General features: G+C 53.7%; 1 protein-coding gene and 2 long non-coding RNA genes across 5 annotated transcripts; 2 read left to right on the top strand and 1 right to left on the bottom strand.

Annotated features, from left to right (window-relative positions):
- Nucleotides 1–9,496: 9,496 nt before the first annotated feature.
- Nucleotides 9,497–29,248, bottom strand: NGFR (nerve growth factor receptor). 2 transcript variants are annotated; one of them, XM_054458311.2, is made up of 6 exons: nucleotides 29,049–29,248; nucleotides 22,330–22,471; nucleotides 17,887–18,246; nucleotides 13,870–14,122; nucleotides 12,464–12,624; nucleotides 9,497–11,801 (listed from the first exon to the last, which is right to left on the bottom strand). In XM_054458311.2, exons 1-6 carry the CDS (start codon nucleotides 29,112–29,114, stop codon nucleotides 11,500–11,502), a joined length of 1,284 nt encoding a protein of 427 aa, XP_054314286.1. In that variant the 5' UTR covers nucleotides 29,115–29,248; the 3' UTR covers nucleotides 9,497–11,499. The 2 variants fall into 2 exon arrangements, with proteins under 2 accessions (XP_054314286.1, XP_054314289.1); XM_054458314.2 differs by lacking the exon at nucleotides 29,049–29,248 and adding an exon at nucleotides 28,079–28,270.
- Nucleotides 29,249–32,587: 3,339 nt separating this feature from the next.
- On the top strand, nucleotides 32,588–39,648 carry LOC129017689 (uncharacterized). 2 transcript variants are annotated; one of them, XR_008495105.2, is made up of 6 exons: nucleotides 32,677–32,936; nucleotides 33,339–33,563; nucleotides 33,878–34,014; nucleotides 37,311–37,482; nucleotides 37,654–37,832; nucleotides 37,931–39,648. It is a non-coding gene; the product is annotated as an uncharacterized LOC129017689 (long non-coding RNA). The 2 variants fall into 2 exon arrangements; XR_008495104.2 differs by having other exon boundaries at nucleotides 32,588–32,760; nucleotides 33,342–33,563; nucleotides 37,311–37,832; nucleotides 37,931–39,421.
- A 24,152-nt stretch (nucleotides 39,649–63,800) lies between these two features.
- Nucleotides 63,801–66,593, top strand: LOC129017690 (uncharacterized). Its single transcript, XR_008495106.2, has 3 exons — nucleotides 63,801–64,018; nucleotides 65,727–65,874; nucleotides 66,316–66,593. It is a non-coding gene; the product is annotated as an uncharacterized LOC129017690 (long non-coding RNA).
- Nucleotides 66,594–69,447: the final 2,854 nt, after the last annotated feature.

Consider the following 69,447-nt stretch of genomic DNA (forward strand, 5'->3'; position numbering starts at 1 on the left):
TCAGTTGTCTCATCCATAAAGTGGGTCCTATAATGCCTCTCTGGCAGAACTAATGAAACGATCACATGGAATTATGGCTGTGAAAGTGCTTTGTAAACTTTCAAATGCTGGGCAAATGTCATCTGCCGTCTCAGGAGGCCCCAGGGAACATGCAGCTATGTTGCTTGGTTCAGCTGCTTGGTGACTGTGGTTATCTCCCAGCCCTCTCACATTCCCTAGGGTGTCCAGGGCCTCTTCTCCCAGACTCTGCACCCAAAGTCCAGGGAATCAGGCTATGAATCCCTCTACCTGCTCCTTGCTGCAAGCTGAGAGGGCAGATCCCGCCTCCTGGGCTGGACAGTGGCTATGTCTTTGCCCTGGATGCAGGGTCTTTGCTGATGGAGGGCTACCTGGCTGGCATCAGGCATCCTCTCTGACTTTGCATCTGCCTAAGGCAGTGTCTATGCCAGTCTGCCAAGCAGAATCTCCTCCTGTGAAGGGGGACATTGCCTTGCTCCCAGACAGGGTGCCCAGCTTGTTTCTGGTGCTGCCAGCCTGCCATGCTCGGCCCTGTCCCTCGGCTCACCAGGCACCAGGTGGGGGGGAGGGGGGACCACAATCTGGCCTGGGCTGCAGCCTTCTTGCCCCAGCCACCACCCCTCACCTGAGTCACTGTTGGGGTTTACCCAGCTCCAGGGCTTCTGGCAGCCTCCCTGGAGAGGCGTGAGGCAGGCCCCAGCCTGATAGGCATGTGGCAGTCTCTGGGCACGTGCCCAGCCCATGTGTTACCCCAGGAAGTGGGGGCTGGGTGCCCAGAGCTGCTGAGGTGGCTTTTGCATGAACCTAATGTGATGTGATTCTGGCAGCTTCTTCTGTCCTGCCCTGGCTTTCAGCCAATCATCACCCTGGAAGAGATGGCATGGAGGGTCTCACTCAGAGGGCCTAATGGCTGCTCATTAAGGTATCAAAGAGGTAACATTTGGACCGGAGATATAGGTTGTGGTTCCCTGGCAGAGCCCAATCCCATTTTGATTTTTAGACAATTTCTTTCTTTGTTTTACCTGAACTTTGAGCTCCTTGAGACAAGGCACAGGTTCCTGTCTGCCATCTGAGTCCCTGATAATTAGCCTCCTGCACCAGTGGTGTGTGATGGTTGAGAGGGGACTGAAGCAGTCCGGGGGCAGGTGGGGAGGGGGGTGCGGCAACAAGAGGGCCAGGAACTGAGGACCAAATCTGTGCAATTTCTTCCTTTTTTTTTTTTTTGAGACAGAGTCTCACTCTGTCAGCCAGGCTGGAGTACAGTGGCGTGATCTCAGCTCACTGCAACCTCCGCCTCGTGGGTTCAAGCGATTCTTGTGCCTCAGCCTCCCGAGTAGCTGGGATTACAGGCATGCACTACCACGCCTGGCTAATTTTTTGTATTTTTAGTAGAGACGGAGTTTCACTGTGTTGGCCAGGCTGGTCTCAAACTCCTGGCCTCAAGTGATCTGCCTGCCTCAGCCTCCCAAAATGCTAAGATCATAAGCAGGAGCCATCTCACTGGGTATTAGCTGTGGAATTTCACACAGAGGTGCTGGGCTGGTTGAACTAGGCCCAGTTTTAAAATCGAAAGCTCCCTGATCCCACAGATCACATCCTCCCTCCCTATCCCTGTAACAAAGCTCCTCCTCATCCTAGGGAGAGCCTCTCTCCTTCCCTTCTCAGCAAAGCTCCTAGAAGGAGAGTTATACAGGGTCATCTCCACCGTCTCACCTGCCACCCTCTCCTCTGGCCACTGCCCTCTGTCTCTGCAGCCTTCTCCCAGGCCAGTCCAGTGGCCTGTCCAGCCCTCTGCCTCCTGGGCCTCCCTGCAGTCCCTCACTGGGGATCACCCGCTGCCTCCTCCTGGAAGCTTGCTACTACCTTAGGCTTTCTTGATGCGGTAAGATCCAGGCCTCCCAACTCACTGACAAGCCCTTCTCAGTTATCTGCCTCCTCCTCTCCTCTGGTCACCTTAGCAGGCCTGTCCAAGGGCCTAGCCCATGGGAACCTCACTTAGTGGCTTGCAGATGATTCAAAAACCTTCCACTGTAACCCTGAAATTTCCCTGAGCTTGTGACAAGTACAGCTGTCCCCACTCCCTTATCCATGGTCTTATCCAAGACCCCCAGTGGATTCCTGAACCCGTGGACAGCACTGAATCCTATATATCCTATGCTTTTTCGATCTGATAACTGAGACGGAGTGACTAGTGGGTGGGTAGTGTTCACAGCATGGGTATGCTGGACTAGAGGAGGATTCACGTCCCGAGCGGAATGGAGCCAGGTAGCGTGAGATTTTCATCACGATACTCAGAACGAGGTGCAATTTAAAATGTACAAACTGTTTATTTCTGGAATTGTCCATTTCCTATTTTGAGACTGCGGTTGACCACAGGTCACTGAAACCGGGGAAAGTGAAAGGGAAGTGGATAAGGGGGACTAGAGTATAACCAGTGTCTCCTGACTTTCCCCCCGATGTCCCACAGGCTTCTCCAACTCCACATGGAATTCTTCCTCTTGCAGGAAACCCTCCTCCCCTGAGCTCCGCACCTACGAACAGCTCCATCATGTCCATTGCCAAGGCTTAAGGCTGGGAGTCATCTAGACTCCTCTCTGCCTCACTATCTTCCCATCTGATCTGGTGCCAAGGCTAGTCATTCTCTCTCCTTACAATTCCCTGGATTGCTTCCCTGTTTTCCTCCTCACTGCTAGTTACCCCAGAACATGAAGCACTAACTTCCCGCCCCCATTCTTGTGCTCTTGCTCCAGCTTTTTCCTCCACCTAAGATATCCTCCCCAGCTCCTTTCCATCCCCACAACCCATATCCTGTCCATCCCTCCAGGCTGGATTCAAACGGCTCCCCTGCAGAATTCTTCCTGGGTCCCTGCAGCCAGAAAACTTCCTCCCTCTTCGGAACCCCAGTGCATCCTGGACACTCTTGCACCGTAATATATTATTGTTTCCTAGTGATCCTTAGTGGAAATTCGTACTTTGGTCTGGGGGAGGAGGCTTGCTCAGGCTGCCTATTGAAGACGCCCAAGTGTCAATCGAGACTGGAGGCCACATTTGCTGTTTTTAAGGGGTCTGCTTTTGGGGATGGTACCTCAATTTCCCCCACTCTCAGTCCCATGCTTCAGGTAGGACGATATCCTTGCCATAGGGACAGAGCATGGGACCTCCACCTTAGCCAACTGATGATCACATTTCCAAGCCACAGGGATGGGCCAGTCAGAACCAGGGGCACCTGGAAACCTTTGCTGGGATTATTAGGACTGATGGGGTCTCTTCCCCACCGCCTTGAACCTGACGCTTTGCGGCCCTCTTGTCCCCACAAGGAGAGAGCCTATCTGAGGAAGTAGAGGCACGAAGTGGAAAGAGAGCAACCGGGTTCTGGGGGTGTTGTTTGAGCCTCTGAATCAAGCTGTGCCTAGAGCCAGCCCTACTCCCTTTTCACTTCTGACAGACAGTAAGTTCCCTCTCACCGCCCTCTGTGGGATTTTCTCCCTCTTGCAACACAAAGAATCCTAACTGGTGTAGAGGGTGAGGAGAGAGGAGCTGCTAGGTGGCCGCATCAGAGCCCTCAACCTCATCTTCCCAGAGGTGGTGGTGCGGCTTCTAACACTGATGAATGGAAGCCGGGCAGTTCTGTGCCCTTGGCCCGCACATCCCGTGCAGACTGCGGGCATCCCAAGGTCCGCAGGGTAGAAGGTGAACCATCTGGACTTGAAAGCCTTAGGCCCTGGGGTGGAGCTGGGGCTTCAGAATGTGGACCCCAAGGGCTTCTCAGGGTGAGTCAGACTGACCCCCAATTTCTATGAGTCTCTAGAATACGAAGAGCGGGGGGTGGGAACATTCCCAAGCTTTTCCAAAGGGAGCAGTCCCAGCCCAGGGAGGAGACCCAAATCTACCTCTCCCAGAAGCCCTTTGGGAATGTTGCTGGAAACGGCTGGAGCAGGGATTGTCGGGAAGGGAGCAGAGGGATGGAGAAGTTCCCGGATACTGTGGGAAGAGGGCAGGACTGAGTGCCCTATGAGGGATGGGAGGTGAGAGCTGGAATGTTCCTGAATGTTCTTGCATGATGGAGCCTTTGGGAAATGTTTTTGGACTCAACCCTGGATGGTTGGAAGGCTGGAATAGGTAGATGCCCCAGCTGGAGTATCATGGGAAGTGGGGAGTGGGGATTATTGTGGAAAATCCTGACTTCCAGTTGAGACTGGGAGGGATCACCTGCATGTGGGCATGATCTGAATGGGGATGTTGTGCTGGAGACCCTAAGGGTGTGTGCTGAGAATGTCCGCCCCCCACTTCGATGGAGCTAGATAGAGATCTGGAGCCTGGGCATGGCCCAGGGCAGGAAGACTGTGGAGGGGAGCCTGATGTAGCTGGGGAGGGTCAGTGTGGGGGCAGGGGTGTTGGGAGGAGTGTAAGGTGGGGGGCAGGAGGCTGACGAAGGAGCCCTCCTTGCCTCAGCTCTTCTGTATCCAGATGCCTGGGGGCCCAGCCTTGTCCCCTGGCCTTCTGCCCACCAGCTGCCACAGAGCTGGGAGGAATCTGCTTTGCATTATCAGAGAAGCAGCCTCCCCCAGGCATATGGTCAGCAGACCCCCAGCCCAAGCATCATGGGAAGTGTCTTCTCTTGACCCCAGAGCTGGCCCGGCCCCTTCTTCCCCTAGAGCACAGGGTTACAGGCTCAGCGGACCCCCACGCCCCTCCCCACTGGATGAAGAGGCATTTCACATTGTTCCAAGTCTCATTGCCGCTTCATTGCCCTGGATGAAAGAGCAGAGGGAGGCACTAGTGAAAGAGATGGGACCCTGATGGGCCAGCAGAGATGAAGGCTCATGGATCATCCAGCCTGGAGGGTGAGAGAGACAGAGACAGCCTCCGGGCCTGGGACCAGAGGAGAGGCTTTGGGGTAGCAGTGGAGAGGAGGAGGGGAGAACTATAGTCCTCAAGCCCAAGGAGATGGATGACACAGGAAGAAGCAAGGGAGTATCCATCATCTGCCATGGAGCCCACTGAGGGCTCAGCATGAGTCCCTGCTCTGGGAGGCACAAGCTGAGCTGCCAAGGATGGTTCCTTGAAATGGGGCTAGTCCAAATGGAGATGTGCTATAAGAATAAAATACACACTGGATTTTGAAAACTTGGTAGGACCAAAAATGTGAAATTTTTTATTAATAATTTAAAAATATTGAGCCAGGCATGGGTGGCTCATGCCTATAATTCCAGCACTGTGGGAGGCCTAGGCAGGAAGATCCCTAGAGGCCAGGAGTTCGAGACCAGCCCAGACAACATAGCAAGACCCCAACTTTAAAAAAAATCATATATATATCTTATATATTTTAATATTTTAAATATTATATATAATATTTCAATATTTTATGTATATAATTATGTTGAAATAACATTTTGGATTTATTGTGCTAAATAAAATATATTATTAAGTTCACCTGTTACTTTTCAGTTGTGTAATGTGGCTACTAAAAATTTTAAATTACATATATGTCACTTGCATCATATTTTTATTGGATGGAGCTGCCTCAGACCACACTCATTCATTTATTCAACATAATTTTATGAGTGCCAACTATATGCCAGGCAAGGTGCTAAGGATTAGAAGATGAGCAAAACCAGACCCTGTCTCTGGTTTTCTGGAGTTTACGGTAATCAAATAATCACTCAGACGGGTGCCTAATTATGAAGAGAGATGAAGTGGTCTAAAGAAAGGCAGTGAACATGGTGTGCTCTGAAACCTGATTTCGGCCCAGAGTTCAGTGAGGGCTTCCCTAAGAAAGTATTGGGCTGAGGAAACTTGGGAAAAAGGGTTTGAAAGAGTGTCCTTCCAGCCAGAAGGGATGGCGTGTGCAAAGGCCCTGTGGCTTGAGGGGCCAGAAACGCTTGAAGAATTATAAGAGGCCTGGCTTGGGGGTGAAGAGGAGGAGGAGGATGGCTACAACAAGGTAGTGAGTCTGGGAGAGCCCCTGTGCTCTGTGCTCCCGCCCTCCAGGGCCTTTGCTGAGCTGGGTCCTCTGCCAGAACCACTCTCCTCCCCCCATTTGTTAACTTCACTCGTCCTTAAGCACTTAGCTTCCACACAGCCGCCAAGGCCACACTAAGATTGGTAAGCAGGCTGGGTGCAGTGGCTCATGCCTATAATCCCAGCATTTTGGGAGGCCAAGATGGGAGGATTGCTTGAGGCCAGGAGTTTGAGACCAGCCTGGTCAACATAGGGAGACCCTATCTCTTTAAAAAAAAAAAAAAAAAAAAAAACGTTGGTAAGCTGAAAGCTGGTGAAGCATTTTAGCTGTTGAGAGGGAATCAGAGAAGGAAAAACGGAAGGAGGCAAAGAGGATTTCTATACAATGTGATGGTGGGGGTGCTGCAGAGGGAATCTTGGGTACCATGTTGTATTAGTTCATTTTTACACTGTTATAAAGAACTACCTGACACTGGGTAATTTATAAAGAGAAAGGTTTATTTATTTATTTATTTTGAGGCAGAGTCTTGCTCTGTCACCCAGACTGGAGTGCAATGGTGCAGTCTCAGCTTACTGCAACCTCTGCCTCCCGGGTTCAAGTGATTCTCTCACCTCAGCCTCTCGAGTAGCTGGGATTACAGGCATGTGCCACCACGCCCAGCTAATTTTTGTATTTTTAGTAGAGATGGGGTTTCACGATGTCAGCCAGGCTGGTCTCAAACTCCTGACCTCAAATGATGCATCTGCCTCAGCCTCCCGAAGTGCTGGGATTACAGGTGTGAGCCACCGCATCCAACCAAGAAACAGGTTTAATTGACTCACAGTTCCGTATGGCTGGGAGACCTCAGGAAATTTACAGTCATGGCGGAAGGCGAAGGGGAAGTAGGCACCTTCTTCACATGGCAGCAGAAGAGCGAGGGCGGTGGGGGAAAGTGCCATACAGTCTTTTTTTTTTTTTTTTTTTTTTTGAGACGGAGTCTAGCTCTGTCACCCAGGCTGGAGTGCAGTGGCGCGTTCTCAACTCACTGCAACTTCCGCCTCCCAGGCTCAAGCAATTCTCCTACCTCAGCCTCCAGAGTAGCTAGGATTACAGGCTCACGCCACCAGGCCTGGCTAATTTTTGTATTATAGTAGAGACGGGGTATCACCAGGTTGCCCAGGCTGGTCTCAAACTCCTGACCTCAGGTGATCCACCTGCCTCGGCCTCCAAAAGTGCTGGGATTACACGCCTGGCCCACACACTTTTAAACCATCAGGTTTTGTGAGAACTCACTCACTATCACAGGAACAGCTTGGGGGAAACCACCCCCATGAGCCAATCACTCCCTACCAGGTCCCTTCCTCAACACGTGGGATTACAATTTGAGATGAGATTTGGGTGGGGACACAAAGCCAAACCACATCAAACGTCTTTAAGGTTCTTAGCCCTCCTGTTCCTATGAGCCCCTGGACGGTGTCAGTCACTTCCCTACCCACCACCGCATGCCCCTTGCTCTGAGGAGCTCTTTAAAAGCCCCTTTTCTCACCACCCCTATGCTTCCTCCTTGATTTCAGGCCACCACTGACTCCCACCTCTCAGCCCACCCTGCTCCATCAAGCACTCTCCACTCTGCAGCCAGAGCTAGTGCTTCCTAAAGTACAAGTCTGGGCTGGGTGTGGTGGCTCACACCTGTAATCCCAACACTTTGGGAGGCCAATGCAGGAGGATGGCTTGAGCCGAGAAGTTCAAAAGCAGCTGGGGCAACATGGCCAAACCCCGTCTGTACAAAAAATACAAAATAATTAGCCGGGTGTGGTGGCGTGTGCCTGTTGTCCCAGCTACTCTGGAGGCTGAGGTGGGAGCATCACTTGAGCCTGGGAAGTTGAGGCTGCAGTGAGCTGAGATTACACCGCTGCACTCCAGCCTGGGTGACAGAGCCAGAATCTGTCTCAAATTTTAAAAAATAAAAAATAATCAATAATAAAGGAGTACAAGTCTGTCTACAGCACCCCAGTGGCTCCCCAGTGTTCCTAGAATGTAGTCCAGACCCCCTAGTGTGTCTCTTCACAAGCCCTCCCCCATGGGGCCCCACTGATCACCTTCCTACTCACTCTCTGGGCTCCAGGCCCTGGAGCCTCCCCAGGCCCCATGTGCTCTGTGCTGGCGCCCTCCAGGGCCTTTGCTGAGCTGGTTCTTCTGCCAGAAGCACTCTCCTCCTGACCTGTCTAGTTAACTTCACTCATCCTTAAAGACTCAGCTTCCATATCCCTTCTCTGGCAAACCTTCCCTGACCCCTGGTATGGGTGGGTCTTGCTTAGGATCCCCCCACTATTATAGCAGTACACACCATATAGGGCCTGTCTGCTCTAGCTCCCTCAAGAATGTAAGGCTGGTGAAGGCAGGGATTTGAGTTCTCCTTATTTCACAGGACAGCATTTGGTTTTCCCCACCAGACAAGAGACTGGGCAGAGTGGAGAGTCACTCTTAGGTCCAAGAGTATATTTCCCCATCAGCATGGGGACACCCTTAGGATAGGAGGTGTGCCTCCTTCATCAGGTTAGAATATCCTCAATTCTGGGACTGTCTCCTTCATTAGATGGAAGCCTCGCTCAAGACAGAGATTGTCTTTCCCATCACACTGATTTTCCAAGTACCAGGATTATTTCTCTTACCTACTCTGAATCCCTCCCACAACATCTTCCATCTTCCTTATACCCCTCACAGTCTTGGGGCGTAGGAGGGGAATGGAAGACAGAGAACTTCCCTCCACCCTTGTCTGACTCTGGCTGGGCCTGGCTGGCCGTGCTCCCTGGATCTGGAGGTCAGGCAGGCTTGTTTGCTGTTTTTACTGGAAGAGCAAGCCTCCCTTTGTCTTCCTCAGTGACCACAAGCCAGTCTCCCCGGAGGACTTGGCCAAACAACCAGCAGGGGCTGAGGCTGAGCCTCAGAGACAGGCACAGGCCCGGGGCCGGGAGCCCTGCAGCCCTGGGAGCTCCCAGGCCTGGGCCAGGCGGGGCTCGAAGCCAGGCTGTCAGGAGCCTGGGTTAGGACCTGCCCACGAGAGCTACAAGGGAGGGGCCTGCCTGCCTAACTCCAGGCCAGGCCTGCCTAATGCCTCCTGCTAGGCCATCTGGAGCCAGATTCTCTCTCTCTCTCTGTGGTGTGTATGTGTGTGTGTGTCTCCCAGGCCATGTGGGTGGCTGGGAGCTGTGGGGTTGTGACCTGGCCCTCCTGGCAAGCCTCTGACTCGCCTGTGGTCAGTTTCACTTCTGACATCTGGTCAAGTTCACAGCTGGCCAGCTTCCTGCGTGGCCATTTTCACTTTCCCTCTCCAAGATCTGGGAGCAAAGGGCCCCTTCTCCTTCCCCACCCCACCCCATAGTGACACATGGGAACTTACTGGATTTCTGTTAAAACTTCCCCTTTTGGTGTGGGGGAAAAGAGGGCAGGAATTGACCGAATTGGAAATTATACCTGGGTCCCTGCCACACACCCAGTCCCAAACAATTCAAACCATGTGTATTTCCAGAAAATCTCTTTGTACTATTTTTCTTTCTTTGCTATTTAATGTTCATCACTTATGTTTTATGTGTAAGTTTCAGGAGGGCCCAAGAAATGATTACACAGGAGGCAAGGAGGGGAGGTGACAGGAGGGTTGCTGGGGGTCTGGAGCTCATGGCCCCCAGCTGGGGGGCCAAAAGGGTTCCATCTCAGCCCAAGGGGAGTAAAAAGGGGCCCCAGAACCAAACACATGCTAAAACATACTTACAAGCCCCCAAACCCCCTCCCCACCTGCTGGGGAGGAAAATAAATACACTCAGACTCTGTCCTACTCCCCAGATGCCCAGGTGAGGGGCCAGCAGGTGAGTTTCCTCCCCTCATCACAGGTTGAGGTCAAAGAATTGCCATTTACTACAATGCTCCTAGTCCCTTCCACAGGGCTGGCGGAACCCTGGGCTGGGGAGCGGTGGCTGTCAGCGCACAGCCTGCCTGGGGCTTGTCATGCTAAATAGAGGGGAGCCACACTCATTCCAACTTCAGGCAAAACAGAACAGGCCAGGGAGGGGGTGGAAAGTCCACTGAGGCCTCATGGCCCCCTTCTGGCCAAGCTCAGGAAAAAACAGTCCTTTGCAGGGTTGTCTAGAGCTGGGAGAGATCCCCACGGGTCACAGTCGAAGTCAGTTCCTTCTTGCCTCATTCCCACACTGGCCCGCTTTTCTTCATCACAACCTTCTGGGCCCAGCCAACCCCATGCTTGCAGGGAAGGGGAGGATGGGGGAGCATTCCTCCACGTGTAAGCCCTTGAAGACAGACGCCAGCTCCAGCCTCGGCAGTCCTTGGCCCGCCAAACCCGGGGGCGAGTGAAGACGGCAGAGCAGACCTCAATTCCCTCCGATGCTTCTCTGGCAGCTGCCCCGGGCAGGATCCGGTCTCAGCCCAAGAGAAAGAACTCATGGAGAAAAGTGAGATTTCTCTTCCTGTGTGTGTGTGTGCGTGCGTCTGTGTGTTGCAAGGTGAGGGGTCCTTGGTCCCTGACCCCTAGGCTGATTCTAGGGGCCAGTGTTAGCTCCGGGTCCGTGCCGGGATGGAGGGCAGCAGACTGGTGCCATGCCACTGATGTCACACGGGCATGCCTGAGAGGGACAGGCAGAGGGAAGCAGCACCCTTTCCACAAACCCCAAACCTGACTCCATCATGGACCAGGCCCTGGGCAAGCATCCCATCTCCACGGGTGGGCAGGCAGTGGGGAAGGGGTGGGGGTCTGGAGACAGTGTGGAAGGCAAAGCTGACTTGGCTTCAAGCCATTTCCCAGAAGGTCACCTGCCACTCTCCCCTTGCCCTCAGGCAAACCTGAGGCCCCTCATTTAGAGAAGGCGGTGCCAGCCTGCACTTGGCCTCCCCGTTACTGTCTGGCTTTGGGCGAATCACAGCCTCTCTCTGGGCCTCACTGACCTATATGCAAAATGAGGGGGGTGGGCTGAGCTTCGAAACCCCCTCCCAGCTCTGACAGGCCTCTGATCCTCTTCATCTTAGGCTGGGGTGGGGGGCGAGAGGGGCTGAGGGAGGGTTGAGGCCACTGGGATGCTACCCTTGTTCCCCAAGTTCACAGTGTAGAGTCCATGGCTCTGGTTCCTCGATTCCTCCCTCTGAGTCTCTGGGGCCTTGTCACTTCCCGCTAGTACCATCCCTGGTGTCGGCCCCCCAGATATGACACCTGCTGTGGTGGGAGGGGCTGGCCCACCTAGCAGTGTGGGAAAAGGGGGCAGGCGGCCTGAGATGGTGACGGGGCAGGGGCAGGGTTGGGGAGGCAGCAGGGGCACTTCTCTCTCTGGACAGGAAGTGTGGTCAGAAGTGAAGGGGCCACACAGGCTGCACTGACAGGGCTGTGGTTTTGGGGCCTGGACTCTGAGGTCCTGCCCAGAGGAGCTCAGTTCTGCCAGGTGGGACCCCCCCAAAGGGTGGGGGTGCGGGCTCCACAGGGGTTGGCTGGAGCATCGGTTGTTGGAATGTGGGGCGGGGTGGGGGCTCCCCGGATGGGCTCACACCGGGGACGTGGCAGTGGACTCACTGCACAGACTCTCCACAAGGTCGGCTCGCTGGATGCGGCGCAGGGCGGCCAGGAGGGCGTCCAGTGTGGCGCTGTCCTGGGTGGCCCAGCTTGCAAGCAGGGCGCGAACGGGGCAGGCCTCATGGGTAAAGGAGTCTATGTGCTCGGGCTGGTAGCCCAGTTCGCCCGCCAGGTGCCGCCAGGTGTCCCCTGCAGAGCCGTTGAGAAGCTTCTCCACCTCCTCCCGCTTGGCTGGGGGTAGGCTGCTGTAGAGGCCTCCATCACCCTTGAGGGCTGCAGAGAACCCAGAGGAGAGTCAGGTCCTACTCCTGCACTCCTTTCCCCAACAGTGGGCACTGGGTTGAGACCCAAGAAGGGCCGAGGCAGTGCTCCTCCCCATCTGGAGGCCTGGGGCCAAGACAAGGTCCTGGGTGGGGCACCAGGAAGTGAAGGCACCTGGGGGGACTCGTTGTCCCTTCCTCCTGTCACTCCAGCCCAATCCCTACCCCCATCCCTCCTCTCCTCCCCCCCGCCCCCAGCAATTAATCATGGCAGAGGAGGAGACAGGGCTTCTCAGTTCCAGACAACTACAGCAAGTGTCCCGGAGCTGGGCTATGGGCCACTAATTAGGGTACACACTTAACTACTTGTTCCCCAGAAGTCCAGGGCAGGAGGCTAATTGCAGCTACTTTGGGCAGCAATTAGCCCCCAGGGGGGACAATTAGCTTGATGAGTCTGGATGCTCCAACTTGTAAAAGCCTCCATTTCCCAAGTCCTTCCTCTAGAGAGGACCTCTCCCTCCCATTCCCCTCGGCCAGCCTCTCCATCCATCTACAGGGGCACCGCTGAGCCAGCCCTGCCCCCCTCCCCCACAGTCCTTCCTGGAGTCTAATCTTAATCACTTCTGTTTCCTCAGCCTCAGCTCCGCCTCAGCTCCCCAGCGGGCCCCTGCTCACCCTGGCCCGAGGCTGTCTGCGTATGGGGCTGCTGGTCATGCAGGCTCTGGCTGTCCACGGAGATGCCACTGTCGCTGTGGAGTTTTTCTCCCTCTGGTGGGGGCGTCTGGTTCACTGGCCGGCTGTTGGCTCCTTGCTTGTTCTGCTTGCAGCTGTTCCACCTGGAGCCAGAGGACGGGCCAGGTCTCAGGGGGCGAGGTGCCGTAGTGGCTGATGCAGCTGAGGTATCTCTGCTCTGCCGTGCGAGGGCCAGGGGCATGGCGGGTGCCCAACTATAACCGCCACCCCAGCATCTAAGGCTCCTCTTTGCACATCTGCCCCCCACCTACCCTGAAAGCTCCATGAGGGCAGAGGGGCCCTCTGTAAGTGTTCAGTAAATGTTCCTGGAATGAGCAGTGCAGCAAAAGTGACTGCTCAGGAACTCCTCTTCTCCCAATCTACCCTTCTAAAATACTCCCACATGTGGGCAGTGATATATACAAGGATTTCCTCTGCAATTATAAGCAATAACAAAAAACTGGAAAAAAAAACAAATGTCCATCAATAGGGGACTGGCTAAATAAATTACCATCCATCCATACTATTGAATGAGTGGTTACAAATGATCAGCTAATCTACATTCCTGAGGAAAGGTCTCCTGAGGGAGATTGAGTGAAAAAAGTAAACTACAGAATATGTACAATGTGATCACACTGATGCCTAAAAAGCCCTCCATGTTTACATGTAATTATAAAAGGTTTATATACATGTTTATAAAAAAGACACACAGAAAATAGTTGGGAAGGATCCATTTCAAACAGATTCCAATAAGGAGAGGAGTAGGATTTGGGGAGATAAAACGGGGCTTTCACTTTTTGCTTTGAAAGATATTGGTCTTGTTTGCATTTTCCTAAACACGCATGTGTTACTTTGATGATTTTTTTTTTTTTTTTTTTTTTTTTTTTAGAAAGAATGGAAAATGCATTTAAAGCTTTAAAATGCCTTCTGGGAGTTCGTGCACATCCTGGATTCCTGGATGTGGGTGCCACAGCATTCCCAGTGTGACAAGGGAAGGGGAAGAGACATATGCACACGCAGGTGACTGTGGGGTGAAGGAGGTTGGGGGATGCGGACACAAGCAGTTGGGGGTGGGGAGTCAGGGAGTGGTGCGGCACGGGAGTGGGAGGGGCTGGAGCCAGGACAGGGCAGGAGAGGACAGGACAGGACAGGACAGGACAGGTGGATCCTCTTCCCTCACCTTCTGCTGACCTGCTGCACCCTGGAGTGGGGCGGCGGATGATAAATGAGGATGAGCTTGGTTTGGGGTTGGGTTAAAAGGGTGTGTATGTTTTCAGGTCAAGGTCACAACAAAGTCTTCCTTGAGGGCAAACATCTCCCCTCTCTGTCGCCACCATGCCCTCTCTTACCTCTTGAAGGCTATGTAGGCCACAAGGCCCACAACCACAGCAGCCAGGATGGAGCAATAGACAGGGATGAGGTTGTCGGTGGTGCCTCGGGTCACCACAGGCTGGGAGCTGCCCATCACTGTGGTCACCACATCTGCCACCGTGCTGGCTATGAGGTCTTGTTCTGGAGGTGCCTCAGGCTCCTGGGTGCTGGGGGCTGTGCTGTCCGAGCCCTCCGGGGGTGTGGACCGTGTAATCCAACGGCCAGGGATCTCTGGGAGAAAAGGCCACAGGAGTGAGGACCCACTTCCCCCACCCCTCCCTTTTAGCTCTAACCCACTGCAGTGTTCTTCCTGTGTCCCCGCCCTGGCTCCAGGTGCACTTGTGCCCAGCTGTTATGCACAGCGTTGGGGCTGAGATTGCGTGCATGATGTCATGACGCTAAAGAGCAAGGCCTGTGGGCCCACAGAGCTGCATCTCCTTCAGCTTCGCCACTGACTTGCTGGGTGACTCTGGCCCAGCCCCCTTTTCTCTCAGAACCTCGATTTCCTTATCTATCTAATGGGGTTATTAAGAGAGACAGTCTCTAAGCTCCCTTCCATCTGAGGCTATGGTCCTGGAATTCTATTCCACCTCCCTGAGTACTTAGAGAGGCCTATCTGGGAGCAAACACACAAAGAAGCCTGACCACAGGGAGGCCTTGAGCTGGATTCACTCCGGGAAATGTCTCTCTGGCCCCAGCTTGTCCTAGATGACCCCAGTCACCCCTGTCCTAAGGAAAGAAGACTGTACACAGGTCTGGTCAGAGAGATGCTTCCCCCACACCACCTCCTTGAGAGCACTCCCCGACTTTTTGACCTCATGTCTTAGGCTCTAGGCTTGGGTGGAGAGGAGGGGTGCGGGGGCAGCTGGATTGCCTCCCTCCAGTCAGCCCTTGGACAGTGGCCAGCCTCTGTTTCCTGTCTTGCCTGGCTCCCACCTAGCCTGATCCTGCCACCCAGACACGACAGCATCAGGTAGCCCCCACCCTCCTTGGTCAGGAAGCAGAGAGCCAGTGGAGAGGGGGCCCATGAGGCAGGTCCAGCTCAATGCCTCAGCTGGTGGGGGGAGACTGTGACTTGCCACCCACCTAGACCCTCTCATGCTAGCTGGGCATTGCCAGCCTCCCTGGCAGGGGACCCAGCCCTTCCTGGCACCAGTGGGTGAGATTTTCCATTCTGCCACACAGCCAGGGGCAGTGCTAGGAGTTGTGGGCTCTGGACGGCCTGGGGATACTTGTCTGGGCGAAGTTGCCTACCCCGTCCCTCCTCACTTCCCACGCCTGGGGCAGGGAGGGAAAGCAGGCAGGACATGCCAATGGGGTGAAAGGGAGGGTACCTTGCTCCCAGCTCTGCCCACCCAGCCCCCACTTTGCCCACCCAAGCAGGAGTGGAAGCTGCCACCCGTCTTCTGGCCTCTTCCACTCAAGATGAAAATGCTTCAAAGGCCCGTTTTCAGCACCTTCTGAGGGGCAAAGCCCCCAGATGTGAATCTAGAATCCATCTGGCTGCCAGCAGTGAGGGGCTGCCATCTGTCACCCATCCCACCCTTCCCCGTCTCAGTCCTGGGAGGGGCCAGAGGGAGTGAAGGAGAGAGAGCCCTGTCTTCTCGCAGCCCCAGGTGGGGCGTTGGACTGGAGAGGGTCTTCTCTTGCTCTGTCAGGGGACTGGGCAAGCTGGGGGGCAGCCCAAGTCCAGAGGCTGGAGACACAGCTCAGCTCAGACTGACCCCAAGCCAGAGGGTGAAGGAGTGTACATGTCCGGGTGCCCGTGAAGGAGACCATCACCGAGATCAGAGCACGGTAGGGGAGGGCTGGGAGGGTAGCAAGGCGTGGCCAGACCAGAGGCGGCACTGACTCTCAGGGAGCTGCCCTCATCTCTCCAACCCCCTCTGACAGGGGCGGGGGGATGAGATCCAGATGTGGCCATGTCCACTAGCATTCCAACCTACTAAGCTCTTGGCAGGTCCTGACAGCCATTTCCGGGCTAGATGGAGGGACCAGGTTACCCCTATTCAAACCGAATTTCACTGGGGCAGCGGGGAGCCTTTCTGCCCTGAGGGTGGGTGAGTCACCATGTTGACACCTGAAACATAAGTAAATGCGGGGAAAGTATGGTACGCTGGAGGGGAGGGGGCAACCAAACCAAGAATCAAATTCCATTTCCTGAAATGGTCTCTTGTCCCAGAGCTGACATTTAACGCTTCAGAGCCTGAAGCTGAAAGGGGAACAGGGTCCGGGATGAACACTCCCTCAGGAGCACCCGCCTCCTTCGGGGTGGCTGGGAAAGTGGGCTGGTATCTGAGAGGAATCTGTGAATGCCCCAAAAGACAAAGCCTAGTCTTCCTGCAGCCATCACCTTTCTTTGCTCTAGCAGCTCCCCTAAGTCCCCCCGCCCCGCCCCCAGCTGGCTGGTCTGGACTTGCCTACAGAAATGAACTGCCTGCTTGCCTGATGCCTGGCTGCTGAAACCCTCCCTGCACTCTGCCTGGCACCTGATGCCACTTGCCTGTCTCCTGGCCCAGAGCAATTGCCACCAGAACCACCACATCCTACTCCTCATTCCTTCTCCAAGGCAGGAAGCTTTGAGCTCAACCCAGCCTTAGCCCAGCGTAACAGCCCTTCCCATCCTGAGCTCCTAAAGCCAGAGATGGCAGGACTTGGAAGGCAGGTGTGGGTTGTTGGAGCCCCTATCAGACTGGAGGGTCACCAGGGGCAGGAGATCTGGGTGCTGACTGAGGCAGAAGCTCTGCTGCCTCCATCAGAATGGGGGATCTCTAAAGTGAGGGCTGTCTCTCCTTCAGCTGGGGACTAAGTGCTGGGACCGTGTCTCTCTCATTAGACTGGGCGAAGGCTATCTCTCTCATCAAACTGGGGGCTCACTGAAGGAGATGCTGTATTGCCTGCTCGGGGTAAAGTCAACCTGAGGATGCAGGTTAGGTCTCAAAGGGAAATAGCTCAATGTGTGCATGGCCACAGGATGACGGGCAGGATGTAAAGGCACTGCCAGCCTCTCCCCGAAGTGGAAAAGCCCACCCGTCTCCCCTGAGACGGACGTCACCAACCAGAGACCAAAACAGCTCTGCCCTGGCTCCCATGCGGCTTCCTTCTCCCATCCCAAGAACCACCCCATCTCCTTGGTGCCTGTGCCTGGCTAAGGTGGGCACGCCCAGCTCCCATCCATCCCTGGAGCTGCGAGCCACGAGCATGCACTGCCTTGTCCCCGGGCTTTTGAGCCCCAGGTCTGCCCCTCCCCTCCTTCTTCTTCCACAGAGCCCCTCCTTAGTGTTCCCTGCATGCCCCTCATCCTTCACTAAACTGCAGAACATGGTTGACCCCTCCCCTAGACAGGGCAAGCTGAAGTGGGCCAGCCCCACTGTGTTCCCTAACCCACAACAACTCTGGCAACCATATGACCAGTGAGGAAACTGAGGCCCAGAGACAGGAGTGGACTCCCTAACGTCAGATAAGGACAGGGTGGGTTCCATCTCAGGTCCCAGAGCCAAAACCCACCATGGACCTAGACCAGGGCTCAGAGTCAAAGGGTCCCAGCTCCTGAGGGTCCTCAAGCTGCTCTTTCAGTTCAGAAAGCCTGCCTCATGGATCAGACCCCTCCTGTTCTGTGCCCTGGGGGTGGTGGCCACCTTCCAGCTGCTTACTGTTCATCTAATCGCTAGCGGAAGGCCACAGAGAAATGAGTCCCGAGGATGAGTTACAATGTAGTACCCGCGGCCTGGGTCGCTGAGAACGCCCACTTTCCAAACAGCCCAAAGAAGGAAACAGAGAGAGGGGTTCTTTGGTGAGCCAGGATCGGGAACGACCTCCTCCCTTAGGTTACCAGGAAAGGACTGAAGCTCAGGGAAGGTGCACGCTGCCTCAAGGTCACAAAGCTGCCCCAGCAGGCCAGGCAGGGTCCTTGTCGACCTGAGAGGGCGCCCTTCCTTATGCCCCCAGCCCACCCCGGCACCCCCTACTCCCCCCGCCCCCCGAACCGCGCTCACCCTCGCACTCGGCGTCGGCCCAGCGTGTGCACTCGCGGAGCTGGCGCTCGGTGTCCTCGCACACGGTGCAGGGCAGGCACGGGTCCACGTGGTTGGCCTCGTCGGAATACGTGCCGTCGGGGCACTCCTCGCACACGGTGTTCTGCTTGTCTTGGCACGAGAACACGAGGCCCGAGCCCGCCTCGCACACGCGGCACGCCTCGCAGCGCCCAGTCGTCTCATCCTGGTAGTAGCCGTAGGCGCAGCGGCACACGGCGTCGTCGGCCTCCACGCACGGCGCCGACATGCTCTGAAGCCCCACGCACTCGGTGCACGGCTTGCACGGCTCGGTCGCGCTCACCACGTCGGAGAACGTCACGCCTGAGCGCAGCGGACACCAGATTTAGTCGTCTGCTCTTTGGGCACCCGGGACGCAGGAGCTGGAGTCTCTCCCTCCCCCATCGCCTGCCAGGACGCTGACTTCCTCCTTCAGCCTTCTCATCGGCTCCCACCCTCTTCCAAGGGACCCTGACCCCTAGCCTGTGAAAGTTGGTGGCAGCCAACTGGGAAAGGGGGAGGAGGCCCGGAGCAGCATCCTCCAGGCTCCAGAAGCACTGGCCGGCCGGGAGGCTTTCCGGCATAACCCAGCTGGTGCCGGTAAGTTTCTTGGCAAATTCTCTTTGAGAGTTCCCAGGCCTGTACTATGTTCCCAGCATGATTAAGGAATAATCTGAAAGTGGTTCCCACCCAGCCCTCCTCGCGAGCCAGAGCTGGGGTGCTAACCCAGTCCAGGCAAGGTAGGCCTTCCCCTAGGGAGCCTCCTGCCTCATCTGCCTTCAGTTCCTCTCCACACAGGTGTGGGCTCAGTTGCAGCCTGAATGGGAGTGACCGGGGTTAGACAGCAGAATTTCCCACCCATGGCACTACCCCCACGCTGCTGAAGGGCTTGGATCCTGAGGGTGGGGACGGACCTGCAGGCAAGAGGGCTCAGGTAAGGCAGGAGCCACTGAAGCTAGAGAGCTGGCTCTTAGCCCACACTCATTCTCTCAGATGGATATTGTTGAGCAGTACACAAGCTGCACAACTGTATATGATCACCCTTTTGAGATCTGCACATATGTCCTCTGCCCTTTCAGCAAGGATGCAAGGGAGATGTCCAAGCTCATTCTTCACTCATGTTTTCTTAGTTAGTGGATGTGCACTCCAGAATAAGGAGAAGGAGGCCAGGCATGCCAGGGTCCTTGCCTCCTTGTACAGGGAGGGGAAGGAGCAGGGCCAGATCTTCTTCACCCCTTCCAGCCTTGGGTGGAGAACTCTGTGCCACCCTGGATCTGGCAGGACCTATCCTTGCTCCAAGGACAGGAAGAGCATAGATTTAGGAACCTGAGAACCAGGGAAGGACAGATTGTTCAGAATGTGGAAGCAGAAGCAGAAAGGCTAAAGCGCCATTGGGGGGAAACTGAGGCCTGTTGGGGGGTCTCAACATTATTCAAAGGCATCAGAGACAAGATGGAGCAAGGGATCACTGGCTTGGGGGGTGGTGGGGGGATGAGGAGGCAAAGAAGGAAAAGCCAGAGAGAAGTGAAAGGGCAGAATTGGGGACAAAGGCTGGGCGTGGTGGCTCACGCCTGTAATCCCAGCACTTTGGGAGGCCAAGGCGAGCAGATCACTTGAGGCCAGGAGTTCAAGACCAGCCTGGCCAACATGGCAAAACCCCATCTCTACAAAAAATACAAAAATTAGCTGGGTGTAGTGTTGCACGACTGTAATCCCAGCTACTCGGGAAGCTGAGGTGGGAGGATTGCTTGAGCATGGGAGGCAGAGGTTATAGTGAGCCAAGATTGTACCAGTGTACTCCAGGCTGGGTGACAGAGTGAGACGCTGTCAAAAAAAAAGAAGAAAAAGAAAAGAAAAAGGGTAGAGGAGAGAAGAAAAGACCCAGGAAGAAGGGCCTGGAGGGAGACTTCAGTTTCAAGTCAATTCTGACAGAGGAACCCTGTGTCCCTTTTCCTAGGAGCAGGCAGATCTGGATTCAAAATCCACTTCCATCGCTTATTAGCTGTGTGACTTTGGGTGTTTTACTTAACCTCTCTGAGCTTTTTCTTTCTCTGTAAAAATAAGGAGCAATATCTGCGGTCACAGGGTTGTAGTGAGGAATAAATGAAATTCAGCCATAAAGCCTTGGCACGTAGTTGGGATCCTATAAAGATTGGGCCCTGTGGGGGTGGAGAGCGATGAGGACAGTGAACTTTGGTGGTAGGAATATGGTCAGACAGCAGAAAGAACGTCCAAACACAAACAGCCAAGGCAGGATGTCTGAGCTATACAAACAAGAGGGTCCTGGCTGGCTGGCATGTGACAGAGGGTAAGTCTAGTCACACAGGAGGGGAAGAGGAGAAGCCTGCTCATGGCAAAACACAGAAAATTAGCAGAAAACTCCTGGGAGAGGGTTTTAGGTGGTGTGAAAAATGTGGTCTTTTTTGGCAGAGAATGAAGGCAGGGGCTTAATAGGTTTCCTTGTGGAAACGTTTTAAGGATAGAGGGAAAGTCCGCTGGGGTCTCCATCCCATAAAGTGGGCTTGTAAAGGCAGCCTGTTAACGCAGCTGGAGGTGGAGGAGGGGGAGACAGGGAAGGAGGGGGAAATGGAGGGGAGGGAGGAAGTGGAAGGGAGGATTCTCAAAGCCACCTCTCTGCCTGCCTCCCTTCCCTTCCAGAGATTCTGGAACTTCCCTCTCCTGGTATCCTCCACCCCACCTCCTGCTGAAGGTCCTTTGACTGAAGGGAAAGGGTTCCCATCATTTACGTCCCGGGAGGAGAGCCCTGGGCTGGAGTCTAGGAAGCGACAGAGGCAGATTTGGAGGTTCTGGGATAGCTGATGGTTGGCCACCCCCGCCCTGAAATGGAAACCCTGTTAGGCCAGGGCCAGAGCAGGTGGCCAGGCAGCAAGATGGCAAAGGCATTGGAGGATGTCCCACCCCCACACGTATGCCCAGGCATCTCTTGGCTGGGGAATGGGGTTACAGGATCCACAAGCACAGAGATGGGAAAACAGTGTGTCTGGGGAACACCAAGAGTTGGGGTTGCCTGAAGGACAGATAGACTCGGGGGGACATCCAGAGGTAACACTAGGTCTGCAGGTGGGTTCAGAAGCCCCAGCTCTATCCCCTTATTCCCAGCCGGATTAAAGAATAATCTGAATGTGGTTCCCTCGAGCCCTCCAGGTGGGTATCGAGTGCCAGGTAGAGCAGGGAGTCAGGAAAAGGGCAGGGAGCCCATGGCCCAAAGGCAGCAACTGAGCACTGGGGGCACCTATCAGGGACCGAGACTCCGACTCAAAATCATGAGGGAATTCAGACCCTGGACAAGACTGGGGCCAAGGGGCCCAGACCCACCAGCCCAGGAAGATGAGATTCTCTTCCCTTCTGAAAGAAATCTCGGGCAGGGTCGAGCACGGTGGCTCACGCCTCTAATCCCAACACTTTGGGAGGCTAAGGCAGGTGGATCACTTGAGGCCAGAAGTTTGAGACCAGCCTGGTCCACATGGTAAAACCCCATCTCTACTAAAAATACAAGAATTAGCCAGGCATGGTGGCATGCGCCTGTAGTCCCAGCTACTCAGGAGTCTGAGGCATGAGAATCACTTGAACCAGGAGGTGGAGGTTACAGTGAGTTGAGATCATGCCATTGCACTCCCAACCTGGGCAACAGAGCAAAACTCTGTCAAAGGAAGGAAGGAAGGAAGGGAGGGAGGGAGGGAGGGAGGGAGGGAAGGGAAGGAAGGAAAGGAAAGAAAGGAAAAGAAAGAGAGAGAGAGAGAAAGGAAGGAAGGAAGGAAGGAAGGAAGGAATGAATGAATCCCAGGCAGGAATGGGCACAGCTCCCTGTCTCCCCTCCCCTCTGTCACCTCACAGTGAGCACGTCTTCATGGTGCTCTGACCCCCATCCCTGCTGCCTCGGGAAAACTCTGCTTCCTGGTCAAAGCTGGAGAAGAGTTGGCTTGTAGGGAGGAGCAGCCACACCCCCAGGATCCCCCAAGGTCAGCCTTCAGGGCAGCCAGGATTTGATCCTCCTCTCCCTTCCCCCAAACACACCGGGGATAAGTGGCAGCCATTGATTTTGCAGTGCAGATGGTATTTTTAGCTGGTCTTAGCATCAGCTACTCCTCCCTGCCCAGCCACACTCTTCTACCAGGCCTCTGCCTTCTCTAGAACTGGGAATGGGCACCCCTTGGAGATCCCCCATGGGGTTCCCCTCCTCCCTCTGAACACTTCCCTTCTCCATTCTCAGCTTCTCCCATCTGGGAGAAGCACCTCCTACACTGGGTCAGACCCACTTCTGATGACCTTACAGTGGTGGTCTTATAAGGCCTCTACTGGGCATGCTTCTCCCCAGCACCCCTCCCTTTCACCCCTCTCCTCCCTCTCATTCTTCTCCCCTCCTCCTGCCCGCCACCGTCTACTCACTGTCCAGGCAGGGCTCACACACGGTCTGGTTGGCTCCACAAGGCTGGGCCACACCCTCGCCCAGGTTGCAGGCTTTGCAGCACTCGCCGCTGTGTGTGTACAGGCTTGTGGGGCATGCCTCCTTGGCACCTCCAAGGGACACCTGGATGGAGGGAGATCGGAGGGTCAGACTGGCAAGAGAAAGCCGGGGTAAGGGGGGATTCTTCCGGGGAATCAAATACCCTCCTCCCACTGCCTTCTATTAGAACCACCTGGGCTGGGATGAGCTCACCAGGGAGGCATTAGGCACATCAAAGGTGACAGGGGAAAGGCAAGTGAGGGACAGTGTGCCTGTGCAGGCTGCTGGGGGTGTGAGGTCAGAGCTTCAGCTGCTGACCTTCTGCAAAGTTCATCCTGGGGTTACAGCAACTCCTGGAATCCCAAGGATACACCACATGGGGAAAGTGGCCTGAGGCCCAGAGGAGGGCCTACCAACAGGGATGTCATGAATGGTTGGACAGGTTGTAGCTTGCGCAGGGCTCCCAGCCAACGGGGCAAGTAGAGCTGAAACCTAGCCCAAACTCCATTCGCTAAGCTTTGCACCTGCAGGGCTGCATCTACCCAGAGGAGGGCCTTTTTCTAACAAAGGCCAGCAGGGCCCTACTGCAGGTCCTTAATTCCACATGTAAATAATAAATGGAAGACATCCATGCCCAAGAGCAGAAAGGAGAGGGCCAGGGTCTTGGGTTTGAATCCTGACTCTGCACTGGGGATGTTGCCTGCCCATCTTCCCTCTGAGTCTTCATTTCTCTACAGAGATGGCACAACAGCCTGGTGCCAGGGCAAAAGACCAGCCATTTGGCAAAAGCCTGGCACCAAGATGGAGAGAAAGGGAGAACTGTTATCAATGATGGGACAGTGGCTGCTCTCACCACCCAGCAGCCCTGCCCTGCCACGGTTTGATTTCCAGCCACCAGTCCTCCTCCTCCCCACCATGTGGCCACTGGGAACAGCGCTGGAACCAAGGGAAAGGGGAGTCAGGTTCCTGCCACTGAAGCATCTTTGCTCATGGATGGAACAATTTAACACCAGATTCCCCAGGGGGAGGGGCTGGTGGAGGCTTGCTTTATATTTCTGTTCCTTTAAAAAAAAACTTAATGTCTAATAAAACTCCAAAGCCTGCTTTGCTGGCTCCAGACCATGCAGCCTTCATTTGATGCTGAGAAGTATGGGCTCTGGGGTCGTGGGACCAGAGGGAAGCTTTACAAGCTTGTTTTGGGCATTCCGCTTTTTCCACATTGGCCAGATCATGGCCAAGACACTCCTTTCCCTCCAGCCCTTTAAAATATCCTGCGGTCTCATCAGGGTTTGGTGGAGAGGGAAACAGAGGAGTCAGGAGGATAGACAGGTTGGATCAACCCAGGAGGGAGCCTGTGGTCCCCATGAGACCAGCAGGACAGGCACAGGCAGCAGAGGAGGGGGAACCTTGGTGTTGCCGCACCTCCTCCTGGGCAGCAATGCACTCAGTGCTGGGAACATCTGCAGACCAGGAGCCTCAGGGTCCCAGATGCAGGCTTTCCCTCAAGAGGCAAGATTCCAGAAGGGCCTGTTCTGATTTCTTTTCATCCTTTAGGGCTCTGCTTAAATGTCACTTCCTCGAGGAAGTGATCCTGTTGCACCCACCTCTCGCAGATTAGGTGGGGCTGCCATGTTACACATCCAGCCTGTTCTCCGGTTCTCTCTGCTTTTGTCTGGCCTGAACTTTATAGACTCCTTCACTGGACTGTCAGCTCCCTGAGGGAGCCGGATTGCCCCAGGGCCTGATGTGGTATCTGGCATGCAGTAGGGACGCAATGCATACACGTGTGGAGTTGAAATACATGAAAATACTGTATGACCTCAATTAACCAGAACTCTGGGAAAGCGACTGTTGGTTAGCCGAGATTCCCGACTGCCAGGCTTTGCTGCTCTCATCGTTTTTCCTTTTCACCATGGTGGCTGCACCCTTCCCTGTCTCTGCAGCAAACCTTCATGGCTTCCCATGACTCAGGGACTCTGTATTTACACCAGCGATTACTCTGGGCTGCAATGCAGGGAAACTCTTGTGTTCTTTTCCCAAATTACCACACTTTTGTCTTTTTGAGTTCTCCTGTCAGCCTTTTTTTTTTTTTTTTTTTTAAATATAGCTTTTCTGTTTCCTCCCTTCCTGTCAAGATATCAGTTGTCACTTCTTGCTGCTACCAGAGTGTGACCTGAAGCAGCCCTTCCCCCACCACGCTAATCTATTTAAGGTCTAATTGAATCTTCAGAAACTGGAACTTGCCTAGGTAGAAAGGCATGTGCCGGCTGGGCGTGGTGGCTTACGCCTGTAATCCCAGCACTTTGGGAGGCCGAGGCGGGCGGATCACGAGGTCAGGAGATGGAGACCATCCTACCTAACATGGTGAAACCCTGTCTCTACTAAAAATACAAAAAATTAGCCAGGCGTGGTGGTGGGCGCCTGTAGTCTCAGCTACTCAGGAGGCTGAGGCAGGAGAATCGCTTGAACCCAGGAGGCAGAGGTTGCAATGAGTTGAGATCGTGCCACTGCACTCCAGCCTGGGTGGCAGAGCAACAGTCTGTCTCAAAAAATAAAAAAAATAAAAAATAAAAATAATAAAAAATATAAAGGTATGTAAATAGGATCTGAACCAGGAGGAGGCAAGCCTCTGAGTACAAGATGTGAACTCTCGCGCCACTCTGAATCCTGGCTCCACACTTGACCCGGGTCATAATTAGGTAATGATGACACTACCTGCATCACAGGGTTGCTGTAAGTATTACACAAGTAAGTAAGGTATTTATGTACTTTGGGACCCCTCTTTTCTGTCCTCCAGGGTCTACTTTGTGGCCATTGGCTGTGTTCCAGTTAGTTGGGCTCTGGACGGCTGAGGAGATCTGTCTACAGTGGTCTTGGGTGGTGTGGGGGCTTTGTGCAAATGCCCCTGCCAAGAAGACTGTTCTCTCTGCTGCAGCCTGAGGTCCTCTCTTCTCTTAAAACTTGCATTTGGAGTAGGGGACAGATAATTAGTAACCATGCGTTTCCTGTCCTTGTTTTATGTTCCCTATGTTGTAAAATCCTAGATCTGCTTCTTAATAGTATGTTGCTTTGGGTAAATTACTTAATCTCCCTAAACCTCAGTTTTTCTCACCTAAAGCATTGGGTTGATCATGTCTATTGCCCAGGATTGCTGGGAGAATTAAGTGAAATAATTTATGCAAATATGTCTGGTCTACAGTAGGAATTTAATAAATGTTAGTTATCAAAGAAGCATCTCGTCTTAAGGAGACCCCAGGCAGGAGGGGAGAGTTTAGCCAAGTAGGGATGGGTGACTGACATTCAGGCTAATTGCTCCAAAATCAGATCCAAAAGGATTAATTTATAGGAATGACAGATAAATTTCCCTGAAATTTGTATGTGTTACACTTAGTCATTTCACATTTGACAGAATGATTTCATCTCATTTTTAAGAACGTGTGTAATCTTTTTGTTTTGGCCATTTCAAGGCTTACAAGGAACTAAGGTGGAAGGATCCTTAGATGAATTGACTTTTAAGAATTTTCAGTTTTTTTTAATTAGAGAAAAGAGAGAAACAGCAAAATAGTTGAAAGTATTTGAAACCATACGAATGTTTCAGTATAATCAGCCCAGGCCATTCCAACAGCTTCAGCAAAGGGCTCTTAAGTGAATGGGGCCGTGGTCAGCGCCATGGGATGGGAGAGGTTTTCAAACACCTGGAGGGCCTTTTGAGGTCGATGCAAACCCAGGTGAGGCACTGGCACATACCCCTCACTCCCTTTGGATAGGGGAGGAGTTGGGAGGAAAGGAGCTAATTACCCAAGATGATGTAGCATAGAGGCTTGAGAGGGGCAGGGGCTCTGCGTGTGGAGAACGGGCTCAGATCTAAATATGTGGGGCCAAAGGCATAGGGCACGATTTAATCTCTCAGAGCCACGACTCCTTCCATGATTTGGAAGGTAGGGGGCGGGAGGGAGGCTGGCATATGTAGGAAAGAGAACATCCCAGGCCAAGCATCCTGGGTTCCAACAAAGACGCCACCACTGACTCACTGGGGGAGGCTGGTCTCGGGCCTGAAAGTCTGGAAGGTTCTGTTTCCTCAACTGCGAAGTGGGAATAACTAAATTCACCTTGCTAGGACCTTATAAGGATTAAATAATTCAAGAGAAACTACCAGAGAAGTGCAAGGCACGTAGTAGGAACTCAGCACATTCGATTATTCCCGCCTCCCCACGCGGTCCCCCAGGGAAGAAGCGAGGCGCTTGAGCCAGACTGGGCTGGAACAGTGGGGTGGGGGCCCGTCCCCCCTGGAGCTGCCTCCCCATCCACCATCCACCCCAGCCCAGCCCGGCCGCTCACGCACGCCCATTTGCTGCCCTCGCTCCATCCCTATTAGGCGCATTAGCCAGCCCGGCGGCTCTGGTTACAGACGTCTGAATGACAAAGTGCCTCCATTACCGGCGCGGCCCGCCAGCCGACCCGCCGGGACGCGCTCTGGTTTCAGCCCTCTCTCTCTCATCGCGGCCCAGGAAGAAACTCGGACCGCGCACAGCCATCCCAGATGGAGCAGCCGCGCGCCGAGGCGGAGGCGGGAGCCGCAGGGGCTGCAGACGGCAGGTTCCTGTCGGGGTACACCTTCCCAAGCGCCCAGGTCCTCCACGCCCAGCTCCCCTCCTTCCTTGGGTCTTCGCGCGGGGACCCTCGCTCCTGCCCAGACCCGGAGCCCAAGTCGTCGCCCCTCTGGGATCCGGTCCCTCCTCCCCGCTCTCCTGGTCCACGCTCGCCCACCCGCGTCTGAGCAGCGTCTCTAACCAGCGGCGTTAGTCAGCAGACGTGCCCGCGGTCGCTCCCAAATCCCCGGACGCAGCCACAGGTCCTGACAGCTCCAGGGAACTGGGGCTGAGCTTTCGGGCTGGGGCCCGCACCCGGACAGGATCTCTGCCCTCCTCACCCGCAGGCTCTACCGCCGACGGACTCTGGGGACAGTGTCAACCCCGCCCCTGCTGGGAAACGCAGCCGTGAGCCCGAGCTGGGACAGCGGCTGCCCCCTGAAAAGGTGAGGGAGCACCGAGCTGGGATTCAGGTCGGGGGAGTCTAGCCACGACTCTGGCCCAACTTGCTGTGAGATCTTGGCCAAGTCGTTTAAACTTTCAGAGCCTCAGTCTCCGTATCTGTAAGGCCGGAATTTGGGGCGCAGTGCTCTGATGAAAGGTGCTGGCAGGGAGAGTGAAGACGCCTCCTCCGTTGCCAGACCTTCCAGGGCATTCGGTTCATGGCCATACAGCAGGCCACATCTGACAATCTCGTCGGACCACCCGGAGGACCCGCCGACCTTTGCCGAGTCGGTGGCTCGGGACACCGCGCTACAGAATCCGAGGCGTCCGGGCGCCCCCGTCTCGTTAGGTGCCCAGCGACTTGCACCAAGAGCCAGGAGAGGCTCAGACCGGATCCCGACCCTTCGAGGCGCGAGAGCCCACGGAGCGCGGTGGGCGCGGCGCTCGGGTCGCGCAGCTAGGTGGGGAGCGGGGCGCAGCCCCGGACTCTCAGGCGGGCATCCGCGGACCGCACTTGCCTCGCCCCGCAGCGCCCCCTGCCTGCCGCCTCCCGCCTGCGCAGCCAGAGCTGCGCGCGGCCAGGAAGGGTCCCCGCCTAGTGCGCCCGGGCGCTCTGCACCCCGAGACGTAGCCACCGCCAGCCCGGGTAGGGGCACACCTGCTCCGTCCCTCGCGATCCGCCGTGCTGCTTCAAGCCGTGAGAACACGCGCGTCGGAGGAGCCCGCCGGCCGTGGGGGAACCCCGGGAGCAGGTTCGCCCCGGCGAAGTGGTCACTCCCCTCCCAGCCTTAGATCCGCAGCCCCAATTCCGGGACTGGGAGAGGCCGCGAGCAGGAGCGCGGGGACAGGCGCTGGAAATGTCCAAGACTCTGCTCTCTCTTCTCGTCTCACTGTCCCTCAGCGGGCAGGCGGGACCCCGACCACTTCAGGGTCCGCGCCCCGCTCTGTCTGCTTTCCTTTTGCTTCCATCTCTCTGCCGCCCTCGCCGTCGCCCCTCTTCTGCCCTCCCTAACCCACTTCTCAACCTCTCTCCCGCTCCCCAACCTCTCCCTCCGACGCCCCTCCCCCCCATTGTCTGGCCGGTCCCCATTGTCCTTGCCGGGTCCCCTCTGCCTCCAGTCCCTCCGACCTCCTCCATTGTTCCATCCCGTCGTCCCGGGCTCCTCGCCCCAGCCCAGCTCGCCCCTCTCATCTCTAGTCCCCGTCCAGTTCCCCCTCCTTCTCTCGCCTTGGTTCTGTCCCACGACTCTCCAGAGACCGAGATGCTGAGGGGAAAGTCTCTTCGGGATCCCGGCATTCGAGTGTCCTCTTCCGAAGAACCTGGGCATCCGAGAGCCCCATGCCCCCTCCTGAAAGACCCCTCCCAGCTCCCCACCGCCCCCTGCGGTACCCGAGGACCGGCATCCGTACTCCGGTCTTGCCCGCATCTCCACCCTGGAGAGTCGCCTCTGCGCTCCGGGAACCCTAGACCCTCCTTCGTGGTCCCGGCATCAGAGCTCCTTTCCCACCACCCACCCTCAGCATCTGGGACCCCAATGCTCTGTTCTGTTTCCTTGGTGGCGGCGCCCGGCTCTTCTCGGGGTTCTGATCCCGGGAAAGGGAGCGGGCCCCCTCCTGCTAACACTCACCCCCAGAAGCAGCAACAGCAGCAGGCGCGGCCCGTCCATGGCGAGGCCGGTGGCACCTGCCTCCATCGCCCGCCTCCCGCGGCAGCGCTAGGCTTCCAGCTCGGTCCGCTCTGCAGACTGATGGGGCTGAGCTGCGCTGCGCTCCAGCGCCCCCCCCGCCCGCCCGCCGGAGCTGGCCTGGCCGCGGCTCGGCTCGCTCTGGCTGCGGGCGGGAGAGGCTGGGTGAAGCCAGTGCTGCGGCCCCGCCTCCGCCCCGCCCAGCCCGCCCACCCCCGGAACCGCGCCCGCCCGCCCCGCCGCCTCGGGGTAGGGAGCAGAGGCAAAGGGAGGGCGTGCGGTTCCCCGCACCCCGCTGCGCTTCTCCCTGCCTTGTCCCTTAGAGCCTCTCACCCATCCCGCCCTGGTACCCAGTTCCCGGCCCGCGCTACTGCGCGTCCGTCCCGGATGCTGTGGGCCCAGGGACCAGGGCGTCCTCCCTGCGGTTCCTGTTCCTCTCCGGCTGCGGCCCGCCACAGGGTTCACTCTCTTACCCATCTTCCTCCGCCTCTGGCTTCACCTTCTCCCTGGAGCCTTGCTCCCTAACTGCCCCCTATCAGTAAGAATGCCCGCTTGTCCTCCCGCCTTTCATCTCAGTCCATCACCCCACCTCCACCCCTATCCCCACCCCTCCCCTTCCCAGGGCAGGAGATCCCTGGACAGAGGCCTAGGGGGAGGGGAGGGGCGCATGCGGCCTGACCTCGGCCATCGACATTCAAGGTGGAGTCCATTCCGACATCATTTGATTCTCAAATGAGGGGTTTGAAGGGGTCACAGGTGTGCACACAGTGCACAGGAATACACACTCTCAAGCTCACCTGTATGTGTGATCGTGCACTTACGTGTGCCCACACCGTCCTCATGCACTCCTGCCGACCTGACTGTCCTGCACATGCACCTCTCCAGGCATGCACACGGGCACATATGTGATCCGGACGTTCAAACGCGCATACTTACACATTCACCCATGCATGTATACAGTCATGTCTGCATAAGCCCTCACATGTATACAGTCACACAAGCACACACATATTCATGAGCGCACACACACTGACACCCATCAACAAACAAACAGATGCATCTTCAACAATATAGACTTCACCAGACTGTGAGTGTCTCCATGGGTTTATGAGCTCTGCAGGCAGGGATTATGGTTTCTTCTCTGAATTCCTGGTATACAGTAGGGTTCAAGAAAGTTCTGTAGAAGGGAATAAATAGAAAAGTGGTGAAATGGACTCATATCTGTGTACCCATCCATGTGCTAGGACCAAATTCATCTTGCCCTAGAAACCTTGCCAAGTCCAAATAATATGTCTCCCAACCCAAAAGGCATGCCACCCACCTCCATACTTACTCCTTTCCTGTTCCCTCCATTTCTTCATTCCCAGACATCAAGACCCTGGAGCACAGAGTTGATGGGGGTGTCTGCAAAGTCTATCCCAACACCCAAATCTTAACCATGTTTGGATTTCAGTTTCCTCCTTGAAAAAAAAAAAATCTCACTACCCTCCCTAGTTATGGAAACAAAAGAGAGATCAAGAGCGCTCGTGGGCCAGGCACATGCCTGTAATCCCAGCACTTTGGGAAGCCCAAGCGGGTGGATCACCTGAGGTCGAGAGTTCGAGACCAGCCTGGCCAACATGGTGAAACCTCATCTCTACTAAAAATACAAAAATTAGCTTGGTGTGGTAGCTCACGCCTGTAGTCCCAGCTACTCAGGAGGCTGAGGCAGAAGAATCACTTGAACCCAGGAGGCGGAGGTTGCAGTGAGTGGAGATAGCACCATTGCACTCCAGCCTGGGCCACAGAACAAAAACTCCGTCTCAAAAAACAAACAAACAAATAAAAAACAGTGCTCATGAAGAGGGCACGCTAGCAGTCTGTAGGTGACTTCCAAGATCGGTTAAAGCTAATTCATTCATTCATGGGGGAAAACATATCTGTCCTGTGATTTTCCTTCCTGTGTAACCCACAAAGTCCAGGGGACAGCCCTGGCCTGGAAAGGACAGGTAGACATCATTGTGGCTTTCAGCATGAATGCTGATGAGCCACCACCTTCGCGGCTGGACATAAGAGGCCAGGCAAAGAGCACCTCTTCAGAAATCACCGAAGAGTCATTCCTTCCAGACAGGGACTGCTTCTAAGGTGTCTCCTCCTCCCGCTGCTTTTCTAGACCTGCCTTCCTCTCAGCTGAATTCATAAAAGGCAGGAAGGAAGGGGCAACATTAGTACTAACAGCAGCGTCGAGCTGCTTACGACTAAGGGCATCGACAGTGTGGCATTAATTTAAATACTGCTGTTATTAATTTATGATCCCAGTTACTATTATTGCTAACGTTATCCATCTCAACACAATTTAATACGACCCACAATACTATGGCTGGGCCTGGGTTATTAATAATTTCCATGGTCCTGATCATTTAAGCCTTACTCAAACAATTACAAACAGCAACTGTTACTATTATTAGCAGTATTTCTATGATTAAACCCAAGCCCAAGACCACTGTGCAATGCTGAGTGCTGGCGGGGAGAGTGGCTGCAAAGTGTGTAGAGGAAAGAGCATTGCACTGGGAGTGGGACAGGCCTGAGTATTATTCCTCCCTCCCTCTCCGCCATTGCTGACTCCTCAGGCAGGTTACATCATCTCTTTTGGCCTCAGTTTTCTCATCTATCAAATGGGAATTTTGAAAGGGCAGGGTGAGGATCAAATGAAGTAACGTGGTGTTCATCACAAGGAGGAACTCACTTCCCTTGTATTCATTCGACATGTATTTATTGAGCATCTGCTGTGTGCCACACACTGCTCTAGGCCTTGGGGATTCATGCAGCTCCTTATGAAGCTGATGTTCTAGTGTGTTAGTTATTTGATATGAAGAGTTATTTTATTTAATTTATTTATTTATTTTATTTTTTGAGTCGGAATCTCGCTCTGTTATCAGGCTGGAGTGCAGTGGCACGATCTCGGCTCACTGCAACCTCCGTCTCCCTGGTTCAAGTGATTCTCCTGCCTCAGCCTCCCGAGTAACTAGGATTACAGGCACGTGCCACCAAACCCAGCTAATTTTTGTATTTTTAATAGAGACAGGGTTTCACCATATTGGCCAGGATGGTCTCGATCTCCTGATCTCAGGTGATCCACCCACCTCAGCCTCCCAAAGTGCTGGGATTAGAGGTGTGAGCCACCGCGCGCAGCCATGAAGAGTTAGTTTATAATGTGAGGTCTTGGCTTGACTGACCATACCAGATAGCCTGGATATGATCAGGATATTCCTTTGCTGAGACTCCCACCACAAGCATCTATACCAAAACCAGTACCACTATGACCATTATCATTATGACCACCACCAGTACCATCACCATCATCACCACCACTGCCACCATCACCACCACTTCTAACAACACCAGCACCATTATGACCGTCATCCTTATGCCACTGTCATCAGTGTCACTACCAGCATCACAACGATCACCACCATGACACGGCCACAGTTATCACCATCACTATGATCACCATAGTCACCACCACCACGGCTGCCATGGCCATGGCCTCCAACACCTACCTTCCTACATCTGCACCACCACGAGCAGCAGAGATTCTTCATGAGGGCAGGATGCACTGGCCCTCCCTTTTCCTAGGAACAATATCAGAGGCCTCATGAAGCCACTGCCTGCCTGAGTATAACTCTCTAGTGTTCACGACTCCTGGCCCCAGACATGAGTGGGCTCCAAAAGTTTCTCCCTGCTTGACAAGCCACACTGTCTTCCCAGCCCCATCTCTCCTAATCCTCAGCACTTAGAGCCACAGCTGCGGGATATGGCATGGAGAGAGGGCTTGTAGGGGCTGACCAGGAGGTGGGATCCCAAAGGGGGCACCAAGAGGCCAGCAGTGTTCCTGGAGAGTCCCTCAGAACCATCTCCTACAATAGAGTGCCCATAGAGAGGACTCCTCCCCCTACCCCCCACCCCCAAGCTTTCTGGTCCTATAGTGACTCTAAGGAGAAAGGGTGGAGAACATCAGTGCAATTCCACATGGAGCTGGGAGTGGTAGTCGCATCAAACTGCATCTTTAGGAATCAAATGGGAGGGGCAACTCCTCCCCTATATAGCTCTCCACCCCACCGTCACCCTGCCCCTCCAGGAAGGCAACCTCCTTAATACACACTGTCTTCCCTGTCCTCCCATTCCACTCCACCCCCCTCATCTCAGCCCCTCAGCAAAACACAACTCACAGCTCCCTGTGCCTCATGTCCCCAGCAGTTGTTAGGGAGCCAGCCTGCAGCTCCAGCCAACTTCCAAGCAGAAATGGGATCGCAGACAATGAGAACTCACACTTATTGGGATGGCCTGACCCCCTTAAACTCCACTTCAATCCCATGAGGGAAGTACAGTACTGGGATCACCATCTTACAGAAGAAGAGACTGAGGCTTGAAGAGGTTAAGCCATTTATCCAAGGACCTCCAGAAGGAAGCAGTGGTACCGTAAGTGGCCACTGTTCTGCACCAGGCCCTCAACAGTCACCTTCCCCGGTTGCTTCTCCCATCCATCCCAGCCCCTCCAGCCTTCACCCCAGCTAGACCAGCAGCCACCCCATGGATTGGGGAGATAGAACTTCCATCTCAAAAGAGTGAACTCTGCCCTCCAGCTACTACTCAGACTCTCTCCTGACATGTATTTATAGAATTTAGCTTAGGGGGCAGGAGAGGAGGGGTGGAGGCCAGCCAGGGGAGTGATCTTCACCAGTTCTCACTTTTTCTGCTTTGGGGGAATCGCTTCCCCTATCCTTCAATTCCAGTGTCCAACCAGAGGAGGGGTGAAATGAGGTGGGCAAGGAGACAACCATCTCCAAGGCAGAGAGCCAGGGAGAGAGCGGATGAGGTGGGAACCTCCCCCAGCTGCATCCCATCTGCCCCGGGCAGGCAGCCAGGCAAGGTAAGTGAAACCTGCTGCCCCCCATTCAGAGCTTGCTTAGTGGCTTTGAAGCATGATGCAGTGATTACCTCTGAGCTGACTCCTTCTGGGCTGCAAGGGGGTTCTGTCCAATGAGGGAACAGGGTGGGGCCTGGGGACTGGTCTGGGGTCAGCGAGTTTTGATTCTGGAGCTGAATTAGTAGTGAGAGGGGCGGGAGGAATTAACAATGTTGGAGTCCAGTTAGATTAACTTGAGCATCAAAGTGGGCCAGTTGCACAGTGCCCTCCCCCGCCGTCTGCTCCAGCCTCAGAGGCTGGTGTACCTCCACTCTATCCTGGAAGGAGCCCCATCTGACCCACATTTGTCAGCTTCTCCCACCTCCAAGCCCTTACCTGTCTTCTCTTTTCCTTTGACATGACAGTAGAATGACGTCTGCAGTCGTCTTCCTTCCAGGTCACCCTCCCTCCCAACACTCCCCCATGTGGCACCCATACCTTCTGTCAATGTCACAAGATCTGGTCACTTCATTCAAACGTAGGTGTTGTGGACTTCATCTTCCTTAGGCTTTGTGTCTTGGAGAAGGGGTACCCAGAGTGGGCAATGCTAAACCCAAGTGCTTGAATGGGAAGGGCACAGAGAGTACCCCATACCCCAGGGCAGCCATCTCCCTGAGTCTAGGAGCCAACCCCTTACCTCCGCCTTCTGGTCCTGCCTCTCTCCTCACCTCTACAGCACACAGTTCTCCCCCAGGAACCTTCCTCTAGGAAGTTCCTCGCAACTCTCAACTTTGATTCTTCCCGGCCCTGAAGGACTGCGGAGCTGCCTGACAGTTCTGAAGGATCCAGTCATCTTTTTCACTTTTTGTTTTGCATCCAAGGACAGGCAGGATAGTGTTTTGTTTGTTTTGCTTGTTAGTTTGTTGCTTTGTTTGTTTGGTTGGTTTGGGGTTTTTTTGACAGAGTCTTGCTCTGTTGCCCGGGTTGGAGTGCAATGGTGCGAGCATAGCTCACTGCAGACTCAAACTCCCAGTCTCAAGTGATCCTCCCACTTCAGCCACCATGAGTAGCTGGGACTGCAGGTGTGCACCACCAGGCCAGGCTAATTATTATACTTTTTGTAAACATGAGGTTATGCCATGTTTCCCAGGCTGGTCTCGAGCTCCTGGGCTCAAGCAATCCACCCACCTTGGCCTCCCAAAGTGCTAGGATTACAGGTGTGAGCCATGGCACCAGCTAGGATGTTTTAAAGAAAAACTAAATAGGCTACACCATGGCTGGAACAGCGTGAAGTCAACAATGGGAAGATAGGAGGAAGAGGCATTGGGAGACACGGGCGCTAGTCTATCATTTATTTGCTGTGTGGCCTTGTGACAGTCCCTTCCTTGTTCTGAGCCTCCCTTTCCTCGTTTGTAAAGTGGGCGTAAGATACTAGTCTCACCAAATTACTTCGAGGAGTCAAGGAAGTACTGTAGTGAGTGTGAGTATGCTTTGAAAGTCAGATGAGCTGGAGAGATGTCAATTAGTCTTACTCTGTTTGATGCTGCTGCTGATGCTGCCTGCGGGCTGGAGGCCAGATGAGGGGTGAGATGACATTTCAGCACTGGAGACCGAGGCCCGGGGTCCTTCCTGCTGTAGATAAGAGCCAGAGCTGTGACAGGCCTCCGGCTCCAGCAAGATTCCCACGGGAATCGCTGGGGTAGGAGACGTCCCAGGCTTCAGCTTATCTTCACTTGGACTTGTCTGGGAAGTGGGGTCAAGTGCAATTGTCTGGGTTGGTTTCCAGCAGGGGAGGGCAAAGGGCATGGATGCACAGTCTGGACTAAGTCCCGCCTCCCCTTCAAGGGAAGACCCATCTGAGGGCTCAGGAAGGGGAGGAGGTGAAGGAGGATCATTTCCCAGTGCTGCCATTGCAAGGCCAGGTTGGCCAGGCCAGGGGACCCCTGAGACAGGGCTGGAAATTTAAAAGCAGAAGACTGAGTCACCAGCTCTTCCTGCACCAGCTCTTTCAGTACCACCAATGCCACTTGCCAAGTCAGTGCTTTCCTCCAAGGAGGGAGGAGAGAGAAATGCAGCCCCACCCTCGAAGAAGCTCCAGTCTGAGGCCTGGAAGTCCCCCTGCTCTGAGGAGGGAGACACAGTCCTTAGGAGGGCAAAGGTGGGTCTGGAACTCGGAGGAGAACCTCAGTGCAATACTCCTCTCCTAGGCTCTGGGGCTGGTGGGTGGGGGGCAGGGAGGGGGAGATACACAGCCCATGGCCTTGGGGAGGGATGTCTAAGGAGTTCCCCAATCAAACAGGACCGTGTTCAGCCAGGCACGATGGCTCATGCCTATAATCCCAATACTTTTGGAGGCCGAGGCGGGTGGATCACAAGGTCAGGAGTTCGAGACCATCCTGGCTAACACAGTGAAACCCCATCTCTACTAAAAATACAAAAAATTAGCTGAGCTTGGTGGCAGGTGCCTGTAGTCCCAGCTACTCGGGAGGCTGAGGCAGGATAATTGCTTGAACCTGGGAGGTGGAGGTTGCAGTGAGCCGAGATCGTGCCACTGCACTCCAGCCTGGGCGAGAGCAAGACTCTGTCTCAAAAAACAACAACAACAACAACAACAAACAGGACAGTGTTACACCTGGGGCAGGAACACAAGCGTTCTCAATTACACATTCTAGGCTGGGAGTCAGATTTCAGAAGTGGAAGGTAGCCCAGAGACCATCAACAGTAGGGGAAACTGAGGCCCAGAGACATATGCCACATGTTCCAAGTCACTCAGTAAGGCAGTTGCAGAGAAGGGGATTATAGAGCATTTTCAGCAGGTGTGGTGAAGAAGGCCTGGGCTAGGCCCCTCAGCATTGCCCCAATTCTCTGTGTCTAGAAGCCACTCACAGTGCCCCTCCATACCTGTGTCCCCCGCCTGTGACACAGGGGAACTGTCCTTCCCACATGGCCTCTGCTCCTGCTCCCTGGGGAGTCTGAGTCCCGGTTCTTGTCCAGCCCAGCCCAGCCCAGCCTACAGGGTGCCCAGGAGAGGGGAGGGAGGCAGGGTGGGGGCACCTCCTGAAGGAGCCAGCGGGGGAAGTGCTGAGTCGGCACTCAGAGCCCCGGCCATCTCCTCTCCTGTTCCATTACTCATCCCTACAGAGGCTCTCCCTCCTCATTCCCGACCCAGGCCCGGTCTTGAGAAATGTCTTTGCCCCCGCCTCATATGCCCCCTCCACCTCAGCTGGAAACCCTTAAGCAAAAAGGTCGTCAAGATGATTAAATGCGAACAGATTTTCAGCTCTTTTTCCACTTTAATTAAAAATGTGCTCTCCTTTCAGAGGAAGCTGGAGACAGAATTGCGGCTCCCCAAAGGCCCCTGGGCTGAAAATCGAGGCAAAAACACTGAGAGGTGTCTGGGGGCTGGCCTGTGGCGGCCTGAGGTCAGGGGCCTGGCCTGGAGCTGCCAGTGCCGCAGGCCCTGCCAGAGAGAGCAGCAGGGCCTGGAGGCTGGTGGGCACTGGGAACAGGGCAAGGACACAGGTGGAGGGTGGGATGGCTGGATCTGGAGTGGGGTGGGATGGGGAACAGAGATACTTCATTTCCACACTATTGGGGAGCCCCCGGTCTGGGGAGGAGGGGGACCAAGTCACTGTCCTCAAGGAGGACTGTGGTCTGCCACAGAGAATTCAGGCTAGAACACGGATCAGCAACTCCCAGGCAACCTGGGGCAAGCCCAGGGGTGGCCCAGTGCCCCTCTGTCCAGAGCCCAGAGACTGAAGAATGCGGGCGCACACAGGAGGCAGCAGGATCGGTCTCTGCAGGCTTCCCTCAGGGGAGTTCGGATGCCAGCGGGCAGAGAGGTGAAGCTTACATCAATACAAAGATTGGGAGATTGGGAGCAGGCAGAAGCCACCAGGAGGAGGACTCTCCCCTTCTCCCCTCCCTCTTTCTATCACAGATCAAGAGGGAAGAGAGGAGAGGGGAGTGGCCAGGGAAGGGATTTGGATGAGACACCTGAGAACATCCGCAGGGGGAGGAGGGGAGGATGGAGAAGCCGGCACAGGCAGCAGGAACAAGCAGAGCCCACAGCCCCTGATCGAAGATGATCTCGTTTCCGGTCTGGCCCCAGCCCTTGGCAGGCCCTGGAGTGGAGCTTCCCTCCAAGAGCGTAAGGCAGGAGTATTGCATTTGAAGTTCCTCTTTATGTTCCCAACCCGCCTCTGCACTCCAGTGGGACAGGAGACTGCAGAAACGGCTGCTGGGGCCCAGAGGGAAAGGCCTCCCACCACTTCCTGTACCTGCGCTGGGGTGGTCCCCCTGCCCTGCACTCCGAGTGGGGAGTTGGTCCTTAACCCAGGAAGGAATGTGATCTCTGCCTGCCAAACCACCCTGGTGTTGGGGGCAGCCCACTGCCCAGCTCCCAGGCAAGAAAGCAGTTCCCCATCACTTCCAGGGAAGGGGCCAGACTGTAGTGGGGCACCCAGGACCCTTCAGAATCCAGCCTCCGTATCTTTCCAGTCCTATCTTTACCACCAGCCCTCTCTGCCACCACTGAGAATCCCACTAAACAAAGTGAGGGGGGCCCTGGAGGCAGGAAGCCACCGACTCAGCCGGGCTCAGAGAAGGCAACAGGAGAGTTGGCCTTGAACCGTGGTAGACCCTCACAGGGGAGAGGGCAGGGCACTCTGGGCGGGGCAGGGGGTGCTGCTTGCGAAAGGGAGTGGTGTGGATGGAAATGCTGAGCTATCAGTTTGGGGGCAAGGTAGGGGATGGGGCAGCAAATGGATTGAGGGGAGCTGGCAAATTCTGAAGTCCCCTTTCCTGGTAGGTGGTGATCACTGCCTCTCTTTGAAATGCCCTTCCTGCCCACAGGCAGACAGCAGGCTCCAGGTCAAAACCTCCTGCTTCTCTGAGAAGCTCTCCCATTCTCCTCTCTCCTTTCAAACCTGGCAGCTATCTGGATGTCTCTGATTCCTGTCACCCTGGTTGGTCCAGCCTCTCTCCTCCTGGATGCTTTGGTAGAATGAACATCTATGTCCAGAGCTTGGGTACAGCCTCTCCCGCTCTCCCAGTGCGGTGGGCTACACTGCACATCCTACCCGGACCAGCAGCTGGCACCTGCTTCTCCAGGAAGGCCATCTGGCCAGGAGAGGAGAGGAGCACTGGCCTGGTGCTAGAGCGTTGGACCTCTGACAGCCTGAGTCCCCTACTGCAGCCCCTATGCCTTTGGCCTTCCCACCTACATTCTACTTTTAGAAAACCCAGGGCCTCGGCAGCAGAGAGTAGCGTATTTTGAAAGAGTCCAAATGGAGCAAGTGGGGAGGGGCAGCGACCGGGCGGGAAGCGCGTCTCCGTTGGAGGGCACTGCTTTGCCCGGAACTCACTATTCTTTCCCAGTGTTAATTATCAAAATTAACCGAACACTATAAATAACCCAACTTGGAGACTTGAAGAGCCTCACTTCTAATTAATTCATTTCCAATCAAGGCACTTCTACGCCCCCCTACCCTAGAATCTGACGGATGGGAACCTCATTGTGCAGCTTCTTGAATATCGAATCCCACCGTCCCTCTCACTCCTGAGCTGTGAACGCTCAAAGAGAAAAGAGAGAGGGGAGGAAAAAACACTCTGCTTTCTTGGAAGGGGGTAGCCTATAAATAACCCCATATTGGTGCATTTGATGGACGACGTTTGTGTCTAGATAGGCTTTTGTTGGGATGAGAGGGTAGGGGTGGGGTGGTGGAGACTTCCATCTGCCGCCTCGTTCACTGGGCAATAAATTTTAAAGCAAGACTGTGAGCACCATCCAAGGCCTCCGTGTTGGCTAGAGCTGGGGAGACTGATCGATAGAAGGGGAGGAGGGATGGGGAAGGAGAAAAGAGAGAGAGAAAAAGAAAGAGAAAATGCAAGCTCTAGGACAAATGCAGGGAGGAGGAGAAAATGAGAAGGGGTGAGGAGAAAGAACCAGAGAAGGAGAAAGGAGGCAGAGAGAAGAAACAGAAGGGCAGGAAGAGAAAAGAGGGGTTGGAAGGAGGAGGAGGGAGGAGGATTTTTGTCCCCACCTTGCACCGTGACCCTGGCTGGGAGACCCAGTGAGCAGCTCCTGTGCTGTCCCACCTCGAGTTCAGCTGCCTCATGCCCAGATTCTCCTGTCTCCTCTCCCGTGGCAGTTGGCATCCTTCAATAGGTCATGTGGCCTGTGTGCCCCACCCACATGCCCTCACAGCCCCCCGCAGGCAGGCCCTGGCTCCTGGTTCCCAGCCCTGGGGGAAAGGACCCAGGTCAAGAGCACAGAATCCCCCCACCCCAGCCCCCACCATGCGATTTGCTCAGCACCTTCCTGGACCAAGTGACCTGTTTGACTGTACTTGAGAGAGGGAAGTAGGGGAACAGAGACAGAGTTAGAGTAGAAGAAAGGAGGGAGAGACAAGGAGAGAGAGAGAGAAAGAGGAACTGAGATGGAGAAGAGGAGAGAGGAAGGAGAGAAAGACAAAGACTGAGGCAGACATAGAGAAAGACAGAGGGATAAAGGACAGTGGAGAGCGATGGCTTGGGCTCGCTGACTCTTGGTCCCTTGGTGTCCAGATCACAGGGCCTGCTGGAGATCAGGTGATGGGGGCCAGTGCTCAGTGGGCTTCCTTGAGGGCTCTGACCTTGGGCAAGTGACTTCCCCTCTCTGAGTTTGTCTTCTCCATCTGCAAATTGATGGTGACGTCAGCCCTTTCCTCCTCTTGAGGTGGTTGTGAAAATTAAATGAAGCTAGATGTGTGCAAAACTCTTAACCAGGGTTCTGGCACAAAATGAATGCTCAATTTGCGATTGCTGTTGTTATTATTACTAGCAGTACTAGTAGTAGAAGTACTAATCCTAGAAGTGGTAGTAGTTTTGTCTTCCTTGTCTCATCACCTTGTCGTGAGTGCTTCCAGGGGGACGGCACTGTCACCTCTCCCAGCCAGGCAGACTGTTGCACCAGCCACCTCTCTCACCAGACAGGGGCTCCCTGAGGCCAGGGACATCCTGCATCCTAGGCCGGGGCTTTCTGGAGTGTGTCCCCTCCATCAGGTGGGGAAATCTTCTCAGCGGCACAGCCCAGGTTTTCTTCTTCCTATGAGTGCCCCACCCCAGCCCTTCATGGCTAGAGGGTCCTGTGCATGGGGAGGCTAGTTGATCAATGACCGAGTGGCCACCTGTGGAGCCCAAGGCCTGGGGGCTGACTAGCCAGCCGGCTTCTGCACTCTCTCCCCATCTCTGACCACCTTGCACAGCATACAGTCCATCTGGTCCTCCTCCTCTAGCTTCAACTCCAACTGAGATTAAGAGATGGACCAGGTGGAGAGAGTGGCCCTTTCCCATCTACATCCTGTCCCCAGGCCTCTCAGCATGCTGGGGAAGGGGCTGCTGGGAGGCAGCCCCCGGGCAATCTGATCTCCATTAGCCCCTTCTCTGGTTCTCATTACTGCAGCCAAGGCAGCTTCAGAAACTGTAATTTCCCTGGTGACTTTTCTCTCCTTCCTCTGCCTTTTGAGGTCCCTCTCCCATCCCAGTCCTCCTTGGAGGCCCCTCCTGCAGTGGGCCAGCAATGGGGTCGCCCAAACTTAATGGGGGAAGAACCTATGGTGTGACCCTCAATCTCAGCCCAACTCTGGATCTTAGGGGGCAGAAGGCTTCCTCCCCACTCCCACTTCCAGCATACACCCCCAGAGTCTGAGACAGGGCTGCTGACTGCTCCACTGGGTTCCAACAGAAGGTCCCTGTTGGGCTCCACAGCGCCCAGCCTGTGCCTGGCACTGAGGGAGGCAGGTTAGAGTGAATGAGCTGCATGAACAGTCAAGCAAACTAATGAATGAAGACATGGCAGCAGGGGAGGGGAAGGAACTCAGCTGCAGAAAAATCTGTAAGCCAACGGCTCATCACTCCTCTTTCTCCAGCCTCACCACCTCACCATGTCCCTCTTTGGGACTGTCTTACTCCCTTCTACTCATCACCTCCTCCAGGAAGTCCTCCATTTCATTACAGCCTGAGTGACTGATGCGGACCTCAGGTACCTTGTACTTCTCTGCCTGTCACCAGCACTCTGCGGTGTGGCTGGTGCTTTCCTTCCCTCTCCGCCCACCCGGGTGCTGAGCTCCTTGGCGAGAGGAGTGATTGCCTCTTTTATCTGAGTGTCCTCTTTGCCTAGAGCAATCCTGCGTAGCAGATACTCAATAACTGTGGGTGAATGAATGTATGATAAAGGAGTGAAGGAAGGAACAGATAACCAACAACAGCTTAAACAGCCACTGGTAGAGGATCAGGGACATAAAAGAAAGCACCTCCATGGACTTTAGCCATTAAAAGCTGTGATTGGCAGGAAAGGTGCAGCACAGGGAGAGTATCAGGTAGAAAGAAGTGAAACCGCAGCTCTAGGTAAACTCCTTGCATCATGTGCTCAAAGACCAGAAGAGGGCCAGGTGCAGTGGCTCACGCCTGTAATCCCAGCACTTTGGGAGGCCAAGGCGGGTGGATCACGAGGTCAGGAGATCAAGACCATCCTGGCCAACATGGTGAAACCCTGTCTCTTCTAAAAATGCAAAAATTAGCTGGGTGTGGTGGCGGGCACCTGTAGTCCCAGCTACTCGGGAGGCTGAGGAAGGAGAATCGCTTGAACCTGGGAGGCGGAGGTTGCAGTGAGCCAAGCTCACGCCATTGCACTCCAGCCTGGTGACAGAGCAAGACTCTGTCTCAAAAAAAAAAAAAAGAAAGAAACAGAGAGGAGCAATTGTATGTGTTTTTTCCTCTTAAAAAAACCCTCTGTTAATGTCACATTGCTATGTTTACAATTCACAAGTGACATTTTAAGGCCTTGCTGATGCCAGTGAGGGCAGGGAGGAATTCCCAGATGAACAGGAGAGACTGCGGGCAGGGGGCTGCCATCATCCCGTTCTCACGTCTCTGGCTCTTTATTGCTTCCAGCCCCTCCCCTGGCACTGGACAGTGGCCTGGCCCAGCCCAGATCTACTGGCGAAGGGAGAGAACTCCCTGCTTGCAGGGAAGGGCAGCTGCAGAACCCAAACAGCCTTGATTAAGTGTGTAAATGGACAGACCTGGGCAGTGCCCAGATGGAGTGGCAAACATTGTCCCTGCCCTCTGGGGCTTCCAGGATGATCCAGACACACAGATGGGGACAGACACGAATGGACAGCCGGGGTTAAGAATAAAACAGAATTGAAATCAGACTCTGTGTGTATACACATACATATAAGGGGACTCTTGCTCTTTTCTCTACCTGGTGAACTCCTATTCACCCTTCCAGGCCCAATTCACTTATCCAATCATTCATGTATTCATTTGTCATGGACATCTGTTTCTCAGCACCACTTTGCCTTTTTGTTTATGGGAAACTTCCTCTTCCCAACTCTTTTATGGAGAGAAGTTTACTTTCACTCCACCTTCACCCCTCTGCCCGCTCTGGGTGTGGCCATGTGACCAAAGCCGGGCAAATTTGCATACAATAACCCCAGCCATCCGATTGGTTCAGGGATAGGAACATCACTATCTCCACTGAGAGTAAGCCCTGAACTTTCTTTCGGGCTGCATGGAAAGAAGTGCTTTCTTTGTGCTGGGGTTGCCACTCCCTGGGAGAGCTTGATTGAGAATAAAGCTGATATATGGAAAAAGCAGAGCCAAGAGATGGTCAGTGGTGACATTTAACACCTGCACCTAGCTTTAACCGGACCTCAACCCTAACCCTACTGCCGTAAACTTAAGTTATGTTGAGCCATAAAGTCTCCTTTTTTTTCTTAGGCAGGTTTGAGATGGACTTCTGTTATTGACAACCCAGAGGTTCCTGACTAACATATCATTCATTTGTCAAACACTGTGCTCCTGCTCTATGCCAGACTACACAGAGTGGTGGAATCTGGGGATGACTGCGACCCAGCTCCTGCCTTCAAGGAGTTTGGAGTCTCCTAAGCCTTGTCCAAATGCTGCTCCTCTGTGACTACTTGGCCAGCTCCCACAGACAGTGAGCCCCCTTCTCCCCTCTGCTTCCCAGCACTAGGTTCACATTATTCATTCAATGAATATTGCCAGGAGTGGTGGCTTATGCCTGTAATTCCAAGACTTTGGGAGACTGAGGCAAGTGGATCACTTGTGGCCAGGAGTTTGAGACCAGCCTGAGCAACACAGGGAGACCCCACCTCTACAAAAAAATAAAAACATTAGGAGATGTGGTGTTCACACCTGTAATCTCAGCTACTCGGGAGGCTGAGGCAGGAGGATCCCTTGAACCCAGGAGGTTGAAGCTGCAGGGAGCTATGATTGCACCACCAGCCTGGGCGAGAGTGAAGTTCATTGGTTACCTACTTCAGGTCAGGCCCTGCGTTCCTCCTATTGTAGAATTGTCCCAGACTATGTCTGTCTCTGCCTCTTAGACTGTATGTTCTTGGATAATGGGCGCCATGCTGGTGAATCCCCAGTGCCTAGGGCTGTGCCTAACGTGTGCTAATTGCTTGTGTTTATTGAATGAATGAAAGAATGTGCATTTCTGTGTGTGTTTATGTGTGTTGGGATGAGGGAGTGGACAACCAAGGAGAAGGACAATATGACATAGCACCCATAGCTGAGGAGAAGGTCCTGGAAGTTTGTAGATCCAGCCAGGGCTCAGCCAGAAAAGCCAGCATATGGCTCTGATCAACTGAATAAGAGCAGATGTCTCCCTGCAGATAGATGCCTTCCCCACATTTGCAACACAGGCGTCCCTGTCTCAGCACCAGTCCTGAAGAACTGTCTCTGGAAGTTTTTCCCTTCTCCAAGCCCCACCCATAGTGTGCTGCCTGGCCACTACATGGATTTGTGTGAGGGCTCAATGTAGCCTCTCTCTCTCAGGCTGACAGGGCCCATTCTTCACACACAGCACTCTCTCACCAACAGGGGCTGGGGCCTCTTCAGAGCCATGGAGGCAGGGATTCACGGACTGACAGCCAGGTCTCAGGTGAGCCAAAACTCCCCACCCTTCCCCTGGCTGTCCTGCCACTTTATCAGCACCAAAATCCTACGACGACTTCGTCTTTGCAGACTGAGCTCTTGACTGGGAGTTAAGATGACCCGAGTTCTGATTGCAACCCTGCCACTGTCCGAGGGTAACCTTGGAAACATCACTATCCCCTCCTTGAGCCTCGGTCCCCATCCGAAAACTGAGCGGCAGCGCCAAATCCCACACCATTCCTGGGAGATACGAGGGCAGAGTGACCCTCCCTATCTCAGGGATGCAGGCTGAAAGGGAAGGAGGCAGCTGGCTCTAGCCTCTCTGCACAGATTCTGCAGCACCCAAAGCCTCACCTTCTGACCATCCTGACCTGGGGATGCCACCTCGGAGGAAACTGGTCCATAGTTCATCGTCCAGCTCCCCCACCTACAGAGGACATTCTTTTCTCTCCCTCTGGCAGCAATCCCGCAAGCTAATTCTCCTAGTAACCCCCTGTCTTCCACTGTCCCCAGTCCTCTGAGTGTGGCTGGGCACCAGTGGTCTGGGTCTCCTCCCCGATAGAGACCATCCTCTCTGGGCAGCAAGGCCCCACTGCTATCTGCAGGGTTTCCTCCCTCCTCCCTGCCTTCCCCGCCTTCTCCACCTTCTCCTGTCTCCCTGTCTCTGCCTTCCTCTCTTCTCTTTTCTTCCTCCTTGAGCCCTCTTCCTTTGCATTTCCTCTCAACTCTCCCCTTAGTCTGTCTTTAGCTGCTTCTTTCCATCCCATCCTCTTCCTCTCTGATTCCTTCTCCAGACACCTTCCTCCTTGGTTCTCTTCATTGTGCTCCTCTTCTCCTTTTTCTTTCCCTTTCTCTCTTCCCATCCCTCCTCCATTCCTCTCCCTTCTCCTCATCTGTTTCTCCAGCTCTCCCATCCTCCCCCTGGGTCCATCCTCCCAGTGCTGTCTGCAGCTGGGTAAATTTCTATAAACAATTAAGTTTGTAATAAATTCAATTGTATTACATCCTTATTAGAAGCTTATAGCATTTGGGAAGAGGGATTTGGGCAGCTAAGAGGCTGATATCCTCTCTGAGGATATCAGAGAGGCTGAGTGCCTGGAAGTGGAGTGCTCCCATTTTCAAATTAACTTGAGCTCCACATATTTCATTATCTCCCCACATTTCCCCATGTCAAATGATCCCAAACATCTCTCTTTCCTTCCTGTCTGCCTGAGCATTTCTCCTCCTCTCCCTTCCTCCAGTCCCAGGAGATAGACTGTTGCAGCAGGAAGGTAGCAAGTTCTATAGCAAGAAGGACTTCCCAGTAGATGGTGCATTAAAAGAATCTTTGGCTAGAAGGAGGGGAAGTGGGGGAGGTGAGAGAGTCTCCATCAGTGGAGACCTGGGGTCATGGGTGGGAGAAGGGGAGGCCAGCCTCAGCCCCAAACCTGGGGATGTGTGACCCACTGGGCAGCTCACATGAGTCTCCAAGCCCAAGACTCTGGATGGGGAATAGGAGAAAACAGCTGCAGACATCTGGAAGAGGCTTGCCTGGTTCCATTAGCCTAGGCACCAGCCAGGCCGTGCTTTTGATGTTTGATCTTGCCCTCAGCACAGGGAGAAAGCCAATGAGATGTCAAGGACTACTCATAGAGACACCCCCTGCCACCAGCCAGGCTCCCCTCCCAGTTCCCCTGACAGCCCAAGCCAACTTCCAAGGCATAAATGAAATGCCAGAAAACCAAATACTGACCCCCCACCCCCATCCCCACAACAGTGGAGCCAAAGCCAATTCCCCTTGGGTGGGGGTGGGGTGATAGAACTTCCTACCCGCCTGCACCCTCCCAATGCCTTTCTTGTCTGTCCCAGACCCTAGGAGAGAGGCTGAGTGCCAGACCACAGTCATGCCTCATTTTGGTTCTTTTTGCAGAGGGCAGGTAATGGAGGGAGATTTTTTTTAGCGGGGAAGGGAGTGAATCTTGAAGACCTATTTGAAAGAGGAAATGTTTATGGATAGCAAAGAGAAGAAGCAAACTATGATTAAGTAAGACTGGAATGTATAGCAGGGAAAGTAAAACTAATCTGCATGTATTGAGTGCCTGCTGCTTGCATACAGACAGAGGTGAATAAGCTGACACAAGTAGGATGATGAAGACAGTAAAGGCACCCACGCAGAAGATGGAAGCCATCAATTCTGCCAGGAGAAGAAGTGGAGGGCTTCATGGAGGCAGTGACACTTGAGCTGGAGTGAGAAGAATGAATAAGGGCAAGCCAGGCAAAGAAGAAAGGGAAGAGCTTCTGGGCAGTAGAGGCGGCATGAACAAAGACGGGGTGGTTTGGGGAGCACTAAAGTAACCCCTGGACTTCAGCAGAGGGTGTGTGTGTGTGTGTGTGTGTGGGTGTGTATGTGTGTGTGTGTGGTGGAGGAAAGGCAGTGTTGAGAAGAACTCATATACACTAACCCTTCACATTTATACAGCACTTTGCAACCTGTAAGGTGCTTTTCTTTCTCTTTTTTTTTTTTTTTTTTTTGAGATGGAGTTTCGCTCTTATTGCCCAGGCTGGAGTGAAATGGCATGACCTCGGCTCACTGCAACCTCTGCCTCCTGGGTTCAAGCGATTCTTGTGCCTCAGCCTCCTCAGTAGCTGGGACTACAGGCACATGCCACCACACCCTGCTAATTTTTGTATTTTTAGTAGAGATGGGGTTTCACCATGTTGGTCAGGCCGGTCACGAACTCCTGACCTCAACTGATACACCCACCTCAGCCTCCCACAGTGCTGGAATTACAGGCATTAGCCACTGCGCCTGGCCTGTAGGTGCTTTTCAAAGTCACAGTCTCATTGAGCCCTTACCACAAGCCATGGGAGGCAGGATTTAGATACTCCTTGTAGGAATAAGGAAACTGAGGCTCAGAGAATTCAAGTGACTGACCCCAAATCACACAGCTGCTGCCAGGCTGCCTCTGAATTGAGCAACCCCCTTTCAGAGTCTCTGACCCTTGTGGAGCCTTGAAACTGAGGCAGGTGGGGTGGGGCAGGGTGGCCAGACTGATGCAATGGAGGCCCCGGCCTAGACCCAGGGACAGAGGAGACATGAGAACGATGCAGGCAGCCCAGGCAGGCTTCCTGGCAGAGGGAGCCAGAGTTTGGTTGGGGTGCAGAGGAGGGGTGCAAGCAGGGCATAGCTGGCATGAAATTTAGTGAAGGGGTTGGTTAGGGGACAGGGAGAGCTCATCTGGAACAAGGAAGATGCCAGAACTGTGAGTTGGATCAAACCGGGCCAAAGTGGGACGAGCTGGGGACAAAATGAGAGAAGGATGTGAAGGCAGCCCTCAGGGAGACACCAGCCAGTGGGCAGGGGTGGTGCCTATGGGAGGTGGTGTGGGGCAGTGGTTAAGAGTAGACTGTGGAGGGAAAGGAGCTGATTTCAAGTCCTGGCTCCACAGCTTTCTAGCACAAACCATCTCAGTGGAGGAGTGAGAATTTTTTTTTTTTTTTGAGACAGGGTCTGATATAGTTTCACTCTGTGTCCCCACCCAAATCTCAAGTTGAATTGTAATTTCCAGTGTCGGAGGTGGGGCCTGGGGCCTGGTGGGAGGTGATTGGATCATGGGGGTGGTTTCTAATGGTTTAGCACCATACTCCTAGTGCTGTCTCGTAATAGAGTTCTCCCGAGATCTGCTTGTTTAAAAGAATATAGCACCTCCCCACCTCTCTCTCTCTCCTGCTGCCATGTGAAGATATGCTTGCTGCTCCTTTGCCTTCCACCATGATTGTAAGTTTCCTGAGGCTTCCCAAGCCATGCCTCCTGTACAGCTGGTGGAACTGTGAGTCAATTTATCCTCTGTTATTCATAAATTACCCAGTCTCAGGTAGTTCTTTATAGCAATGTGAGAACGAACTAATACAGGGTCTCACTCTGTTGCCTAGTGCCATGATCACAGATCACTGCAGCCTTGACCTCCCAGGCTCAAGTGATCCTCTCACCTCAGCATTCTGATTAGCTGGTACTACAGGCACATGCCACCATACCTGGCTAATTTTTTTGTATTTTTTGTAGAGATGGGCTTTTGCCATGTGGCCCAGGCTGGTCTCGAACTTCTGAGCTCAAGCAATCCTCCTGCCTTGGCCTCCCGAAGTGCTGAAATGACAAGTGTACTCCACTGCACCTAACCAGTAGTGAGAATTAACAAGCTAATGCTTAGCACCTTCTGGCACATGACATGAGTGTTCATTATGTGGCATCCCTTAAGAAGATAAGGGTGGAAATGGAGCTTTAGGGGAAAAAAAAAATTATTGAATAACTGTTGTGTGCTAGGAGCCATGTAAGAAGCTCCTACATAGGTCAGAGTTTTCCAGAGTTGCTGGATCATTAAACTTGCTGGGGTGACTCAGACCCTCTAGAGAGATTATGGATTTTTAACAAGGTTTCCCAGTGATTGTTAAGCTCAGACAAGTTTGGGAAACACCAGCAGATGAGAAAAGGCAAAGAAGGCTGATTCTGGCATGTAGCAGGTGGCACAAATGGGATAGAGAGGGACCCAGGGCCCATAGACAAGGGGGCAGCTGCTAGTGTGGTCCAGGCCAGAAGGATTAGGGACTGTTGGGATGTACTAGTTATCTATTGCTGCATAACAGATTACCCCCAAAATTTAGAGACCTAAACCAATTACAACCATTGATTACCTCACATAGTTTCTGTGGGTTAGGAATCTGGGAGCAACTTAGCTGGGTAGTTCTGGCTAGAGGTCGCTGGAGAGATTGTAATCAGGTGTCACCTGGGGCTGCAGTCATCTGAAGGCTTGACTGGGGTGGAGGAGCCACTTCTAAGATGGCTCGCTCACCTGGCTGGCTGTGACCCTGCCAGCACATGGGCCTCCCCATAGGACTACTTGAGTGTCCTTACAACATAGCAGCTGGCTTCCCATAAAGCAAGTGATCTGGGAGAGAACAAGGAGGAAGGTGTGTCTTTTATGACATCTCACACAATCGTTTCTGCAATATTCAATTGGTTATAGACATGATCCCTGTGCAGTGTGGGAAGGGACACAGAGCACAGATTCCAGGAGGCAAAGTTCATTGCGCACCATATTGCAGGCTGGTGACCACAGGAGGAGATCTGATCACCTCCATCTTACAGATGGAGAAAACTGAGTTCACTTAGTTTCTCCAGGTCATCCAAAGCAGAGGCTGGAACTCTGATCCTTCTATCTGAGCCCAGCAACTCTCCACCACCCCTAAGCTCCTGACAGAAGAAACCACTGATGGTAAAGCCCAGATCTGTGTCCCCCAGCGGAGAGGAGGGGAGGGGTAACAATTGGGCCTCCCAGGCCTGTGAAATAAATATAATCACATGTTTGTCTTTGCAAAAAGAATGCTCCCAGGCGGGTGGGGGAGGGAAGGACTTTCTTCATCTAAATATGCTTCTGCCCTGGTGGCTGGTGTTTTCCATTTAAAACCACACTCGAGGTGGCTGAGAACATATACTTGATCCTGGTGCATTTTTCAGAAATTCAACCTGTTGGGTTTCTTGCCCTTTTTCTGGCGTCCCCAAGGGTGGGCTCAACCCAACATACAACCTTTGTGGCTCACTCACAGGGTGGTCCCAGACCCAGGTTTCACCCTCTCTGAGCCCCCAGGAGCTGGGGTGGCTGCCAAGTCTCTCCCAGTATCAGAGAAATAATCTTCATGTCTTGATATCAGTAGATTTTGGGGAAGAGTGACCTTAGGCCAGGGAGACCTCTGCTTTAAAAAAGGCCTGAGGGCAGGACCTGTGCCTCCCCATGGGGCTCCCTAAGAGATGAGGCCTGTGTCTCTCCATAAATGGTAGCCCTTAGAGTGGGGCCACGCCACCCTCCTCAGCTGACAGTGAATTGGGGACAGATGGTCAGTGGCTGATGGCTGGAACAGGATAGGAGGTGACTGGGAGTCCTCCCATGCCTTCTGCTCCTTTCTTCTGTAGCCCCCTCCCCAGTTTTTTTCTCAAAATTAACCAGAGCCAGGCATGGGGAAGAAGAGGGTTAGTAAAAAAATAAAATTAAAAGGACCAGAGAGTGGCCAAGGTGATAGATCTCAGAATGGCACTGCAGTCTCCACCCCCACTCCCCTGTATGGGCACGCCCCATCCCCTTGTATGTACATTGACCTCCCCCCATCTCCCAGCTGGATGGCTTCACAGAACAAATGCTGCAGAGGGACCCTTTGGCTTACTGTGCAAATGGAGAAACTGAGGCTCAGAGAAGAAACACCACTTGCCTCAGAGCACCTACTGGGTCCACTACAGAGACAAGCAGCCTCCCCCAGGTGTGGGCATTGGGCAGAGCCAGTAGTGGCCACCACCAGAGTCAGAGGTCACCAAATTCCTTCAGGAAGCCCATCCTTTCTTAGGGGAGAGAGAAGAGAAAGGAAGAGGCACAGAGGGTGTTGGACATCTCAGGAGCCCCCTATGGGGGACGGTGTCTGCAGTGGTGGCTGAAGGCAGTTGGAGCCCTCCAGGAAAGGGGGAAGGCAGGAGTGGCAGGAGGATCCTGGTCCCCAGGTGGCCTTAGGCAGGTGGAACCAGCCCTCCATGCCTCAGTTTTCCTTCCAGAAAATGGAGATTTGTTCCTCCATTCTGGCCCTACTGCCAATTATACAGCAGAGCCTCTTCCTGTTGGCCCTGGCCTCTAAGCACTGAGGACATGAACTTGGCCTCTTCTATCCTGACCTCTAACCCCCAGTTTCCTCTGTGGTGGGGTTGGAGGAAAGGAAATAAGTCCTATGGGAGGATTAGGGTCACTCAGGTCACCCGAGAGCTCAAATTGCAGCAGAGTAGATGGAGGCGAGGTTAGAGGGACTTCCTGGCCAGCAGTCCTGCAGGGCGTGGCCACCCCCTCCTGGGTGGGATCCTCTCTCCTGAGACAGCTCTTCTTACTCCCCTTCCCCAGGGGCAGAGGATGGGCATGGAGATGTGGGGGGGTGCTAGACTCCTGGATGCTGTGGGGTCCCCCTCCCTGCCAGCTTCAGAGCCCACAAACCACCTGTCTTCTTACAAAGCCACAGAGACCCTGAGCAAAGAGAGGCCACCTTCTGGTGACCACCCTCCCACCACAGCTCTGCCCCTCGGCTTCCTGCCTGCAGGAGGCCATGGAGTGGGATGCAGGGTGGGCGAGAAGATGACTGTGGAGGAGATGGGCCGGCCACCGGTTAGGGCTAGCTGTTCAGCTGCCGGGGAGGGCATGGAGAAGACGAACTTTCCAAAAACAAAAGCAGAAGCGGCAAAATATCCCATTAGGAAAAGCTGGTGGTGAGTCTTGCCCTTTGAGTCCTTCATTCAACCCTCAGAGTGCTAGAAGAGATCCAGACAACCCCCAAAAGCAGCGGCCAGTACAGAGAAGGCTCAGGAGACAGGACTGGGCAGGGAGGGCTGCAGATTTTTAAACAAATAAATGAGAATTTATCAGATCATTATAAGGATGAAGATAATAAAATAGGCTGGTATGATAGAGAGTGCCTGGGGGCTGCAACAGATGGTGTAGTCATGGAAGGCCTCTCTGAGGAGGTGATACTTAAGCTGATGCCTGAAGGCCAAGAAGGAGCTAACCAGGTTTAGAACTTGGGGGTGGGGGAAGCATTCTGGGCAGAAACAGCAGCAGGTGTAAAGGTTCTGAAATGGGAATGACCCTGAAATCCCTGAATGTGAATGAGCTTGGTAGATTTAGAGCCAGAAGAGGAAGGCCAGAGTAAGTGGCGTGAGACTGGCCAAAGGTGGGGTCAGAGAGGTAGCCAGGGGCTAGATTGCATACGGCTTTGGAAGGTAAGGCAAGGAGGTTGAATTTTCTCCTAAATGTGATGGAAAGCCATGAGAGGGTTTTGAGTAGCAGAGTGACGAGATCTGATTTATGTCTAAAAGATCCTTCCTGCTGTCGTGCAGAGAATGGATTGCAGCTGCCAGCACGGAGGCCAGGAGGGGAGAGCAGACCTGCGCTGTTGCAGTGTCCGGCTGAGAGCTGCTGGCGGCAGTGGACACAGAGAGAAGAGCCTGATTCTAGGTTTAGTTTAGAATCAGAGCCAGCAGGCTTTGCTGACAACTGGCTGTGGCTGAGGGTCAAAGGGAGGAGCAGAGATGACGCCTGGGCTTTTGGCTAGAGTCAACGAGAGGCTGGTGGTGCCTCGCTGCGGTCTGCATTCTCCATTCATCCCCTGCTGCTGCAAGCCCAGGGCTCCCTCTGCGGAGGCTGCAGGACAGTATTCATTCATGGATTCCAGCAGGAGATATTTCCTGAGCTTCAACCAGGCCCCTTCCAATCCCTAGCCCTACCCTGCCCTGCCCAGCCCCTGCCCAGAGTCTGCTCTATTTCTGACAGTCGGGGTGGACAGCTGCCCTCACCCTCCAGCCTGGTGGGTGTGTGCTTTCATGCCCTGCCTTGGCCCAGATGTGGGGTGGAGACATTAGTGGCCTTGGAGAACTTGAAAATCTCTCTGTGTGGTGAGATACTCTGGAGGAGAATGGGTGTGTGTGTGTTGGGGGTTGTTCTGTCCAGGGAGCAGAGCCTCAACCCATCCCTGGACCCAGGAGGGCAGGCACTGGTGGACATTTTTTGTCATTGTGGAGTGTAATGAATTAATGACAGTACAGGGAGTCTTGGATGTCTGGAGCAAGACGCTGCCAAAGGAAGTTCCCAAGAGTACCTATGCCTGGGGGTGATCTTCTTCCACTAAAGGTCCTGAGATGTGGAGGCTCAGGCTGGATAGTGACTTACCAAAGGTCACACAGCTATTTCTCAAACAAAGCCTTAGGTCTTTTTTGTTCTGGGCAACTTGAGATGAAGCTCAGAGCACCGTGGGACAGATCTCTGTTCTCTTTGAGCCCCACCCTCTCTTGTTCCCAAAGCCTCTCCTCCTGCCCCCAGTGCTCTTCCCATTTTCCAACTGCATCCCATCTCCCCACACTCTAGGAGGCCACGCCTCACCACTCACACCTGCCTGGATGTCCCCTGTGTCACTCCCTAGGACCCCGCCCAGGCCCCAGGCTGCCCGCTGAAGCCGCTCCGTGGCCGGGGTGCCCGGTGGGGTGGGTCGCATCCGATGGCAGCTCCGTGTCGGCGTCCCCGCCCCCACCCCGAGCCCAGTCTGTCAGCCGTGATGGATGCCGGGCAGCGGTCCCTTGGAACGAATCCTGGGTCTAAAAGCCTCACGCAGCCTTTCCTGGGCGGGAGGCGAGGGGAGGGACACGGGGGTCCCCGAGAGCCCGGCTCCCTGCCATGAATCAGTCGCTGGCCCAGCCAATTAGCGCAGACAAGAGCCCAGCGATGAATCACGAGCCATTAGGGCCGACTCGCTCCTCCCTTCCACCAAAGTGGGGTCCTGGCCCTGGCGGGGTGGGGAGTGCTGCTTCTCTCTGGACGGCCCTTCCCATTCAGAACCGCTGAGAAGACCCTCGCCCCGGGAAGCTGCGGTGGGCAGGGCAGCATGCGGGTCATTTGCGTGCCATTTGCATGGCGCGAGGGCATTGGACGCTCCCTGACACGGGCCCTCCCACCTGCCCCGTCCACCCTCCAGACGGGTTCACCGTGAGAAAAGACCCTGCCAGTGACCCCTTAGCGCAGCCAGGGAGCAGGGTGCCTGCCCCTTTCCTTCATCTCCTGAGCAGAGGCTAGACCTGCGTTGCCAGGTCCTAAGAAATAAGAGCACTGGGCCGGGCTCCAGGGATCACCCAGGCCAACTCATGCCTTCCAAACTTGCCCCCTCCTCTAGCAGAGGAGGGAGTGGAAGCCCACAGAAGGCAAGGGCATATCAAAGACCTAGCTCGGCCAGGTAGTGCACAACCACACCCTGTCAGCCTAGCCAGAGCCTAGAGCCGCCTGCCTGAGCCCTTGGGGGTCTCTGAATTGATGTTCTTTGCAACCGGCTGAAGCCTCAAAGCTGGACTCTAATGACTGGTCAATGGTTGGCATCAAGGTAGTGGCAGGGGAGGAAGTCCTCTGTCTGGATCCTCTTAGGTAGGAATGAATTTGGGGAACTAGAATTGCACTGAGGGAGTCAAAGAAGGTGGAGGGAGAAACAGCCAGAGCTTGTTGCTATGTGACAAGGCTGACCATGACTTGGTCTCATCTGATCATTGCTATTACTTTCCCCATTTTATAGCTGAGATTACTGAGGCTTGGAGAGGATAAGGGACTTGTCCAAGGACCCCAAGTAAGAACATAGGAGCTAGATTGGAACCCAGGTCCATTTGGCTTCAGAGCTTGAGTAGATGATCTCCGAGCCACACAACTCTGATTCTGTCCTGAACGCAGCCTCATTTATCCACCTGCCTATGTGACATGGCCAACCAGCTGTCCCACAGGGACCTCTAACTCACTGAGTTGAGACCTGAGCTCATTATCCCTCCCTCCCCAGCCCATTCCTCTCTTCTCTGCAAAAGTTGCCATTAGCCACTGGCTGCCCAAGCCAGCAACATGGGGATACTCCTCCCTCTGCCTTTTCCCATTCCACATCTGACCAGGCATGTGGGTGTGGAATCTGGCCAGTTTTGTTGTGAAATGGGACCCTCATGGGACCTCTCCTTCCCAGCTGTGTGTCAGTAGTATGGCTCAGACCCTGGGCCTCTCTCACCTGGAAAATTTCAGTACTCTCCCAGTGGGTCTCCAGGGTCCTTCCCTTCAATTCCTTCCTCTATGCTGCTGCCAGAGTGCACTTCTTCAAGTGCGATTGAATACTTCACTTTCTACCTTAAAACAATTGACTCCCCAGTACTTTCAAGATAAAATGTTGTGGTGGCTCACTCCTGTAATTCCAACACTTTGGGAGGCCGAGGCAGGTGGATCACTTGAGGCCAGGAGTTCGAGACTAGCCTGGGCAACATGGTGAAACCCCTTCTCTACTAAACATACAAAAATTAGCTGGGCATGGTGGCACACGTCTGTAATCCTAGCTACTTGGTAGGCTGAGGTACGAGAATCACTTGAACCTGGTAGGTGGAGGTTGCAGTGAGCCAAGACCACGCCACTGCACTCCAGCCTGGATGACAGAGCAAGCCTCTGTCTCAAAAAAATAAATAAGTAAATGAAAAGTTTCAAAAAAATTGAGCATTAAAGGGCCTTCACAGGTGGACACAGAATACCTTTCTAAACCCACCTCTGGCCACTTGCCCCTCAGGATCCAGTAAGTTACTGGGCATGTGGGATCGCTCACCTTGCCCAGAATGTACCAAGGATCTTCCCTCCTCTCAGCCTTGGCTCCTGCTGTCAGCTCTGCTAGGAATGCCCTTTCCCTATCTCCACCTGGCAACTTGCAGTCTCCTCCTTCCACCATCTCTGAAGCTTCCCCCACCCTGCCCAGGCAGGATGAATTGCTCTCTCCTCTGTGCTCCTCCAAGCACTTTGCTCAAATTGCTAGCCTAGCACTTCCACACACAGTAGTGTGGTTAGCAGGGTGTCTGCCCCCTCCCTGCCTAAGAGGCCTGGGGCAGGGCCTATGACTTGCTCAGCTCCACATCTGTGATGGGGTCTGGCACATTAGACAGGTTCAATACCGGTTTGATGGATGGGTGAGCTGCCCTCTCTCCTCTTTCTCTACTCTCCACCTTCCTGTTTGCCCTGTCTCCTGAGTTGAAGTCATCCAATTAAAGAAGTCTTGCCAGAAGGCAATCTGGGAGTTGGCCAGAGTCTATGTGACCCCTGGACCCACAGGTACCTGATCTGGACAACCACATGGACAAGCCACACAGAGAACACAGATTGGGGTCGGGAAATCTGGATTCTGAACCTCCATGGGAGACCATGAACAAGTCTCCTCTCTTCTGTGGCCCTCTGTTTTCTTAACTGTTTAATGAGGTAGAGGGTAGATGATGCTTCTAAGGTCCCTTCCAGCTCTGATGTTTTATGAATTTGTTGCTTTCTAGTTCTATGGCCTGTGCAGGGCCCTCGACGGTTGGCATGGTATGTGAATGAGAAACAAGAGCTGTGTATTGGAGGTGGGCTGTCCAGGGCAGACAAACCATTCTCCCAGGAAGTAACTTCTGAGAAAATAAGGGACCAGCTGGAGAAGAGGTCAGGGCAGACGTACACTGAGAGGATGGCTGTAGCTCTCCTGAGTCAGTTAATTGTGAAAATCAATGGTGTGGCCAGAGGCAGGAGACAGGGAAAAGCCTGGGGGATGGAGACTCCCAGGCAGTGAATGGGGTGGGTGTGGCATCCTTTCCCAGGGCTGGTCCAGGGGGTTCTATAGGCAGAGCAAGGCCCAGGTGGGTTGGGGTTCAGGGATGGAGCAATGCAAGGGAAAAAGCCTGGTATTAGAATCTCAGGGAGAAGGACACAGAGAATGTAGGTGGAGTGAAAATGCACATGATATAATGTTCAAGAGAAATTCATTGTTGTAAGTTTAGATGGACACAGGGTGCTGGAGACAAGCCCTTTGCTCCTTGTTCCCAAGTCCAGACTTGGGTCCTAGTCCTGGCCCTGCCACTGACTCGTGTTGCTATGGTTCTGAGTTAAGTCCTTCTTTGCCTTTGAGCCTCTGTTTCCCCACCTATAAAATAACGAGTTTACCATCTCCAAGGGCCATAGTCCTGGCACATACAAGGTGCTCCCACCAAGGGTTCTGCCAGCCTCGGTCCACCCACCACCTGTTTACCACCTCCGACCCCTCTATCCAGGTTTCCACCACCAGCCCCTGGGTTCCCCCATGCTTTGCTGGCTTTCTCTGGATTTTTTCCCATAGCAGTCCCTGTCTGGCTCTGCTTCCCAACTTCCCACTTCCAGTCAAGCCTTCCAGCCTCTCTCAGATCCTGGTTTGTGCACTCAGGCTGGTGGGAGCACAGGTTGTTGTAGGCCAGCTGGGGCCTCCCTCCCCTTCCCCTTCTTCTCTCCCAGTTGATACCACTCAGTCCTCACTCACTCCATGGAAGGAAACAAACAGCTGCTGGGGTGTTCTTGGAGGGGAAGACATGGACCTTTGTTGGGAGGAGTGTCCAAGGGGAGCCTGGTTGGAGGAGGTGGTAGGAAGGAGTAGGGACCTGGAATAAGCCACTCTCCTTTCATCAGCAGCCTCCCAGTATTTCACTCCATTTGGTGGGGCAGAAAGGAGGTGCCAGCATTGACCCTGAGCGTGGACGGAGCCATTCCCTCAGCAGTGAGCCCCCAGCCACCCCTTTGATCGCCCCTCACCCGCTCCCTAAGAGGCTGTTAACGTCCTTCTTTATGGGGCTGGGGACGAAGCCAAGACTCTCTCCTCATCTGGGGGCCCCAGGCGGCTCCCTTTGTACTTCTTCCCATGCCCAGCACCTGCCATGGGGGACTAGCCTGTCCTGCCCCAACAAAGACTGTAAGTAAGAAGTCCTGAGCCTTGAACTAGTTAGGTGATCTGATGGGAGGAACAGTCTGAGCTTACAGGGGGCTCCCGGTCTGATTGGGGGAGGGGAGCAAGTAGAAGAAGAGACAGACCAGCAGAACAGAGCTGGGAAATGGCCTCAGGTGAGCTTCCTGGAGGAGGAGGATAGGAGAGCACAGGAGAGCAAGGCAAGGAAAAAGAGGGGGAAGGGTCTATGTGAGACTGAAAGGGAGAAGGGGGATTCTGTGGGGGAGGTATGGGATGGATTCGTCCATCTGAAGCAGAAAACCCAAGCCAGAGTATGGAAAGAGTGGTAAAAGGGATGGGGGGGAGAAATGGGCAACCTCAGAAGCTGAGATGGTGGTGCCGAGCCTCAACTGATTCATCTGTAAACTGGGCCTGACACCTGCTTCCCCCAGTTGCCGTGAGGATTCGCTGGGCCCATGCATAGAAGGGCTCTGGCTGGAGATCACACTCCCTTCTCACGCATTTCCTGTCCTGCTTTTATTCCCCACTGCATCCAAGCCCAGAGGGGCCAGTTCCTCTCTGTTTCTCAGCATCTGGCCTCATCTAGAAACATCTGCCTCTCCTGCAAGAGGTCCCAGTTAAGGCTCTGAAGGAAGAAGTGGTGCAGGCAGGACTGCGGGTGGCGGGGCGGGCGGGAAAGCTGAATGGAAGGAACAGAGGCGCATTTTCCTCACCCCCACCTCCCCCAGGCCTCATTCTACACAGATTTGCCATTCATCTCCCCAGATTCCCCTCACTCCTGGCTGCCCTCAGTACACACACGCACACGCGCACACACACACACACGCACAAACCTGTTTTCTCTCTCAACAATTCAGTGTGGCCCCACCCCAACCCAGGGCCCCCGGTAGAGGACCCCACTCTGCTTCCTCCAGCTTTTCCTTCAGTGGCTGCCCAGCAATGTATTCTCCAGTTTTGTTTCCAAAATTCTGGCCAATTTTGTGTTCTTCTCCATAACATGTCCATGTTATTTCAATATGAAAATATTTTACCTCCCAGTTAAATTATCAAACTTTTCCCTGAAAAATCTTCCAGTGAGAAGCAGGACCATATTTTATCCTTTGTTTTTTCCTGCTGAAGGCACCCAAGGAGGACTCAAGGGTCCCTGTGACCCCATTTGAGTCATGCTGGCGGGGCTCTGTGAGTACGCAGAACCCCCAAGACAGAGCCTACTGTCCCGCACTGGGAGAGGAAGGCAAAGGCAATGTGGGAGAGGGGGTGTCCCTGGATCCCTGGCACCAGCCTTGGTCTCAGAAACAAGACTTTAGCTCAGTGGAGGGTGAGGGGGCTTTGGGGATAGTCAGAGTTAAAGTTGGAGTTGGATGGGCAGGTGTCACCCATGGCAAGAAAAGGAGATGGTACTCCTGTGGTCTGACCTCAATCTCTCCTGCTTCAGGGGTAGAATCCTGGGTTCATAGAATGTCCCTCAAGCTGGGCGTGGTGGTGTGTGCCTGTGGTCCCAGCTACTCTGGAGGCTGAGATGGGAGGATTGCTTGAGCCCAGGAGGTTGAAGCTGCAGTGAGCGGTGATCAAGCCACTGGACTCCAGCCTGGGTGACGGAACAAGACCCTGTCTCCTCCTACAGTCCCATCCCTATGATTGCAGATGAGGCCAGACAGAGGGCTCACTTGAGACTGCAGAAGTCTTCATTCTTTCCAAATTGACTCATTCTCAGTTTCCAGGGTCTGGTGGGCAGAATAATGGCCCCTCAAAAATGTCCACATTCTCATCCCCAGAACCTGTGAATATGTTACTTACATGGTAAAAGGGATTTTGCAGATGTAATTAAGGATCTTGAGATGAAGAGAATATCCTGGACGGTCTGGATGAGCTCAGTGTCATCATAAGTATTCTTATCAGGGAAAGTGGGAGGCAGGAGACTCACAGAGATGTGAGGACAGAAGCTGAGGTGGGAGTGATATGAGGATGGGGCCATGAGCCAAGGAATGCAGGCAGCCTCTAGTCAGTGGAAAAGGCAAGGGACCATTTCTCCACTTGAGAAGGAACCAGCCCTGCTGACCCATTTCAGATTTCTGACCTCTGAGCTCAATCTGTTTATAAGCCACTAAATTTGTGGCAATTCATTACAGCAGCAATAGGTAACTAATTGCTAATTAATTACAAACTAATTACACAAGGCTTTGGGGTGAGAGGCTTTGTGAGCTCCAGTAGGGAACCCAGTGAGTCTTCCCCTCCACTTTCTTTCATCCTTACCCAGCATTAATTGCACATCTGTGATGTGTCAAGCACATACCAATTTAATCATCACAGCCCTGCCTTCAAGGAGCTTCCAGTCTAGTGGGACTACAGACATGCAAACACCCAAGAACCACACAGTAAAAGAGTGATTTTTGATGGTTGGTATATACAAGCTGCAATCTGCATGGGGACAGGAGCCAGAAGTAAGGGAATGCTTGGGCTTTTGGAGCCAGAAAGAAGTGAGGTCTTGATCCTGACTGCTCATTTTGTGATGCTGGGCAAGTTACTTATGGGGGATCTGGTTGCTCCCTGATCCACCCGGGGAGGTGAAGGGGGTGCTGCATTAGCCCATTGCATTATCCTTGTGAACCAGAGCTTCAGAGTGAGTGTGGGATAGGGGTGGAGGCTGGGGACAGGGAAGGATGCAGGTATTACTATGCCCTACCTATGCCTTAGTTTCCGCATCTGTAAAGTGGGAAAAATAATCACACCTATCTCATGGAGTTGTGAGAATTAAATGATGGTGCATGGGGACTGCTTGACACAGTGAGTTACACCTAGTAAGTGCTCAGAAAACAGGGAAGGCTTTATGGAGGAGCTAGAACTTGAGCCAGACCTGAAGGCCAAATAGGAACTTGTGAGACAAACAAACAGGAGGAAGCTCTTCTGAGCAGGAAAAAAAAAAAAAAAAAAAATCCCAGCATGCGTGACGCACAGGGATAGGACATGAACCTTTTGGGGAATTGCAGTGAGATTCAGGAAGCTGAAGCCTAATGTGGCCAAGAGGCAGGAGAGGTGCTTGGAGAGTAGGCAGAAGCTGGATCACCAAGGACCTTTTATGTCATTCTAAAGATGCTTTTATCCTGAAGCCAATAGGGAGCCACTGAAGGTTGTTGAAGAGGGGAGTGACTCAACTAGATTTTTATGTTGGAAACAAATCTGTTTTCCACGTTGGTTCCAAAGAGAGACAGGGACTGAGGGAAAGGATCCCATTCCAATTCAACTTGTTGGGGCAGGGAGGAGAAGGTGTTTCCTTTTTTTTTTTTTTGACGGAGTCTTGCTCTGTCACTTAGACTGGAGTGCAGTGGTGCAATCTCGGCTCACTGCAACCTCTGCCTCCTGGGTTCAAGCAATTCTCCTGCCTCAGTCTTCTGAGTAGTTGGGATTACAGGTGCGTGCCACCACACCTGGCTAATTTTTATCTTTTTAGTAGAGACAGAGATTCGCTGTGCTGGCTGGGCTGGTCTCGAACTCCTGGCCTCAGGTGATCTGCCCACCTCGGCCTCCCAGGGTGTTTCCAATGTCCCCAACTGTGAACCCAGAGATGATCTCTGGAGGAAGGGGTTTCAGGAGAATCACAGCAAGTCAAAGGAAAAGACCCAAATACCTATTATCCATACGAGAAAACTGAGGCCCAGAGAATGTCACACAGCAGCAGCAGAGGCAGGACCAGATCCCAAATGTCCTGACTCGCAGCCCAGTGCTCGCTCTAAAGTACCCTGACAGCCACAATCGTTGAATGAATAGCCAAGTTGCAGATGGAAGACTCATACAGAACAGGCAGTCTCCCACATTGACTCTTTGGAGGGACAGTGAAAAAAGACTGCTCGGGCTGGGCGCGGTGGCTCACGCCTGTAATCCCAGCACTTTGGGAGGCCAAGGCGGGTGGATCACGAGGTCAGGAGTTCAAGACCAGCCTGACCAACCTGGTGAAACCCCATCTCTACTAGAAATACAAAAATTAGCTGGGCATGGTGGCACGTGCCTGTAATCCCAGCTACTCCGGAGGCTGAGGCAGGAGAATTGCTTGAACCTGGGAGGCGGAGGTTGCAATGAGCCAAGATTGCGCCACTGCACTCCAGCCTGGGCGACTGAGCAAGACTCCATCTCAAAAAAAAAAAAGAAAAAAAAGAAAGACTGCTGTTGTCCAGTGTTTCTGGGGACCTGGTTGCTCCCTGATCCACCTGGGGAGGAGGAGGGGGTGCAGCATTAGCCCATTACATTATCCCATGAAATGGAGCTGCAGAGTGAGTGCAAGATAGGGGCAGAGGCTAGGAGGCAGGAGAGGATGCAGATGTTATTATGCCCTACCTATACCCTAGGCCTGGCTGAACCTAAACTGTCCTCAGTGCCATGGAACCGAACCTGTGACAACACAATAGACTAAAAATAAACTGGGCATTTACCACTTTAAAGCCTTAGAGCCAAGTCTCCCCATTCAGTTGCAATGCCCCATTGAGGCAGTAGACTGACCTCATGTGACTTTTGGGAATGAACACTGAGACCATCAACCCTATCAATGAGGGTTAAAAAAACAACGAAGTACCACCTGACAACTTCAAATTATTTATTGATTCCTGAAAAGGAAAATGAAAGGAAGCTGGCCAAAGCCACGGAGTGTCAGTTGAATAAGTTATCAAGAGTCTTCTTGGACTGACGATGCGGCTACATTTGCAGCACTTAGCATCTTCTGCCTTGGAGGAGAGCTCCTGGTGGGCGCTCAGCCCACCTGCTTCAACTGCAAGCTCACTGAAGACAGATGCCCCAGTTTGGCATGGTGCCTGGCTGGCAGGAGGGCTCTTTTCCTCTTTTGCAGACTGTTGATGCAGCCTCCTAAGTACCCTCTCTGTCTCCCATCTTAGCTCCTCCAGTCCACCCTACAGTCTTCCTAAGACACTGACTGATCAGATCCTCTGACTCTGCTGGAACACCTCAGGGACTCTCCACAGCTACAGCAATGACTTCCCAAGAGTGCCCTGGGGCACATCAGTCCCAAGAGATGCTCCTGAAGAAACAGCTTAGGGCCAAAATAAATTTAGAAAATGCTCTTTACTGAAGCTCCACAGCCCTTGGAGATTCATATTCCCCATGAGCATAATAAGGGATCTGAGAAGTCCTGCAAGGTTAGCATGCAGCGAGATTAGCATATTTGAACAGTTTTCCGAAGCTTTTTCCATCACAGGCAATCTTTTTGCAAGCAATGTCTACAAACAGCCCAATGTCTACAAACAGCCCAAGACATAGTCCCACAGAACATACTTTGGGAAGCAGTGAGCTGCGTGGTAGAGCCTGAAGTTCAGTCAGGGAAGGGAAGGGCAGCAGTTGTGTGATGAGTCCCTGCCCAAGGGAACATGGTCTATGGGAGACTGAGGTGGCTCAGGGTGCAAAAGGGAAGGTGCTGGCTGTGTGCAGACATGACAGAGACTTGTGGGTCAGGAAAGTCCATCAGCAGCTCTCCTCTCTGCCTTCAGTCTCTTCGTCTAGACACAGATGTCCTGGGCACGTGTGTGTTTCTGGACCTGGCACATCCTGAGTGAATCTTGGCCTCTTAATGAACCCAGCAGCCTCCTGCTACAGAGTCACTGAGATGTTGTGCAGTTATGACATGCCCTCCCACCACAAAAGAACATTCCAGCTTGTCCAGGGGATGGTCACGGAGGCCAGTGCTCCACCGGATCCTCAGCAGCAGGAGCCTTCTGTGGTAGGAAAAGCATGGGCATCGGAGGCCGAGTCCGGGGCTCCCATCCTGATCCATCACTGACTAGGTGCTGTGGGGCCTTGGGTAAGTCACTCAATCTCTCTAAGCCTGTTTCTTCATCTGTAAATGGGTAAATAATAGCTGCCTTCAGTGTTGTAGAGCCAGCGTGGTTTGTTGCCCTGGGGTATCAGCCTCACCACCTCCAAAGTTCTTGAAGATCCTCGAAGGTAGGATTAAGTCTCACCTTTCATTCATTCCATGCAAATACTTGTCAGGCACCTTCCCCATGCTAGGAACTGGGGAAATGGTGCTGAGGAGAAACAGGCTGGGTCTGTGCCTGTGGGGAGCATACCTTCTGGTAGGGATTAGGTAATTCATTCATTTATTCAATACCGAGCAGCCACTGTGGGCCAGGCACTGTGCTGGGCTTGGGCCTCCTGTATGTTTTCATACAGAGTTTACAAAGTGTTTACAAAGCATTTTTGCCATAATTGGTTAGTTTGTTCTTCATGACAATCTGATAAGATAGGAAGTAGAAATTACCACCCTATTTGGTAGACAAGGAACTAGAGGATCAGGAAGACTAAGAGGAAAATTGAACTGGGAACCAAAACCTCTCGTCTCTCCATAGGCATTCACTGGAGGACCACTCTGGGCCAGGCACTGTGTTCACAGTGAGATGCAAATGTTCTGTCTGGCTGTGTGGGTGGCGCTGACAGCCATTTGTTTGCCTGTCTATTGCTGTGGTCCCTGTTCCTCTCTGAGGCAATACCCTCCCCCAGCCAAGCCCTCAGCTATGGACTTTCCACACAACATGGAGCACATAAGTTGATTCCTCGAATTCCACACCCTCAGCTGTCACCGTTTGTAGCCCAGGAAATCCTTCCTGCACTTGACTTCAACACCTAAGGCCAAGGTTAGTCCCCCTACCACCAGGGGCCTTTTTTGGGGTAGAGCAATGCTCAGGGAAGACCAAGATGACTCAGGCCCTCCTCAAATACCAACATGTGAACCGGAGGCACAGTAGACCCTGAGCTCCCAGCCAAGTGGGTGCTCACTATGGGGGCTACTCTGGGCCTTGGCCAGGGAGGAGCAGGTGGGAGCAGGGAGCAGAGCATGCAGATCTTCCAAAGGGGATGGAGTTATAAACTGGAGCGGGAGAGGAGGAAAGGGTAATGAGGGGGCTGAATGATGAGCCCACCATCATTTTACTAAAGGCCTGGAAACTGACAGCAACGTGGGATCCTGGAGGGAAGTGCTGAATTGGGGGTGGGGTGGGGTGGGGGGGTGTCAATATCACTCAACATCCAACTCACTGTCAGCTTAAATGAGCAAACCCCAGCTGAGCCAGAGAAGACTGACATATCCAGCATTCCCCAAATCCATCTGAATATCTCCTCCTTCTCTCCACCTCTTCCTTCTCCTCTAGGAAGGCCCCTCAAGTCATCTCCACCCCTACAGGTGTGTTCCCTGTGTGCCTGCCCAGCTCTTGTGCCTATACCCTGCATCCTGGCCACTCCATCTCCCTGTGTTCTGGGCATGCTCTATTTCCTCCAACAGCCAGGGGCTCTAGGAGGTGAGCTGTAAGAGGTGGAGGTTCTTTTTGTTTGTTTGTTTTAGATGGAGTCTCACTCTGTCACCCAGGCTGGAGTGCAGTGGCGCGATCTCGGGTCACTGCAACCTCTGCCTCCCGGGTTCAAGCGATTCTCCTGCCTCAGCCTCTGGAGTAGCTGGGACTATGGACGCACACGACCACACCCGGATAATTTTTGTATTTTTTTTTTTTTAGTAGAGACGTGGTTTCACCATATTGGCCAGGCTGGTCTCAAACTCCTGACCTTGTGATCCGCCCGCCTTGGCCTCCCAAAGTGCTGGGATTATAGGCATGAGCCGCTGCACCCCGCCCAGGTTGAGGTTTTTGAAGAGCATCACCTTTGCAGGTACAAAGTATGGAATCTCCTTTGAAGCTCCCTCCACCTGGGCTGTCTTAATTCCCAGGCCACTGCCAGATCCTGAACTGTTCCGTGAGGTGTTTACAGCCTTTCTCCTGTGCTCCAGGCATGTGGCCCTCCACCTGGATTCTGTCTGCTCTTTCATCCCCTGGCCCTGGTTCCACCAACAGCTTCCTCCAGCCCTGTTGGCAGCAGTCTAATCTAAATCACGCTCACTGCAGTTTTCAGTATAAAGTTTTATCATCAGGTTCTGTATGGGTATGGGTAGCCTGAAGGATGTGGGGTAGAACCAAGATACAACTACCTGCCTGGGGAGAGCAAGCCGCGCTACTCTCACAGCTCACACCAATGCCTGCCTGAGATAATTTTTGTCTCCGTTAATTCATTTGTCGCCAGGAGAAAGTCGAGCTGTTTCTTTCCTCTTTACAGGTGAGAAACGCTGCAGGCAGGAATCCAGCCGTCATTCTTGACACCACCCTTATCTAATCCCCTGCCAACAGCTAGTTCAAGCCAGCATCAGCTCTCTCCTGGACCACTGCCACCGCCTTCTAACAGGATTCCCACCTCCACCTCCACTGTCATTACCCCCGATCTACAGCCAACTTGAGATGATCATGTCACCCCCTCCATACCCAACACAACTCCAAAATGCAAAGAGGCTTCCTCTGTTCTTGGATCAAGGGTTTAAACATGACCTAGAAGGCCTCGCATTGTCAGTCTCCATCCACCTCTCACTCCTCTCTCTGCACTCCAGCCTTGTCTGCCTTCTCCCAGCACATTGTATATGCTCCCTCCTCCCACAGGACCTTTGCACATACTGTTTCCTCTGCCTGGGCTGTTCTTCCATCCCCTCAGGTTTCAACTCAGACATCATCTTGTTGGGGAAGGCCCCCAGCTTCCCTGGCCAGTCAAATCCCCCGTACATACTCTTAGGGCATCATGTTCTTCGTTTTCTTGGCACTGACCACATGTCATCCTGACTGCATTTGGGTGGCTATTTGATTGATGTCTGCTCCCCATTAAACTGCAGGCTCCATGAGGGCAAGAGCCAGCCTAGCCCGGTGCCTGGCACATAGTAGGTGCTCAATAAATAGTTGTTTGAGTGGGGCCCCAATGAGTGAGCAAAGGCTTAACCAAGCCAGGACCAGGAGCTCAGAGCCCTTGGCTCCCCAGGGTGGGAAGATGGTTGTTTACCAAGCCAGGACCAGGAGCTCAGAGCCCTCGGCTCCCCGGGAAGGGAAGATGGTTAAGTCCCCGAGGCTAGCTGGGGAAGCCACAGTTTGTGCCCTACTGGAAGAGGATGCCACCAGCTCTGTGCTTGGGCCAGCAATTGGTCACTATTTGAAAACAGAGTTTGCTCCATAGCAAGCAGCCCCCCAGAGACTGGGTGTGGAGGGTATGGAGGAGGGTGCCAGTTAGAGCAGTGAATCCTGCCACAGTCCCACTGCTGCTGTACTCTCGCAGGGGTCTGGTCTTTGGGTTTTGGGAGCCCAGCGCTTGCTACCTCTTTACTTTTGAAATGGTCCTCCCCAGGCACACCCCAGAGAAGAGAAGTGGGAGGCTTCAGTCCCTTGCTTACATGCTTACAGGGTGGAGGGAAGGTGTCTCTGGTGGGAAGGAGAAGGATGAAGAGGAAGGAAAGGGAAGACAGAAGTGTCCATGAAAAACTCAGTAGAAAGGCTCATGAGAGGCAGGATATTGGCTATTTGGGGAGGCACCTCTAGAAAATGACTCACCCTCCCTTGGTTCTTGAGTGGCCCCAGGGAGGCATCACCATCTTCCTTTTTAGCATCCCTCCCATGGGAAGGAAGAGAGACAGAAAAGGACATCTACTGTCCAGGCAGAGCCAGTCAGACTCCTCTGAGCAATCCTGGAGGGCTTCCAGGAGGAGATGAGCTTTATAGAAGCCACAGGCTACCTGGGAGGGAGATAGTCCAGACAGAGAATCATAGGGAGAGAGGACCACATCCCAGGGTAATAGCTGAGAAGCAGGAGACAGCAAGATAAGGAAAGGCAGTGTGACCAGAGTGGAGGGGGCGTAGCAAGGGAGGCAGGAATCACCCTGTTGCATTAACAGGTCTGGTTGTGTCACTCTCTGCTCAGAACCCCGCAGAGGCTCTCATCCCACTCAGAAAAACCACAAACCATCCTCCCTGCTCTCCTCTCCTATGCCCCTCACTGCCACTCCCACTGCTGAGGCCATGTTGGCCTTCTTCCCGGTCCGCAGCGCATCGCTGCTTCTTAGGCTGTTCCTCTGTCTGGAACCTCCTTCCCTACGCAGCTCCACTCTCACTCTCTCCCTTCCTGCAAAGCTCTGCTCAAGTCTTGCCTTCTGACGTTGTTGTGTAAAACTGCAACCCTTCCCTAGCCCCATTCTTGGCCCTCCTGACTTCCTTTGCCTTGCTTTTTTCCCCTCCTCATGGAAGTTATAACTTTCTAACATCCCCCATGATTTATTTACTCTCTCCCATGAGAAAACGAGCTCCGCAGGGCAAGAATAATGGTCTGTCGTTTTGCTGATATGTCAGCACAAGAGACAGGGCCTGACACATAGTAGGTGTTCAACAAAAATTGGTTCAATAGCTAAGAGGGGTAGAGGTGGAAGTGGGGCTGGGAGCCTGGGAATGGAATGGAAACTCATGTTTCCAGGCTCCTTGGTCAGTGGGAGAACGGAAGCCCAGGGTGGGTGGGCAGCTCCCAAGTAGCCACCCAACATGCCAGGAACAGAACTGTCTCACCCCCTGTTATGTCTGTCCCAGCTCTCCCTCCTCCCCACCTTCAGAGTCATCCCTGGGTGACGGTGCTCCTGGCATCTGGTATCCATCAGTCCCTTCCAGAAGTCCCTGTGAAACAAAGAGGGGTGGCTAAAGTGATCCCAGATTGGGGGCAGGGGGGAGTCTGCAGGCAAGCTGCCCCTGTTGCTGACCTACCCCTCCCCGCACCCCCCTGCCCAGCCCTTCCCAGAGCTACCAGCCCGCAGGTTTCACCACCCCCAACACCAAACCACACACAACTCCTGGCTCCAGATTTGAGGGATGAGGAGGGGAGCTGGCAGGAGGGAACAAGGGCATGCAAATGGGACCTGACAGGGGCCGGGCACCTCGGGCAAAGAATGTAAATAAAAATCGGTAAATATTTAGGGGAAATGGAGCGGGAAGTGGGAGAGGGAGGGTGGAGGGGACGTGTTGAATTTCCAACAACATCTGGAGGGCAGTCCTCTCCTCCATCCCCCCTATGCCCCATTCCACCCCATATGGGGGCTTGCAGTTGAGAGAGGGTGGTGGCTCTTGAGGGGGAGGTAAAGTGTCTGCGCTGGGCTGTCTGGATGCATGGGGGTGGGCACAACTTTGAAAGTCTAGAGTGTTTGCCCGGCCAAGCACACACAAGGCCTCACCCAACCCCAAACTGAGTGCTTCCCTCTAAGCCATTCATGTCTTCCTTTCCACAAGGCCCTGCTGTGAGCCAGGAAGCAGGGATTCTGGGATGAAAAGACAAGGTCTCTCTCCTCAAGGAGCTTCTAAGAGAAGGGACAGCCTTAAGGAGGCCCCACATAAGGAGGGC

This window comes from Pongo pygmaeus, chromosome 19, assembly GCF_028885625.2.
Source record: "Pongo pygmaeus isolate AG05252 chromosome 19, NHGRI_mPonPyg2-v2.0_pri, whole genome shotgun sequence".
Taxonomy (NCBI): Eukaryota; Metazoa; Chordata; class Mammalia; order Primates; family Hominidae; genus Pongo; species Pongo pygmaeus.

Excerpts from the sequence above, each read along its gene's own strand:
- NGFR (XM_054458311.2), bottom strand. The coding sequence starts at position 29,114 with ATGGAGGCAGGTGCCACCGGCCTCGCCATGGACGGGCCGCGCCTGCTG. Across the intron at positions 18,247-22,329 it reads GTGTGAGCCCTGCCTGGACA|GCGTGACGTTCTCCGACGTG; the intron begins GTGAGTAGACGG and ends CGCTGCGCTCAG. Across the intron at positions 14,123-17,886 it reads GGCCGACGCCGAGTGCGAGG|AGATCCCTGGCCGTTGGATT; the intron begins GTGAGCGCGGTT and ends CTTTTCTCCCAG.